We start from the raw sequence: 72,089 nt of genomic DNA, 5'->3' as shown, positions 1-72,089 counted from the left end.
TCGAGCTGAGGTGACCCGGTTAGCTACAACCGGAGATTTGCCATTTGACATTTTGCTTTACCCATCCCAGCCCCACCCAGATCCATCTACACAGGATGCTCTCGCTGTTCCAAATGAGGAGTCGTGCCTTGTTGCCGACACTACTAGCGCAATTCGTGTGATGTTCACTTCTCCAGCCACTCCTAGAATTGATGATGACATTCAGTTGGCTCAGCCAACTGGGACTGATGTTGCTGGGGACACAATGATGACCGAGGACACTTAAGGAGTTTCTTCGCCCTCTCTACTTTTACTCTTATTTTGTTAAGCATTGGGGACACTGCTTATTTTTATTTGGGGGGGGGGAGCTTATTTGATACGTTGGATATATTTGGATACTCTCGAATGTGATAATTGGATGATTCTGCTTTTTTTTAATCTATCTTTAGTAGATGTTAGTTTCATTAACTTCTTTATTTGTTTACCTTAGATTTCGTTTATGTTAGTAGCTTTTATGTTTTTCTTAGTAGTGTGGATAATAAGCCTTTGGTTTTCTTAATGCCAGGTTCGTTTCAAATGTGGTCTTTTGTGTGAACCGGGTGGATCTTCCCGAGGATGGATGGTGTGATAACTTTCTTAAGGAAATGAGTCTGATTTGTGTTTAGGTAATAATAGTAGTAAGCAGTAATGAATAAAAGTCCCAATTACATCATTCTCTAAAAAGAGTTATCCATGCTTCATTTGGCACCAACACACTTAACTATATGCTTATGGTTTGAAATAAGATTTTTAGAAGAAAACAGCTCTGGTTAATGACTTTGAGGTCCTTGAGTTGACTTTGATAATCATTAAGTGGTTGTGGACCATAACAACAACAACAACAACAACAACAACTAACCCAGTTTGATCCCAACAAGTGGGGTTTGGGAAGGGTAGTTTGTACGGAGACCTTACCCCTACCTAATGTAGGTAGAGAGGTTGTTTTCAATAGACCCTCGGCTCAGGAAGGTAAAGAAGAAGAAGAGGAAAGCAAGGAAGGAAGAAAGATGGAAGAGAAAAGAAAAATGGAGAGATAAAGTATAAGTAGTACCCAATAATAGCAACAGGAAAATACAGTACCTGAGGCAAACAAAACCACATAACGTAATAAAAATCTAAGAATATGAAGAGACATGCATGCTACTAAGACTATCGGTGAACAACTATAAACTACCCACTAAACTGCTACCTTAATCCTCGACCTCCACACCCTCCTATCAAGGGTCATGTCCTCAGTGAGTTGAAGAAGTGCCATGTCCTGCCTAATCACCTCTCCCAGTACTTCTTAGGCCTACCTCGACCTCTTCTCAAACTCTCCATGGCCAACCTCTCACACCTCCTGACAGGAGCATCAATGCTTCTTCTCTTAACATGTCCGAACCATCTCAGCCTCGACTCCCTTATCTTGTCCTCCACGGAGGCTACTCCCACTCTGTCTCGGAATGGTTGTGGACCATAGTGATCTTTAACTTGACTGTGATCGTTGTAGGCTTTAGACACTATCCTCTTTTATGGTCTAGTTACATGAGAGGTAAGGTGAATTTCTGTTGATAGTCCAAGTACTTGAGGGGGTAGTCTAGAACTTACCCTGAATATATTTTAAGGCAAAATTCTAGGCTTGCTTGGTTCAGAAGATGATTGTAGGCTTTCTTTGGACCGTTTGAGCTTTCTATTTCCACTCTATGTTTGTTATCCCTAGTCAACCCCGTTAAGCCTTTAACCTTTCTTTGTTAGTAACCATGCTACAAGCCTTTATATTCCTCTCTTGGCACTCGGACCTTCCTTAACACTCTTATGTAATAAGTGGATTAAGGCATAAGTTTGGAGGGGGAGGGGAGGGAAAGTTGAGGAATCTAAAATAGGTATCAAGGCACCAAAAAAGAGAAAAAAAATAATCTTTATGAAAATATAATGCAAGAAAAGAAAGAACAAAAAGATAATGCCAAAAATAGAATAAAATAAAAAGGGAAATTAATGAAAGCAAAAAGAGGCAACTATCTATAGTATGAGTATCAAGGAAGAAAAAGAATGAAATGAACAATAAAGAGTGATGGCAAGTCTCTCTAGCCCTCAAGAACAAGAAATGCCTCTAAGGGTTTGGTTAATGTGAGACAAGAAATTAAAAGTGGAGTGCTTAAGGAAGGGTGTAACCATTTATCCCATATGGTTTCCTACCTTAATCCAAAATCCTTCATTACAACCCGAAAAGAAGTCTTACTTGATTTTGAACCGAGTAAGCTTACATTAGTGGAGATTTACACGAGAGGAAAGCCTATAGTACTTAAAGGTTTACTTGTGACATTCCTTTGTGAGAGAATATTGAATCCTTTATTGCTCTAGAAATTGAGTGTTAATTCTTGAAGTGAGCATGTCGAATGGAAGGTAGAGGAAGAAAAGTTTGGAGTTTGCCATGATTTACATGATAGAATATGAGTCCTTGATGAGTGAAGTCATTTCTTAAAGCTCAAATGTAACACTAAAGTTATATGCATGTAACATATGTTTTGTCACCTTGTTAAAAATGCATGAATATTGTGGGTAATTGTTGGTCCCAACTGAGTATGAATGACTTACAATTGACTCTTTCAAATGACCTTTCACTTAGAGGAGGTGGTAACTAATCTATTTTCTTGAGTATAAGTGAAGAATTAAGTTTGGGGGAGTTTATAAGTGTGAATTTTAACCACTTATTAGTACCTTCTTGCTTTAGTTTTAGTCCGAAGGTAGTGATTTTTGTTTCTAAATCTAATAAAATTGTGTGAATTGCAGGTATATTGGAGGTTTGGATCTAAATGAATAAATCTAACTCAAAAAGGAGTATTCCGGCTCAACAAGGCAAAAGGAGAACTGCAAGCAGAAGTGTGGTCCGCAGAAGTAATTATGCGGCCGAAGATGATTATGCGGTCCGCATAAGAAGTCCTAAAGCCTCAGAGGAGTTTGTAAAAGCGCGGTCCGCACACCAAATTGTGCGGCCGCAAAAGCTGGTTGCACTAATAAAGTTTGAAAAGTTCAGAGAAGGTGCAAAAAGACCAAATATGAAGCCTCATAAAAGTGTGATCCACAATCAAAATATGCGGCCGCAGAAGCTGAAGTGCAGCCGCGGATGGAATTATGCGACTACAGAATTCCTCCCAGTGCAAGAGAAAAAGAAAATTGTGGTCCGCACATAGAATCGTGCGACCGCAAAACCTCCCGAAGGACATTTTTGTCAGCGAATTTCTGGGCATTATAAATAGACGGGAAACACTTTTTAAGGGCAAGTTTTGTATTCCTAGCAGTTGTAGCGGTTATGTTTTGACATTTTGGGAAATTTGTAACCAATATTGGAGAAGACCCATTAATTTTATCAATTAATTATAGTTTATGGGTTTAATTACTTCTTCTACTTTATTTTCTATACTTTCTAGTATGAGTATCTAGATTTTAGCTAGGGTTGTGACCCAATCCTAGTGTGTAAATCTTATGGGTTGTTAATACTAATACTTGTTTATGATTGGTTATTTATTATTTAGCCTTATTTTTCCATTATATATAGAATTAATGGTTGCAGATATTGATTAATATTTATTTGACTTAGTTCTTACGTCAGAAAGAGGAACCTAATGTAGGAAAACTTGGCTAACAATAAATTGAGCTAGTTAAGGTTTTGGCTAGTTTGATTAAAGGGTTTAAACTAGAGATAGGAAAAATCCGACTTGAACTCTTATCAATTGCTTGGATTGTTACCCATTTGGACTTGAGAAAGTGAATTTGGGCAAAACCACTCTATAACCGAGAGGTATTGAGTGGATACTTGAGAATTGAGAGTCATAATATACCCCGATCTACAAAACAAGTATTAACTTAGTATACCCATTAGGTTTGCACCTAGGTGAAGGTTACACCCCTAGGTCTTTCCTCAATTGTTTAAAAACACCAAAAACAATTTACTCCCTCTCTAGTTGCTTTTAATTAGTTTAATCTCTTAGTGCTAAAATTGGACAACAATCACCATTTTGTTTGGAAGTATAATTAAGTTATTTCACGTTCTCTCTTCAAGTATCTACCTCAACACCCATTGTAAACTCCTTGAGGAATTCGACCCCCACTCTAGTTAGGTATTATAATTGCAACGATTGTTTTCTCTCATTATTGAGTGCGGATTGGACGTGGATCAATTTTAGGCGTCGTTGCCAGGGAGTTTTTACGGTGTTCGCTATATATCTGAGTGTGTTCTTGAAATATCTTCTTTTCCTTCCGTGATACTAATTTGTTGAAGTAATCATAGGTATAAAATGGCAAACAATGATCTCAAAAAATTTCCATTGGGCATATAGGACGGCCTACAAAACACCAATCGAAATATCCCCATACCGGTTAGTGTTCAGAAAAGCTTGTCATCTTCCGGTGAAACTAGAGCACAATGCAGAATCTTGATTGGGATATAGTCGCTAACTTGTGGGTTACACACTTGAATGAATTGGATGAGTTCCGGAACCATGCTTATGAGAGTTCGTCCTTGTATAAATAAAAGATGAATTATCTTCATGACAAGTACATTTAGAACAAAGAGTTCTAAGCCGGTGATCTAGTATTGTTGTTTAACTCAAGGTTGAGGATGTTTCCCTGAAAGCATAAGTATAAGTGGAGTGGTTCGTTTGAAATTATTGGTGTGACACCTTTCAGTGCATTGGATTTGAATAACAAGAACAATGAAATATTTCGAGTCAATGGTCAACCGCATGAAGCACTATTTGAGAAAAGTTGGAGAGATCCATATGGTGGCGGTTATTTACTTCACTTGAGGATGCTATGACATTGCATCGTGCCGCGACGTTAAATAAGGCGCTTCTTGGAAGGCAACACAAGTTTTTTCCCTATTTCTCTTTGTAGTTAGATGTTATTTGTTGTTTTTAACTTGATTTGAAAGTGATGTAGGAATGAGTGTTAGATTAAAAAAAAATGGTAGACAAGGTTGTGTCATTGAAGCAGGAAATGTGGACCGCACTTTTTATTTGTGCCACCGCAGAAAAAGGTTGCCACTGCAAAAGACTTTGTGCGGCCGCAAATTTTATCTGCGAACCGCACTTGCAAGAGAAATCTTAGATGTCAAATGAAAGGTTCTATGAACTTTTCACCTGTTAGTGCGGGGCAAAAGTGCGACCTCTGGAGAATTGTGCGGTCGCACTTAAAATTGTGTGGACCGCACAAGGGTAGGTAGCTAAGTACGCCTCGCACTTGAAATTGTGCGGCCGCACTCGTCTCTGCATCCTTCCATTGTCTCTAAGTATAAATAGAACTTAAGGTCTCATCTTGCATACCATAAGAAACTAGGGAAGGCATCATTTTCCTTTTCCTTATTTAGTAGAGGCGTATTTAGGCAATAAATGATCCGTGATTCCGTATAAAAATGAATTAATGATGGTTATTAGTCAACATAAGTTACCATGTTTGCATTGGATTTTAAATTTGTTATCGTGGGTTGTAAATCTGATTCAAAGTTTTGAAGTTTTAGTTTCTAATGTTTTCTATATTGAGGTCATTGTTTGTACAAGTCCACATATCTTTGAGTTTGAAAACGTGCTTTCTAAAAGATTTAATCTTTAATATTTTTTTAGTTTCTACTTGACATATAATTTCTTTCACAACTTTCAGATTTTTGAGTACTATTCACGTTGAGGTCTTGGTTATTCAAGATTTAAAGTTAAAAGACAGTCATTTATTAAGTCAGACATATGTGTTAATAAAGTTAAAGCATAATAGTACTTCTTTTATTCGTTTACTTGTATCATATATTGTAAAAGAAAAGCTATATTAATCATATTCTCAATTTATCCATATTTTAATTAAAGTTATAAAATTTTAATATATATTCAAAAATGACACGTATTAACTCGAATTTTTGCAGCACAAATTGATGACATGATCACATGTCCAAATTGCTACTTGGTGCTTGCGCTTTGATAGCACACTCCCGATGTGCACCTAGGAATAGGTAAGGCAGAAATTGAGCAAGTTTTCTTTAGTTAAATTATTGATCTAATATTATTCTCGTTGAAAATAATTTTATTTTTATATTTAACAATTTCAAATTAAAACTAAGAGTAATTCTAAATCATTATCAGAAGTTAATGGATAAATTTGAACTTTTTCTTTGAAGTATTTGGACGCGTGAAGTCCACTTATTTGATGCAAGAGTTTGATATTAATAGCAAAGGATAAATATAAAATCACTTTGCTATCGTCAATAATATGAATTGATCAAAAGTATACCGGAGAATAAAATTAAGCTATTTGAATATTACAGAGACAAATTTGAAGCTTTCATCTAATAAAAAGATCATGACCAAAAAAAAACTAATAGAAAGAGACATCTAAATTCATATGAGAGGATATATCTAATACTCCTACTACCTAAAGAGTAAAATGGTGAAAATGGCACCTCTAAAATTAAAATCTCAGCCGCGAAACCAAAGCCCTACAACTTCCAATCCTTAGCGGCCAGTAGTCATGCATTTACACCACGATTTTTGGGCTTTTTTCCCGTCCAAGCAATTGTTTAACTTATTTTTTATTTCATGCCTTTTTTCTCGTCCAAATAAACAAGCAATTTAGTGAATGTATTTTCTCTTTCTTCCTTTGGATTTGGTCAAAAAAAAGAAGGAAGGAAGAGGGGTGGGGGTGAGGGTGGGATGGGGTTGAATTTAGAAAAAGTTTAGTAGCTGCGATGAGGCTCTAAATTATAATTAAAAATAAAAATTCGATATGTTATTGAGTCAGTGATTAATATATTCATCAAAATCAAAACTTAGAAGTAAAAAGATGAATAATTCTAGGCAATTCAAACTAGATGAAAATTTTTATGTCGCGCAATTACAAAATTGAGCATTTTAAAAGAAAATGGAAGGGTATCTAGTAGGACGAGTAAAATGGAATTTGACGGTAAAAATTATCTTTTGCACAATTTGATAAATTTGCGAGTATCGTATTTTTTGCATTATATCACTATATTTACATTCCATAAAAAACAAGAAAAGACAAAATTTTAAATTTCATTTTCCTTTCCCTTCGTCTGTCGCATTCCCACCTAACTTAATTTGTAGCCTATGTAAGCACCTGATGATCCGTGATTCTGTATAATATTGCATAATGAATGATTATTATTCAATGTAAATTACGTTGCACTTACCCTAATTATATTGGATTTTTATTTTGTTATTATGGGCTGTAAATCTTTCATTAAATGGGTTACCATCTAATTTTATATCCCCATCTATAGACGAGTTTAGTTATAGTGATTAGTGAACAATATTGGTAAAAAAAACTACCTAATTTCTCATAGTTTTCAATTGGACAAAAGAAAATGGTTATTGGAACTTTACATCTTTCCTTAACTGCGTGCCTATTTGAAACCATGGCAGTCATACAAGAAATAGAACCGGAGTATTTTAAAAGCAATAATGTAAAAACTTAGAAGGCGTTTGGATAATTTTTGAACACAATAGTTTTTTAGTCAAGTTGAAAAAAAGGTATTTGGAATCTAAAATGTATTTGTATATGCATTTCACTTGAAAAAATATTTAGGGTATAACCAAATTTGAAAATATTTTTCGGAAAAAAAGATTTTTTTTTAATGTCCAAACGGCTCATTAGATTTCCAAGTCCTACTTCTAGAAGGGTATTCTTTTCCTATTGGTCCTTTCCATGTTTCAATCAAATTTCCTTTTTTTCCAAAAATAAGCAGAAGTATTTAATTTCCTTTTATAGGTCCTAATTTGTAGGCGTGCCAAACGCAGCCCTAATTCGAGAGATTTCTTTGGCCATACTCGCTTATTTGTGTCGACATATGTTCTTCTCATGTTTTCCTCTTCTCCAAGGAACTAGGGAACTGCTTCCCCAAATAACATTCAATATATTTTTGCTATGATGATTTCACTCCCACAACTGCTGAATTAAAGCTGAGATCAAGAGGTTATTTATTGTCCTCTTTTATTTTTTCCAATTATTTTCCTGTCGTGTTATTCTTCCTCTTCATTACTAAGTATTGTTTTACGTTTTTTCTAGTTAAAGCTCTGATTTTTATTCTTTATTTGTTTGAATTTTTCCCTTAATAGCTGTTGTCTGTCAATATTCTGAAAACCTAGTTCATGGATTTTGTTGGTTTTGTTCATTTCCTTTTGTTTTTGGGTGGAGGAGAAATGAATTTTGTGTCTTGAGATTTTTCTTATCTTTTGTCTTAAAAAACAAATTCTTGACTATTGGAATCAAATTTGTTGATATTGAGGATTCATCTAGTCGGCCCCAACTAATTTGGTATTAAAGGTGTTGTCTTTTTATTTAATAAATTCTATAGCAAGAACATATTCTGTGCTTACCTTGTATGCTTTTGGATGTAACTTCCGTTTTAATCCTATATTGACACTCTTTCCATGGGGGGTGGGGGTGGGTTCTATTCTCTTTTAGCTTTGTTATTCCTAATTTCCATTTATTTGCTATTATTTTTGCTTCCTTTTTCATAACTGTATTACAAGTTAAAAAAGAAGGGGGTGAGGTTTATGGTCAAAGTTTTCCTTTCTCATAAATCATAATTGTATTTTATAGGATTTCAGTGCTTAAATTGTTGAACGGGTTTGTTTCTTGCAACAATTCGTTTCAGGTTGATCTATCTTTGGTTCTAGTTAGATTGAGAGAAAAAATGGTGGATGAATTGAAGCGGGGAGAAAATTCTTGGACGGACACGACTGATCAGTCGAATAGAGTATTTGATATTGATAATACTGTTTCCTTGATGTCCGAGTCAGTAATTATCACAGATGGGGCTGAACCCTTACATCCTCAGCAGCCTCCATCTCTGGATCCCAGCCCCTCCTCGGATGGCCAATTGGGAGTATCCGAACGAGCTTTTTCAGCAGCTGGTGCAGCGTTTCTCTCTGCCGTCCTTGTTAATCCACTTGATGTTGTCAAGGTCTCTATGCTTAATACCAGCAATTTTCCAACTATTTTGTTCACCATCTACTTATCTTTTGATTTTCATTTAGTTGTATCCACAAGTTTTTTGTTACTTTATTTGAACAATATTACATGCATACATAAAGTGATGAGCTGACTAATTTCTGTTTCTGCACTTATTTACAGACCAGATTGCAAGCACAAGCAGCTGGAGTTGCTTATTCACATCCAATGAGTAACATGACAAGCCGTATGGCAGTTTTTGGACCAAACATGGTACAACATGCTTTTAAGTGTTCTTTCTATGTTGAAACTTTTTTTGTGCCATACTTTAATTTGTCTTTCTCGAAGATGGATTTGTTCACTTCTTCCACTTGAAGTTCTTTTCCTATGTCATACATCGAGAACTATGGTACTAACCGCAACCCAAAACCTTTTGTGGAAGGAACAGGCAAAACCAATGTGTTTTCTTGATAACCAGCATTTGAAAACGAGTTAGTTAGAAAGAGAGGATATTGACTTGTGTGTTGGTCCTGTTGGAATTATCTTTGTTGAAGTATTTATAGCAAAAGTGTTAGCTGTGCTGTAAAAGATAGATGAAAAAGCTATGTCAGTTTTCTTAATTGTTTCACAAACTTCTTTGCACATTGCCGGAGGAAAATGCTGGGGCAATGTTTAATCTGTATATTTTTAGTGGATCTAATTGATATTCGAAACTCGAAAGATGGAATTGTATTACAGCGAATGGTCCACTCTTTTCTCCTTAGTGATTTTTACCTTGTATTATTGCAGTTACATAAACACTTTGACATAACTACTGCACGTGTTGCCTGCTCGATTAGTTCTGAATAGTGTCTGAGGACACCAAACTTGGGAGTGGTACTAGCAGGAATGAGAGCATGTGTGACATGATCACTAGAATAGGATCAACTTGACGCTATTAGTAGATCAATTAGTACAACAACAACAACAAACCCAGTGTAATCCCACAAGTGGGGTCTGGGGAGGGTAGTGTGTACGCAGACCTTATCCCTACCTTCAAGAAGGCAGAAAGGTTGTTTCCGGAAGACCCTCGGCTTAGGATAGGTAAAAAATAGATGCAACTGCAGTAGACACTAGAAGGAAGACTATACTCTATGTTATATTTCTTAAAGTGTAAATTAAGAAAAATAGATGCAGCCGCGGTAGAATTTATAGCCTTAAGTTATGCAATATAACATAGAGTACAGTCTTCCTTCTAGTAAATGCTTCGATTTTTGGGGAGGGGGGCAGGGCACATGCAGCAAATTTGAGAGTGATACAATTGGCTAAGTGAAACTTCCTTTCTTGGTGGGGGATGAAACTTGATTTAGTTATGGTGAAGAGTTGGAGTAACAATCTTAGTCAAGCTTCGGTGCATGTGCTAGTGAGAGGTGGCATATGCCCAATAGATTAGTCATGGTGCACATAGGCTTTTTCGGACACCACCATTATTAAATAAAACAAGATAAAAAGAGGGTCTTAATTACAGTGTTTTTTCCTGAGTTATTGCACCCCCTTATCTCAAATGTTTATCTGCATTGGTCTCCGAAGAATGTAAAGTTATATATCTTTGCTTATGCTGTAATGAGTAATTGATGTTGACTTATTTGCTTGTTCACTCAGATGTTTGCAGATCTGAGGTGTTCACCTTCATGCACCCGTGCTGGTGTACATGGTACAGTATCAATCTGCCCGGCTGATTGTTTCCAGTACAAAGGAACACTAGATGTCTTCTACAAAATTATTCGGCAGGTTGGCATATTTATTCTCACTTATCTTTCAGACACTCAAGTCTGTAGATTGTCTTGATTGCTCAAGGCTTCATGTTTCTTTCATGCTTGTTTCAGAAGTTTCATGTTGCAGTTTGTTTTGTTTAAAATTTTCGTGACACTAACTGGAGTCCTTTCACAGGAGGGTATTTCTAGGCTATGGAGAGGCACAAATGCTGCTCTAGCATTGGCTGTACCAACAGTATGTGCCTGTAGATCTTATTAGTTGCTTTGAACTCGCCAACAACTCCCTTTTTGGCATATTTAAGTTGAGTTTACGCTATATGTTATAATCACAATGTTGTGCTGATGCTCTTCAAACAGGTCGGGATTTACTTGCCTTGCTATGACATTTTTCGCAACCGGTTAGAGGCTTTCACTGCTCAAAATGCCCCAAGCTTGACACCATATGCTCCTTTGTTAGCTGGTTCTTTGGCACGGTCTTTAGCTTGCACAAGTTGCTATCCTATTGAACTTGCCAAAACGCGAATGCAGGTACTTCGCATCTCCTTTGTCAAGTTTTAATGTGTCCACCATATATAAAGGAGAGGAAAGGGGTAAAAGAAACAGGGAGGGGTGGTAGAGAAATTTTTTTTTTTACATTGTGAGCCATTGATGCTTATTTTGTTATTTTTGTCATTCTATGTGTTCCAGTAGCTCTTTAGTTGCTAAGGAAATGAATGATCCACTCCTTTCAACTGTTCTGATTCTTTCTTTTACTAACTTTCTTCTGTTATACAGGCATTTAAGGATATGAACAAATGTGACAAGCCTGCTGGAGTCAGGAAGACCCTGTTTGAGCTTATCGCCAATGTCAGGAGCACAACTAGCACCAACAGTGGTTGTAAGTCAATTTTTCCACTTCCTGCTTTCTAGCTATAGAAAAGAGATAGTTGAATTTGTCTGTTAGTGAAATTGAATAGTAATGTAGTTTCCATTGTAACATTGAAAGTGTTATCCACGTAAATTCCTATAAATGTCCCTTCCAATTTTAGGCTCATTGGATATGATCTTTAAATGTTCCTCCTCCAATAGCACATTACAACAGGAGTAAATGAATCATAGCTTGGCAATGGTTTGAGATGTGTGTATTTCGCGAAGTATAAAAGTTTTGTCAGATAAAAGAATATTTTCTAAAGCAAGGTCCTTCAGAAAGTAGAATCTTTACATAGCATATAGTGTTTCTTAAAGTCCTTTACATCTCATTCTAGCTCCTTCCTTCTCTACCCTAAAATTCTGACTCTTACTTTCACTCTTGAAATATGAATGCTCTTGCAATCTCTTGTTTGAAGTTGATATAGTATTTTCTATTGCAGTACAAAGCTATCGTGTACTTTGGACTGGACTTGGGGCACAGCTTGCTCGTGATGTCCCTTTTTCTGCAATTTGTTGGTCAACTCTTGAACCAGTACGATTCAATTCTTCTTTTGTTAGATTCTGATCTGTTTATGAATTTCATTTGATTCAAACGTTATTCTCATAAGTCTATTTACAGGTAAGAAGGCGACTTCTTAGTCTGATGGGAGATGAACCTAATGCAGCCGGTGTCCTTGGGGCAAATATTTCTGCTGGTTTTGTTGCAGGAAGCATTGCTGCTGCTGCAACATGTCCCCTTGATGTTGCTAAGACTAGAAGGCAGATTGAGGTGTTTGTTTTTCGTCTAAATCCTCATTTCCATAATACTGATATTTAGATTTGTCCACTTGGCTCAAGCATCATTTCTGGTCACTTTGAGGGCATATTTGGTATGAAAATCATATAGTTGGCTTTAGCTTAGGGAATCTGCTAACTCTAATTGATGTCATAAACTTGAGAACCGTCGTGTAATTGTCATTTAATTGTTTTTGACCTTTTTGCTTGTATTCTAGAGTATAAACGGTTTCAACAATTTATGACAGGGCTCACAGTGTAATTTATTTTTGCCCAAGGTGGTTAATTTCAATTTCATGTTCATATGAAATAAAGGGTTTTATTGAAATTAGCTTAGGTTAGAGAGTGCTGCCTTTATCTTAAACCTAGGATCCATGGTGATAATTGACATGTTTTTCCTCCATATATTTGATGGTTTGCTTATCCACCTCTTTTCTTTATTACAGAGAGACCCTGCCAGGGCATTGACAATGACAACAAGGCTAACTCTACTGGAGATTTGGAGGTACAGTTTTTTGAGAAAATGTCAAATGAACTATTCCCACGTAAAATAGCGTACAAACTGCATATATTAATGCCATAAAGCTATTGTTATCCCTCCAATTTTGTTTGTACTTTTAAATGGAAAGGGATAGGGTATTGGTAGTGGAAATTCACAATCGGTTGTGTCATGCGAGTTCAGAGGAACGCACAATTTTCTCAAACAGATGCATGTCTGTACTCTAGTTTCTCTGGCTATGAAGTGGATTCTGAATGTGAAATCATGCTGACTAATGCAGGGATGGAGGGCTCAAGGGTCTGTTTACTGGAGTAGGGCCTCGTGTTGCTCGTGCTGGTCCCTCTGTCGGAATTGTGATTTCATTTTACGAAGTTGTCAAATATATGTTACACCACCAATATGCTTCTTCATAAGGAGAGCTTAGTCAGGTTAATTAGGTTTCTTCTTACCAATGTCTTTGGATCGAGCAATGATCACCGGTTTAGCTGAGTTGGGCCATGAAGGTGCGCTGGATAGAACCTGTGTGCGCCCTAATGTGGATAAGGTTGCACGCGCATAAGGAGCAGTTTTGACCATGGTAGATTACCCTTACAGGTTAGCTGGTAGAAAATAATCACTCTTCTTTGCTTCCTAACCAATTTTGGTTGGTTTTTGGGCAATTCTGTCTTTGGACTAAGAAGAGATTTTGATGAACTTTAAATGAGCAGTTTTTCCTGAGGTGTTCTCAGTTATCATTAGATTATTTAATTTCTTTATTGCTTCTTTCAAGAAAAGTTCTATAACTTTTTTCTCTTCCCCGACTGTTCTGAGGATCTCAGCTTTAAAATGTAAACTTTTTCATCGATGCTCCTTTGCATTACCATTAGAATCGTTTTATTGTTTTACTTAAGTTCCAGGTATTCGGAGTCTATCGTAAAAATTGATCTCCTGCAATTAGCTTCAAATTACTACTCCTGTAGGACATATCGCTAATGCTGCAAGATTTTTCCAGGTTCTGTAATGAGTCTAGATGCTGGAAATGTAAGAAAAGGGAAGTTACAGCCCGACTTTGCTATTTAATTGATAATACCTAATATCTTAAAGTCAAAATATTTATAAATAATGAAGTAATGAGAGATGAACTCATTGCTAGTAATAACATTTCATTCTCCAGATTGTTCAAATTGGAGTAATTGAATGTGAATGATTTTGGCTTGAGCTTTTCCCTCTCCCTCTCTTGATATGTGGAAGAAGAATTGGATGATTCAACTGTAAAGGAACTGGAAATAATTATTAGGAAGTAAATGAAACTGGGGTGATTGACAATCAGCTGAGGACATTATGTCTAATAAATTATTGCACGTTGTCCTTTGTACAAAACCTAGGATGTATAGATCTAGGATATGTTTTGCTTTGACATTATCGTCTTCAGGACATCTGATACATAGATTGCCGAAAATTCCTCGAATTTACTCTAGTTTGAAAAAATCAATTGATGCTCTGATTTCGATCTTCAAATAGAGGAACGTATTGGAGGTAAAAAAAAGTCATTTTTTGAAAATTCTTAATGATTTGTATGGTATCTTTTCCACTTATTCTTGAAAAGGAGGCTAGTTTTTTTCCAAAATAAAGAAATAAATACACTCAGGAACAAGCAAGCCCAGAAAAGCAATTAAGTAAAAAAGGAAAATAAGTAAAATTCAAATGTATGTTCATCTCTATTTTAAAAAGACTTTTTAAAAGAAAGAAAGGACCAAAAGTACTAAAAATAAGACAGCCTGATGCGTGAAGCAACTTGTATTTACGCAAGATCTGGGAAAGGTTGCACCGCTGGAGTGTGATGTAAGTAACCTATCCTGATACGATTCTACGGCTCCAACCAAAAGTGATACAAAAAGGAAAAAAAGAAAAGAAATTATAATGTTTCACATCTTCCAAATAGAAGAAAGGAAAATGTCATAATAACATGGCTAAAACAAGGGGACATGGGGAATTATTGACTCTTTTGTATCCTCTTTTCCTGAGCATTAATTGCCCTATCGTCTGAGGAAGTATAGGAGCTGATGAAGGGATAAATGAAATTTAGTGAATCAATTATGTTAGCACCAAAGCCAATATGCAATCCCCTGGTCTATTTTTGTCCCTGCCAAAAACATAATGCCCAAACTATGAGATAACTAAACATTATATAGATATTCATTTTAGATTTTGTTTTCCAATGATGCATTGTTTTCGTTGCTGTGATCAAGAAATGGAATTAATTCTTAGAATGAATCACAGTCCATTCTCTCTCTATAACATACTGGAATTTTTGAATTTATGAGTGCTTAAAACGTACAGAAACAAAAAAATGGTTTGAAAAATAGTGGCGTTTGCTTCAAAATTTTGCGGAAAAAAATTAGCAGAAAATTTCAGTTTTTTTTTTTTTTTTGTGCACTTCTTTTCCTCCAACCAAACACTAAGAGAGAAAAGCCTTTGAGTTTTACAAAAGTTTAACTCTAGAATACGAAGTGACGGATTTTCTTTGACTACAGAACCAAACATGTTAGAGAGTTAAAAAAAATACAGAAAAAGTTGCAGCAAATTGAATGATCGGACCGAGAGCTGCCCCTCTTCTCCTCATCTCCCTTACCTAATATGAATTTGAGTCGTAAAAAATCTTTCTAACTCGGCCTAGCTCGATCGCCTTAAGCTACTCGCGCTTCAAAAGGCGACACTCTTGATCGATTTTTCCACGAACGCTCGCTTCATTGATTCTTCCCCTCCTTTTCATCTTGGACATTATAGATGTTCACGCAAAGCATAAGCCAGACAAAAGGTATACTTAACACGTGGTTAAAACTAATCAAACATTTGAAGCAAATGCAACCATAGTTTAAAGGTGAAATACATAAACGGCCCTTTAAATTGTCCTCAACGACCAACTGAACACTTCAAAAATGCTAATGACCAAATAGACACTTACTGCTAAGTAGAAATATATCTCTTAAACCCCCTTAATACACTCAGATTGGAGCGCGTGAAACTCTTTAGAATTAACTTTATCCTTCTTTTTTTCCTAAACTTAATGTGGACCCCACCTCTTTCTTCTCCAATTTTTTTCCTCCACCATTCTATGCACACCAGACCTTTCTTCTCCAATTCTTTTCTATGAAAACTTTACTAAAATTCTTTTTAGTTCGGAAGAGTGTTAGTATTTGATTGCTAAAACAACTATTATGATAATAATTGGGAATCATTGCAGAGACGACAGTGATCAAAATTCTACAATTTAAATGTAATGTTAAAAAATTCAAATCTAATGACCCCATAGTCACTGTTGACCTCAATCTTTTTACTTTTCTTCGTTCCGTAGAAACCCATAAAGAAAAAGATATATTCCGGACAGAATTTCCACCACCATCACAACCACAATCCACCACTGAACAAATCTAAAAATATCAAATTTGACAGCTAATTCCACTGCCATGTCCATAGCCTTAATTTAATTATACACTTCTATCACATACACCAATCCACCGTAACACATTCTTCTCACCATTTTTCATTAGACCAAACACCAATCACTTACAGAACAAACACCAATGACCTTTGATGTCCTGCATATCATCTCCAACAATATTACACCACCAAAGAACCACTATCACCTCCTTCATCTCCCTTTACCCCAAATTTGAGAAAAACATTCATCTAAAACCTTCCAATTTCACTACAATTGAATTTGGTAATTGGTTCTTGCTGGTGAAAATCTTCAATTAAGTGGGTTAGGACGATTTTTGATTTGGTTTTGAGAAAGAAAAAAGAAAAAAAAATGGAGGGAGTTTGGCCGGCAACGGTGACCAAATAATTGTGGTTGGCAGATGTTCTTTGGGTAGAGAAAGTTAATACATAATCTTTTTTTAAAACAAATACACATGTCATTTAATAATTTATCCGTTTGACATGTCATCCGCAATTGAGATACACGCATGAGGTTTGTTGGTCTCTAGTGTTTCGTTGACCTACTTTATTAAAGGTTTGAAATGTCGAGTTCAAAATAGGCTCGGTTGAGGTGTTCAGTTGATCGTTGAGGACAACTTAAAGTGACCGTTTATGTATTTTGCCTAGTTTAAAGAGGAAACATTGTTGGAAAAATAAACTCCCACAGAAATAATATTCACGGTATACGACTATAATAAATGCGGATTACTAAAATACAGTAACCAACGGTAATAATAAGAGAAACAAGGACACCGAGATTTTTACGTGGAAAATCCTTCTAAATAAAGGAAAAATCACGGCCCGAGAGGAGCAACTGATTTTACTATAGCAAGGATTTTACAATTTGGGGTACCGAGTAAAATACTCCAATACTACTACACACACAAAAGAAATAACCCTCTTTTGATTTTTTTACCTCACTACAAATACCGCTCAAACTCTCTATATTTTTTCTTAAAGAGTATTTTGCTTCTTACTCTGTAAATCACTCTTTCTCTTCGTTTGGTATGTCCAACAATTGAAGGAATACTCTCTTATTTATAGAAGTGAAGAACCTCTCAAAGATGTCAGAGGTAACATCAATAGTAGTAAACCAAACTTGTCTTCCTTCCCTTTTTGACTTTTCCTTGCCAACCAAATATTTATTTGACAAGTTTGGATTTGGACGGTGCAGCCTTTGTTAAAAGAAGTTGTCTTCCTTTCACATGTGATGGACCCATCAAATCTCCCCTTCCAATCTCATGTACCTGAATGAGGTATCTCCAGCTTTTCATATAGAACTCATGCTAACAAGTTCTTTGTATAACTCGAACTTGTCTCTTGGTATCACCTTAGTTAGCATACCGCGAGATTTTCACTCGTGTGAATCTTTTTGACCTGTAAAGATTCGTTCTCCACTTGCTCACGAATCCAATGATATCTCACATCAATATGTTTTGTTCTTGCATGGTACATGGAGTTCTTGCTCAAGTCTATTACACTCTGACTGTCACAATAGACAACATACTCTTTTTGATGCAATTCGAGCTCTTGAAGAAACCGCTTGAGCCATACCATCTCCTTGCCAGCTTCCGTAGCGGCAATGTATTCTGCTTCAGTTGTTGAAAGTTCAAGACACTTCTGCAATTTAGACAGCTATGATATAGCTCCCCCTGAAAATGTAAATAGATATCCAGCAGTGGATTTTCTATTATCAGTATCACCGGCCATATCAACATTTGTATAGCCCTTCAAGACTGGATCTGATCTCCCAAAACACAAGCATTCATCTGAGGTTCCTTTTAGATACTCGAGTATCCACTTCACAACTTCCCAATGTTCTTTTCTGGGGTTGTCAAGAAACCTGCTAACAATACTGACAACATGAGCAATATCAGGTCTGGTACATACCACTGCATACATCAAGCTCCCGACGGCAGAGGAATATGGAACTTTAGCCATACTTTCTTTATCCTCCTTTGTTGTAGGATACATTGTCTTGTTCAACTTCATATGATCAGTAAGAGGCATGCTAACTAATTTAGCACTCATCATGTTGAAGCGTTTAAGTATACATTCAATATACTTCTGTTGTGAGAGTAACAACTTACTATTTTTCCTATCTCGGACAATCTCCATCCTAGAATTTGCCGTGATGGACCTAAGTCTTTCATGTCAAATGACTTGGACAAATCTTCTTTCAACTTGGCAATCAACTTCTTGTCTTGTCCTACAATTAGCATGTCATCCACATATAACAACAAGATGATAAAGTTATTGTTAGAGAATTTATTATAGTATACACATGGATCTGAAAAAGTCTTTGTGTACGTTTGACTTCTCATGAATGAGTCAAACTTCTTGTACCACAGCCTTGGCACTTGTTTCAGCCCATAAAGACTCTTTTTCAACTTGCACACCATGTGTTTCTTCACATTTACTTCAAACCTTTCTAGCTGCTTCATATAGATCTCTTCTTCCAAATCTCCATGCAGAAACACAATTTTCACGTCCAACCGCTCCACTTCAAGATATAGGCTAGCTGCCAAGCTCAAGATTGTTCGAATAGAAGTCATATTCACAATAGGTGAGAAAATTTCATCAAAATCAATACCTTTCTTCTGTTCAAAACTTTTTACCACCAATCGAGCTTTGTATCTGACCAACTTGCAATTTCGATCTTTCTTGAGCTTAAAGACTCATTTGCACTTGAGCGGTCTTTTGCCTTTTGGAAGTTCAACCAGTTCGTACGTGTCATTCTTCTGTAGAGAATTCATCTTTTCTTGCATGGCTTCCATCCACTAGATTTGTTCCGGATGAGATAGCACCTCCTTGAAATTTTCTGGCTCCCCCTCATTAGTGACGAGGATATACTCTGAAGAAGGATACCTCATGGACTCTACCTTCTCTCTTTTAGATCTCCTCAAAGGTTGTTGTCCTTCTTCTTCTTGTTGTTGCTCTTCCTCTTCCTCTTGTGGACTAGGGTGCTCCCCCTACTCAGTAACCTCTTCATCTACGCCTTTCATGTGCCTTTCTTCACCTGTGAAAGGATTACGTACATGTACAATAAGAGTAATAACAAAGTTAGTAACTGTACCATTATCATTTTTGGTCTTTGTTGATTGATCACTATCAATCCCGACCACATCTTCTCTGAAGATCATATCACATCTCTGCTTCTTATGATATTTTTCCTTTCTAGGTCCCACAATCTGTAGCCGAACTCTTTATTTCCATAACCGATGAAGATGCAGGGAATAGCTTTGCCATCCAGCTTCGTTCTCTGCTCCTTTGGCACATGTGCAAAAGCTTTACATCCAAACACTTTCAGATGGGAGTAAAACACCTCTTTGTTGGTCCAGACTTTCTCTGGAATGTCAAACTCCAATGGAACTTATGGGCTTCTGTTAATCAAGTAACAGGTTTCAAGTAACAGGTTATGCGAGCTGCATCACCCCAAAATGATTTAGGTAGTTTTTTCATTTTGAACATACTTCTCACTTTTTTGACAATGGTGCGATTCATCCTTTCAGCTACACCATTATGTTGTGGGGTTCCAGGAACTGTCTTCTCATGTTTGATTCCACGGCTTAAGCAGTAGTCTTCAAACTCCTTTGAAGTATACTTACCTCCATTTTCTGTCCTGAGACGCTTTAATTTTTGACATGTCTCCCTTTCCACCAGAGCATGTACATTTCTTAAGAACTTGAAATACTTGGTCTTTTGTTCTCAAGAAATAAACCCACAATTTCGCTGAAGCATCATCAATAAATGTGAGAAAATATTTATTACCTCCCATTGATTCTACATCCATTGGACCACAAATATCAGAATATACTAAATCAAGTATATTTGATTTTCTTCCATGAGTTGCTTGAAATGATACCCTATGTTATTTTCCAAATAAACAATAATCACAAGAATTCACAGTTGTACCTTTTTCAAAGGAGATAAGTGACTTCTTCGATAGGATCTGCAGTCCTTTCTCACTCATATGGCCCAATCTCCGGTGCCATAAATATGCAGGCGTATCATCTACAGTCGCATGTAATCCACCTTCGCATATCTCAGCAGTTGTCTTGTACAATGTATAGGGAGAAACTCCTTTAGCAATCACCAATGATCCCTTGGTGAGTCTCCACTTCCTATTGACAAAGTGATTCTCATACCCATCTCGATCTAAAGCGATCTCTGAAATCAAATTCATTCGTAGATCTGGTACATGTCGCACGTCCTTTAGAACTAATGTGCATCCGACATTTGTCTTGATACAAATATCGCCAATCCCCACAATCTTTGAGTGACTCGTATTTCCCATCTTGACCATCTCAAAGTCTCCTGCTTTGTACCTACAGAAGAATTCTCTTACCGGTGTAGCATGGTAGGATGTTGCTGTGTCAACCACCTATTCTGACCTTGGCTTGCCAAGTGCACGCATTCTTCCTCCTCGTGAACGAAGAGAACAACTGAATCATCATTGTGCCCAGCAACAATTGTGTTGTCATCATTCTTTTGGCCACTGCTCTCGCCTCGACCTTTCTTTGGGCACTCTCTTTTGAAGTGACCAGGTGTAATGACCCGACTTGTCGTTTTGAATATTTATGCCTCTTTAAACTATTTGAAGTCTTGAATAGTTTCATATGATGTATTATGACGTGTGTGAATCATCGGTTTTGATGTTTCAAGTGTTTCAGGATTAGTTCAGAAGAATAAATTGCATGTTGGAAACTTAAATGAAAAGGGTTGACCTGAGTTTTGACTTTTGTGAAAACGACTCTTGAATAGAGTTTTGATGATTCCAATAGCTCTGTATGGTAATTTTGGACTTAGCAATGTGTTCGAAAAATTATTTGGAAGTCCGTAGTTAAATTAGGTTTGAAATGGCGAAAGGAAGAAATTTAAGTTTGGAAGTTTGACCGGGGGGGTGACTTATTGATATCGGGGTCGGAATCCAGTTCTGAAAATTTTCATAGGTCCGTTATGTCATTTATGACTTGTGTGCAAAATTTGAGGTCAATCGGACTTGATTCGATAGGTTTCGACATCGAATGTAGATGTTGGAATTTGTTAGTTTTCATTAGGCTTGAATTGGGGTGCGATTCGTAGTTTTAGCATTGTTTGATGTGATTTGAGGCCTCGACTAAGTTCATATAATATTTTAGGACTTGTTGGTATATTTGGTTGGGGGTCCCAAGGGCCTCGGGTGTGTTTCGGATGTTATCGGATCATTTTGGGCTACTTTGGATGCTGGTTTTCTGATTTCTGGTTTTGTTCTTCGCGTTCACGATGAGCCTCTCACGTTCACGAAGAAGGATTTGGCCTCTGGGATTTTGTTCTTCACGTTCGCGAAGAGACTCTCGCTTTCGCGAAGAAGGAATTCCTGATATCCGTCACCCGACTTCGGAAGCTTATATCTTGCAATCTATAAGGAATTTGAAGATGATCCAAATAAGAAAATTGTAGCCCTTTGTGGCTAGTTTTCAGAAAAGCAAACCGTTTGGTATTTGGATTTGTATACAAAACGTTATAGTAGATAAACTACAGGCTGTCTGGGAAGAGTTTGGAAATCGCGAAGAAGAAATTTTTGCTGCACATGCCTGATTTTGGAAGCATATATCTCAAAATCTTTAAGGAATTGAGAGATAAGAAAAACATGAAAGTCGTAGCCCTTGATGTTTAGGTTTCAGAAAGTTAAACCATTTGTCATTTGGAGTTTTGTACAAAACGTTATGACCATTATACTAGAGACTGTCTGTGAAGAGTTTGGAAATGGCCGTTGAGGAATTTGTTCATCGCGAACGCAAGAGGATGGCCATGAACACGAAGAATAAACCCCTAGGCAGCAGATTTAAGTTCTGAAAACCCATTTTTCATTTTCCATTTTTAACGATTTGGAGCTCGGGGAAAGGCAATTTTCGGGAGATTTTCAAGGGAAACAACGGGGTAAGTGTTCTTAACTCAATTTTAGTCAAATTACCCGAATCTATTGCTATTTTTAGCATTTAATTGGTGTTCTAAGTTGGAAAAATTGTGAAAACCCTAAAGGTTAAATTAAAGATTGAGGGTCGAGTTGATGTCGGAATTTGATAAATTTGGTATGGTTGGACTCATGGTTGAATGAGCGTTCATATTTTGTAACTTTTGCCGAGTTCCGAGACATGGGCTCCAATAGAGATTTTTGAGTGTAATTTCGAATTTTGTTGGAAAATTAGTATTTTCATATGGAATTAATTCCTATAAATTGTGTTGAATGTATCGAATTAATTGTGACTAGATTCGAGGCGTTCGGAGGCCGATTCGCGAGGCAAGGGCATATTGGAATAAAGAATTACATGGTTTGAGGTAAGTAACATTTCTAAACTTGGAGCTGAGGTAATAACCCTAAAAATACGTGTTATATGATTTGTTTGGGGGTGACGCACAAGCTAGGTGATGGACGCGTGGGTGTGCACCGTAGAAACTGTGACATAATTGATTCCGTAGAATTGTGTAGTCAAATAATCTTGGCATTGTCCATGTACTTCATGTGTTAAAGAAATCGAGCTGAGAATCATGTTAAAAATCATGCTGAGGCTATATGTCGGTATTATTGAGACCCACAAAGGTCATGTTATTGTTTAATTATTTGTTTAAATTATAATTTCGTACTCATCCATGTTCATTCCTTTCATATCATATTTCAGTCTCTGTTGTTATTTATTGATACATCATGTTATCATTTTTGGGCTGATTTACATGAAATTTTGAGCCCAAGAGACTGGGGAGATTGATGACTGAGTGAGGCCGAGGGCTTGATTGTGAGGATAGTTATGGGATCGGGTTGCACGCTGCAGCAGGCCATATTGGCTTTATATATATAATAATAATATATGGATCGGGACTACACGCCGCAGCAGGCCTTATAGGCTTTATTATTATTGGATCGAACTGCACGCCGCAGTAGGCCAGGTTATTGGAGTGGTACTCTGACCCTTATCCCAGCTCGTCACTACTTTCAACCTAAGGTTATGTTTGTTACTTATTGAGTACATGAGATCGGTTGTACTCATACTACACTTCTACACCTTGCGTGCAGATTTTTGATGCTGATGTTGCTGCGTACAACAGGAGATGGATCTGAAGATGTACCTGTGTTTCAGTCATTGCTGCCTCTTATTCATGGTAGCTTTAGAATTTTTAATCTATTCATGTATATTTCAGACAGATGACGTATTTTATTTCATACCAGTTTTGTAAATTCTAATCTTAGAAGCTCATGATTTGTATTACCAGTCCTTGGGGAGTGTATTAGAGTTGGTTAAATATTAATTGAATCGGATTGTTATTATTTAGCTTACTTAGCGGGTGAGGTTAGGTGCCATCACGGCTAGTTGGATTTTGGGTCGTGACACCGGGTTGACCGCAACTGTAGCAATTCCTACCCTTTGATCGGTTTATGTACTTTCCACGAGCTTTGGATTTATCACGGATACTCGGTGCTCTATAAAATCTTCTTCCTCTGTTTTCCATGATAAGAGTCTGCCCCTGATTTTCGGGCTTCTTCCTCATCTTATCATTGAGTAGGATGGCTGATGTGACCTCCTTTAATTCGATGGTATCTCTACCATGCAAGATGGTTGTTGCCAAATTATCATAAGAAGATGGCAACGAGTTTCAAAGCATGATAATAGCCTTATCTACTTCGGTGATTGTTTCTCCGAGGTTTGCCAGCTGCGTGATTAATCTATTGAACATATTTAGATGGGACAAGAAATTTGTAAGTTCACTCATATGGATGGCATAAAGTCGCTTTCTCAAAAACAACTTGTTTGTTAATGATTTGGACATGTATAAACTTTCTAGTCTTTTTCAAATACCACATGCACTATTTTCATCCTCGATATTATTGAGTATTTCATCGGACAAATGCAGTTTGATTGCACTAGCTGCCTTCTTATCCATGTTTGCCCAATCCTCGGCTTTCATGATTTCCGGCTTTGCCTCTTTGCCATCTAGTGCAATGTCTAACCCTTTGTTGGATGAGTAGGTCCTTCATCCCTCTTTGCCATATTGAGAAATCGTCATTACCATTGAATCTTGTTACTTCATATTTTACTCCTGATATTTTTTTTGGTCACAAAGTAAAATTGACTGTAAATAATATTTATGTGAATGAGCAGAACCTGCTCTGATATCAGTTGTTGGGAAAATAAACCCCCACATAAATAATATTCACGGTATACAATTATAATAGATACGGATTACTAAAATACAGTAAGCAATAGTAATAATAAGAGAAACAAGGACACCGAAATTTTTACGTAAAAAAACCTTCTGAATAAGGAAAAAATCATGGCCCGAGAGGAGCAACTGATTTCACTATAAAAAGGATTTTACAATTTGTGGTACCGAGTAAAATACTCCAATACTACTACACATAAAAGAAATAACTCTCTTTTGATTTTTCCACCTCACTACAAATACCGCTCAAACTCTCTATATTTTTTCTTACAGAGTATTTTGCTTCTTACTCTGTAAATCACTCTCTTTCTCTCCGTTTGGTGTGTCCAACAATTGAAGGAATACTTCCTTATTAGAAGTGAAGAACCTCTCAAAGATGTCATTGTGCAGCCTTTGCCAAAGGGTCTTCCTTTCACATGGATGGACCCATCAAACATAAGTACCGTCACTGGTGGGAGCAGGAGCTGAGCTAGGAGAAACGTTATCGGCCACGGAGGGACGGGAAGCCGCTGCCAAAAGGAGAGAGAGGACGGCCACCATTCTGATTAAAGCTCTTGTGATCACCTTCATTCTTAGTTCTTCTGTATTCAAGTTTACAATGAATATTGAATAGCTCCTAATCTTCTTATTTCTTGATTCTTCTCTCTGCTTTTTTGAAGTTGTCAAAACGTCCTTCTCTTGTTTATTTCTCCTTCTGCGATGGCTCAGAGCGAGGAATCCATTGCAGAGTTGAGGAGAGAAAGCAGAGAGAGAACAAAGGGACACACTTTCCTTTTCCTTTGTTTGTTAAATGTCTTTAAAGGAACTCTTTTAGAAATGTGGAAGGAGGCTAAGGCAGAAATGCTTCAAAGGATTTTACGAGATATGTAATGTGTGCAGGGAGAGACAAGTATGGAGGCGCAAATACTGGAGAGAACACAAAATTCCCTATAGGAGTTAGGACCCCATCTGCATTTTTGGCCATCCTTATTGCTTTCTCCCCTGCTGTATAATCATCTCTGACTCTATATTATTTTAACTTTTGTGGGTATTTGCTTTGTAATGTACACAAAAATTTACACGTTGCATCATGCAGAAAGAGGTCTGCACAAGTATCAACTGTCAAGCTAACATCCAAAGAATCTTTTTTTTTTTTAATCGGTAGTAAAGGAAAATGAAATTATCACTTAATGCAGCTTATTTGGAAAAGATCCCTCGACTTTCTAAGAGGCGCACATCATCGCCTTACACGTGCAGTCTCTTCTCAATGCCTTCACAAAACCCCTGCCCCTGGGAAATAAAGAAAGAAAGAAAAGGCAGGCAGGTATACAAGGTTTGGATTAGGCCAAACGCTAACATTGTATTATTTTAATCGAGATGAGCTTAAATGGGCGACATGGTCAGTGGATTCATATAGTCGACCCTAACTTGCTCATGATTGAGGTGTAGTAATAGTTGTTAAATTCTTGATAGCAAAAGCACCTAGCTTGAATATATACAGAAGGACAGATTGTACATGATAAGATGTCATATCTACATTCCTGATCAAAAAGCTGTCATATCTACATTAAGGATAGGAAGACTGATATGGGACCATTATGTCGGGCAAGGAACAAAACCACATACTATGTCAGGAAGCTGAGAAAAACGGATCCTCTTTGTTTTTGTAGATTGCAAATAGCTGCTTGGAGTATCTTGTCGCCAAAGTTCTGCACAGTTCAATACCCTTGGGATCATATGCTTGCAATTCCTCCACAGACTTGTTCATGTCACCTTGCGGATCTCCATCCGTAAGAAATTCAGCCAAGGTGCTTCCCCTGTAATATGGCAGTATAAATTTATGAAACTAGCCCCCAAACATACAAAAGCAAACATCAGATTCAGCATTGTTTCAATGCAATTGATAGAAGCATTAAATCAGATCAACACCCAAGTGCCTTTCTGGTCAAAAGAAGAACTTTTAGATGTTTAATATGAATGCTAATATTAAAAAGTCTCATATTTACACATTTGCAGCCTTGAAATCATCCTTTTTCACATAGAAACATTAATTCCATGTTTTCCCTGGCCTAACATAGACAATTAGTCCCAGAAATAATTTCTTTCTCTAATCCACTTTGACCTCTTTTCAGAAGCATTCATGCAAACCTTTTGAAATTACATGTTTCTTTCTCCCTCCATCAGCAAAACCAAGTCCTAACTACATAATAAACGTTAGCCATTAAAGAATAGTCAACATGACATTTGATTCATTAAATCAGAGACAGCCATGCCATCTTGGACAAGGCTATACCAGTCGTGCAATCCAATCATAGATGATTGATTGTTTTGATCTATGTGAGACCCATCATTGGACTAGTATACATCGGCATAGTCATGGTCATAGGCATTCCTCAGAGTAGTCAAACTTGTCTGCATTTTGACTTCACACAAGCCTATCCTACGACAAAGTTACAGAGTCCAAATATTTCATTAAGCTATTTATTATCAGCTTAATATGCTTAGTGAACTTAACCAGCATCAACTTTTTGAACAAGCTAACCTCAAGATCTAACTCAACACCCTTTCAAAGATGCAAAGCTCAAGGCTCTTCTCTTGGACTGCCTTCAGATCTTCAGATTAGCTACTTAAAAACTGGCTGGAAAGCTAAGGATCATGATCTTAAGCCTTCAATAGGGCAGAAGTGCTCTTCGTGGGGCGTTGTTCCCCATAGTTCAAGGACCCACACCTTGGATTTGTGAATTGTTTGCAGATTTCAGATCGAGCAAAATCGACTAACCCATAGAAATTGAGCTTAATGCTTATTCACTACGTCAGAAGAGTTTAATGAGTTACGAACTCAAGTAATTGGGAGTTTGGCAAACATGGCCTACTGCCATAACAAGGAGATGTGTCCATGACAGTGATTCATAGGTCGTCCAGCACCTAGGGGGTCAAGGAATTACGAACAAAATGTATCTTAACAACTCGATATATAAGAGAAAATATTATTGAAACTCCAATTTGGACATTCAAATTTTAAGAGATGAGGATTACTAATATTGACAAACTTTTTAATGCCGATGCATTTTTAACCATGTGTTTATCTTATGCAGGTTACGAGCTTGGATCAGTTACACACAACAAATAAAGTGGAGATACTGGTGCTAAAATGAGTGTTCTGTTCCTCTAGACCAACATCATTTAAGCATCATAATGCGCATGTATTTGCATTCAAGCACATACCTGTAGGCATCACACTGGCTGAAACCTCTTTGATTGTGAAATATCGTTTCTTTACTACATTTTTCCTCAGCTGTTTGCTGCCTATACAAAACACAAACTGTCCTCATACATAATTCAGGATCCTTACCAAAGGCAGCAAGCATGTCTCCCTCAAACTCCCACTCTAATTTATCACTTTTGTTCCTTCGAATTCTCGAAATTATTTCACCATAATCTGTATCACTCTCTGATATATGCTCTGAGTCACTTACCGAATCTTCAGCTACAGAAGAATTATTTCCCAAAGCACCCTCAGAATTAGAGATGTCGCCATTCTCAGAACAATCAGAGCTGCTAACTATAAATCCACCCAAGCTTTCTCCTTCACTGTCTGACACATCTTCTTCGATGTCACTGCCACCACCATCTTTCATTTCACAATGACTTAGCTTCACTAGGCGCCGCCTACTAGAAGATTTCCTGACTTTCTCCCCAGAATCACCAGTTTGACTTGAGTGGCCTTCGGGATGATCATTGGAGCTTTTCCCATGAAAATGCCTAGTCTTGAGCATGCAAATTGGAACGTTATCATCATCAGTGTCACTATCACTAGCAATTAAGTTTGAAGCTCTTCTTCTTTTTGGAGTTGGAACACATAAAATGTCATTGTCTTCGCCTTTCTCAATATCAGTCATCTTTAAATTGTTCTCTGAAGGAAACTCATTATTAGACAAGGTGCTCCCTGATCCAGGGTAAGGTGAATCACGAGCCATTCTAGATCCTGGTATGGGAGGTGTACAGAGAGGTGGAGAATTTTTATAATCATTTCCATTTATTGATGTACAGAGAGGACGAGTAGTTCTTTCATCATCACTTTCATTTAAGTCGATAACAACAACATTTGCGGGCCTTACACCAGCTGGGGTAGAAGGAGCCATCCTCTTGTTTGACCCTCTTTCTTCTTCAAATGTCAATCGCTTCCTCACTTTAACATGGTTGTTGCCACTTTCAGAGAATAAAGCCTTGTTTCCTCCAACAAGCTCGGCTTGCAGGCATGGAGTTTTTGTCAAAGATTTTCCTGCCCATCAAAAGCAAATAACCAATGGAATAAGTAAAAAATTTCTACCATAATTATCCCAATCTTCTAAAGCAAAATATATACCTAAAACGCCCACCCCTTAAAATGGTTTTTACACCTTTCAATAATATTGTTTAAACAAAAGGATAGTACCTGAATCTTGAGATTGCAGAGATATGATTTCTCCATCAGAGAAAAAAGGATTTGCATCTAAACCAACCTTATTGTGTATTTCATGAGAAACAAATTTTTTGTTCAATTCCAACATCACCAACTCCAACTCCTTGCACTTCAATTTCCAAGACTCAACATTACTTTCAGCGACCCTTTTCTCGCATTCCAAGATATTGTTCTCGATCATCAACTGCAAAACCTTGTCTTCCTCTTCATTTTCCTCATTAATGACATTATTCTCAAATTGATGCATCCGCTTTTCCAGCTCTTGATTCCTTCTCTTCAACACCTCAAGCTCATCCTCAACAGCAACCTTCTCGACTCGCAATGTTTCATACTTAACTTCAAGCAACTTAAAACCATTTCTCTCCTGGTCAATCTCCTTCTGCAAAGTGGAACAAGTATTTTCCATTTCCTTGAACTGTGCTTCCAGATTTAAACACTGACTGCAATAACCAGATTCTCTTTTCAACCCACTCACACTATCTGCAGTATCTCCAGCTCCTACTGTTACCCCCATATCAACCCTCAAAGATTCATTACTACAGTCCATGTTTCAATCTCCCAACATTAGCAACCAACTCAATTTACGATTGTTTCAAAAGAAGTACCAAACTTTACAGTCAGTCCAAACCCTGATATTAAAGAAAACATCAAACTTTCAAAATCTACAGATAATTCAGCCTGCAAATTGTTAACCAATTATATATCAAAGAAAAGGGGAACTGGGAGAATAGCAAATTATTTCCTACTAGAAAAAAAAGAAGAGAAAACAAGAATGATTTCCACAATGTATAGCAATATTCTTTTAGGCTTCAAACAGTGACCTTAACACCAATTCGCAGGAAGTTACAAGACAAGACAAAAGGGACAAAAGGGGAAAAACAGAAACAAATGATAGAAATAAAGTACTTACAAAATCTGAAGCGTCGTTGAGCAACTGAAGAGTTGGGAAATATATAGCCGCAGTCTCCCGGGAAACCTCGGCGTATTCTTAACCACCGCTTCCGTTACCAACAGACTTTCTGATTTTTATTTGTGTTTTATTTTGTTTTATTTATTCCTTGTCTTGTTCAATTTAACATTGTGTTCATAGCATAATAAAAAAAAAGGTTAGTACGGAGGCGTAAGGATTTAAATTCTATAATTTTAATTTTTAAAGTTTTTAGCATTGAACCCATTATATTTTTAAAGTTATGGATTCATATTTATTATTTTTATAATTTTAATGAATTTTTACATATAAAATTTATTCCGCATCAAAAATTATAGGTTCAATTGAACCCATTGATACTACGCTACATACGTCACTGAGTATATGATTCACCTGTTATTATAGGACAAAGAAGAAATTTCGACAACTTTTAAAATGGAAGTTACACCGATTTGTCTCGTTTTGCTTAAATACCATATTAGTTCGAGTTTTTACTTTAGGAAGGATGCCAATAAGACAAAATATAAGGCCTAATTATTTTCTTTAAATAATTTTATTCGTTGATTTAAATGCATGTCAATGTATCATTCTTTTTCTGAGAAAATATCATTTCTTCTCGTACAAAAAAATATCAGCCCTTCTAGGAAAAGCTTTTTTCTCACATATAATAAGACTAGTTTCTGGTAACGTGTGTTGTACACGTGTATTTTATATTAATTAGTATAAACTTTTTAAAAATTATAAAAATATTATTAAAACATATGTGAAATATAAAATAAAATGTAAAGGGAAAAAGTAAAAGTTAAATATGAGGAAAGATGATCACGTTTAGCAATATGGTGGTTGAATTTGAAAAGATTAATAGGATATCCTCGAAACATGAAAAGGTGAACAATATGGTTTAATTAGGTATATACGATTTGTAATTATATTAATTTTAATATTATGAGGTACAAATAAGATATATAATAGCTGAATATAAGATTGTCTCTTATGGTTTTCATGCATAATGTAATAAAAGAAGAAAAAAAAGTAGCGCAACACGAGAGACTTCAATCTGGAGCCAATGGATCCAGTTTACCTTTTCTTTTGAATGAATCTGCCGCTTCGGTTACGATGCCAGGCAATGATGAACCAATTTCTTGGTTTCTACGCTTGAATTTCTATAAATAGTAATGTATGGGTATAATTTCAACCTTTGTGAAATCCTTGCATCAAAACTCTGTACCTTCTTCTTCCTCCTCCATTGTTGTGCAATTTTTTCTTCATGTTCCAACGATCTCTATTGTTTTCGATTCTCCGTTGTTTGATACTTTCCTTTCTTTTGTTGAAAATATGTCTAACGTACCTTATGGGCCCCGCGAGTAAAGTGGCCCGGTCCCTCTGGCGATTCTTTTTCCTTCTCATGCGGAGAACGTTCCCACTGCCACAGAGGACGGAGGCTTCCCGACTGTGGAAAAGATAGTTCCTCGCAACCCCGATGTCAGGTCTGATTTCTCGAAATTGCCTGAAGCCGAACCCGGAACCTTTAAATCGGTGATGAAGTGGGCCAATTTGTCAGAGCTTAAAGCAAAGTACAGACTTCCTGACCACGTCGAATTGATCCACGCTAGGTGGGATGCGGTGCAGCACCACCGTCCTGGGTATTGCATATTCTACGCCTACCCCTTTCATGTCAGCTACACTTTTTCTCTCCTCCCGCTAGCGGAGGAATTATGTCACTTTTACGGCGTTTCCCCGACTCAACTCGCGCTATATGTTTACAAGCTCATAAGGATGCTCACCAAGCTCGCTGAGTTGGTCGGGGTCGAGATCACACTTCGACATCCGATGCACATTTTCGCCCCCATCTTTTATAGGGGGACGATGTTGAATCTCCGCTACCGAGGAGGCAAATTCCTAGTGGTGAAGATGGACGATAAGGCTAACCGTCAGTTCTGGCTCAACTTCTTCTTGGTTAGAACTGAAAACGTGGTAACCAACATCGATGGCTTCCCTGAATCTTGGAATTTCACTCGTAATTGCCTCGCTCCCTTGTACGCAGGTATTTGGTTTACTTTGCTTAATTGTGGATTCTGACCCCTCTTCCTTTTCTTATGTAGCCAAGACCTCGCCTCCCCCTTTGGTCGAGGGCATTTCTGGTTGGGTCAGCCAACTCCTCCCTCACATCGCGGGAATTCGCGAGTAGCCGGGCTTCTTCAAGAGGTTTGGGTCGGCTCCCCCTTCGACTGGTAATTTACTCTTGTCTTTGTTTTGTTGGTTATTTCTCTTGTGTGGTTGTTTTTGCTAACTCTCTTATCCTTTTGCGCTTCCCTTAATTTCAGCTGGGGGTCCTCGAGGAGGTCGAGAGCTCTCGCATCTGCATTTCGTAAGAGGAAAGTTGTCGCCTCTTCGGCTCCTGCCCCTTCTACAACTGCGGCTGATTCTGGTCATTCCTCTGTCCCGCATGCTGCTGCTTCCACATCACCTCCTTCTTTATCTGTGGAGACTTTGGCAATAGAAGCTTCGGCTTCTCCCTTGTATCGTCTCATAGACGAGGAGGAGGAGTCGTTGCCAGGTGATGGGGACCTGATGCCCCATAAGAGGAGATCAGTGGACGTGGGCGACGGGGTTGCCCAGGCCGTTGACTCAGTGATTTAGATGACTTCATGCTTCGTAAGATGACGACTATTGTCATAGAAGATGATATCGGGCCGGCGTCTCAGTTTCTGAGGTTGGCGGAGGCCAATGAGGGTGTATCTCTCACTTCTGCGATGACGGAAACTGAAGGGCTGACCGCTAGGACTTCTAAAATTTCGCGGCAAGAGGAGTCATCGACCTCGCAGCCGAAAATGGCAGAGGCAAAGGTGTTGTCGAAGACGTCTATGAGACAGGTTCAGACATTGACGTTGCAGAGCTGAGGATGATGGAGGAAAGGTTTACCCAGCTAGAGGTGAGGCTGGAGGGATCTACGCGGACCATTGCGATCCCTATGGATCATGATTTATTGAAGAATACGGAGAACGTATTCCCTGCCCTCGGCCCCCTTTGCTCCGACGTGGAGGGCAAAACCCTCAAAGAGCTGGACGATGTTACCTTGTCGAGTAGCATAGCCGGCCTTACTCTCAGGGTAAGTATTTCAGGGCTTCGTTTTTCTGTTTGTTATGTTCAAAAAAATTTATTTAGTTCTTTTCCTTTGGGGGCGTTCTTATTTTTGCTTTCCTCCATTTTCTTTCTTTTTATGACTGTAGACCATAATCTTGGAGATTGAAAACGCCCGAAGGGAGGAGAAGCATAAAGCAATATTTGCGAGGTTGCAATGCAAATATTTCAAGTACCGCGATAAGTACCAGGAGTTTCGCAGGCGGTTTAGTGAGGATGGCAATTTGCAGACCCTTCGCGATGAATTGAAGGAGAAGGATGACTAGTTGGCGAGAGTCATCGAGAAGTGCAGTTTCCTTAAGGGGACGTTGAGAAGTAAAAAGGAAGAGCTCAAGGTCAGCAGAGCCGTAGAGGCCCAATGTGGCGACCTCCAGATGCAAGTGATCAAGTTATGCAGGAAATTGGAAGAGTGCTGCCTACAGATGGAGGTCCTTCATGGCGAGTTCGCTAAGAAACAGAACGAGCTTGAGAAGGCAGAGTCTTCCCGTTAGGAGGTTCGGACAAAGTCGGAGATGTTAAAGTTGGCAAATAGGACTCTCCGGGCCGAGCGGGAGATTGACCAATCTACGACGAAGGTAAAAGAAGATAGATTGGAGGAGATGAGAGGAGAGTTGGAAAAAGACAACTCCCTCTTCCAAGACCGGGTGGCCACCTTAGAGGCTGAAAAGGCTCAACTGCTCGTGCAACCGTCATCCTCTCGCACTTCGAATTTCCCAAATGTTCCTCGGGTCCTGTATAAGGAATGGATTCATGATGAAGCTCAGTTGGATATGTTCCGCGATTTGTATAAGGTGGGATCTATTTCTGCTGCCGTCCTTGATGATGTTCGTGTTAAGGCCCACGAGGCTCGGGTCGCATGTGGATATGATCCCGCGATGCCTGAGGATGGTGACGATGAGGGGGACATAGGCGTGGACCATCTTGAAGAGAATGTCCGGTATGATGTTGCATACCCTGAGGGCAATGGTGATGATGAAGGGGGAGATATAAACGGCCCAGGTGGTTAGGGCGATGGTGTTGAAGGCCCCGATGGTGGCGACCAGTCATTTTTCTCCTTCTTTCTTTATTTTGTTGTAACCTTGTGTATTTTTGTAGGCGTCTTCACAAGCCTTTGTAAAAAATGTTTAAGTATGAATATAGAATGCTCATATTGTTTTATGCATCTGTTTCCTCTTTTGTGGTTAGTTTTTCTATAGTTGTGTGTTTTTTGCTTGTGTTTCTTGTAAGAGCGAGGTCAAACATATTTGAACTTAGTTGCGGCCGAGGGAGGGTAGATGTTAGTTCGAGCGAGATCGAATACATCCTGAGTTTAGTTATGGCTGAGGGTCGGTAGGTGTTAGTTCGAGCAAGGTCGAACATAACCTAACTTAATTATTGCCGAGGACGGGTATGTGTTAGTTCGAGCTAGGTCGAACATAACCTAACTTAATTATGGCCAATGGTCGGTAGGTGTTAGTTCAAGCGAGGTCAAACATAACCTAAGTTAATTATGATCGAGGGCCGATACGTGTTAGTTTAAGCGAGGTCGAACATAACCTAAGTTAATTATGGCCGAGGGCCGGTAGGTGTTAGCTCGAGCGAGGTCAAACATAACCTAAATTAATTATGGTCGAGAGCCAGTAGGTGTTAGTTCGAGGGAGGTTGGACATCACCTAACTTTGAGATAAATGCGCTGGTAAGTGTAAAGCTTATTGCCTTGACATTGTCGCATTTGTTACATCTGGAGAAATTTACATACTTTGGGTGTTAGCTGGCGTTCCAGTCCCGGTCCCGGTTTACCTAGTCCCTTCATTGGTCGATCTAGAGAGTAGTGAGAGGTCGAGCAATGAAATAGAAATCGGGGACTTGCCTTTGCATACTTCGACTTGGGGTGTTCCCTTCGTTGCTTCGTTAAAAACTTCCTTGAGAAAACTCAATTGGGATAAAAATCAAGTGAGAGAAAAAAGAGTACAACTTGGGGTGCACTCTTTCCTTTAGAAGTTGAAGTACTTGAGGTGGTTGGTATTCCAGTTGTTTGGTAGTATCTTTCCTTCCATTGTTTCTAGCTGAAATAATCCTTTATTTGCTTTTGTTGTGATTTTGTACGAACCGTCCCAATTTATTCCCAGCTTACCTTCCCTGGGATCTTTGCATGCTTGGGGTTTAGCTTTCAGTACGTAGTCTCCGATTTTGAGCGGCCTAACCTTTGCTTTCTAGTTATAATAATTCTTTGCTTGCTGTTTTTTGGCGATCACTCTTATATAAGCCATATCTCTTCGTCGAGTTCCTATCTTCGGCTATCATCATTGCTTGTGCCGCTCTCATGGGAATACCTTAGACTGCGCTCACTGACCTCGATTGGTATTACTGCCTCGGTCCCATAGACCAAAGAGTATGGTGTCTCTCTTGTTCTCGTTTTCAAAGTTGTTCGATAAGCCTACAGTACTTTTGATAATATTTCCGGCCACAGTCCCTTGGCGTCTTCAAGCTTTTTCTTTATGATGTTCAGTATCCACTTGTTGGAGGACTCCGCTTGCCCGTTGCCTGCGGGGTGGTATGGCGTCGAGAGTATCCTTTTGATATGTCATTTCTCAAAGAACTCAGTGGTTTTCTTTTCCCTAAATCGGGGTCCGTTGTCGCAGTTGATCTCTTTGGGAGGCCGAACCGGCATATGATGTTCCTCCGTATAAAGGTGATTACTTCTTGTTCCCGTATCTGGGCGAATGCTCCTGCTTCCACCCGCTTAGAAAAGTAGTCAGTTAAAACCAAGAGGAATCGTACGTTACCTCGTCCTGCCGGGAGGGGCCCATGATGTCCATTCTCCATTTGTATGATAATGAGTTAAACCTAGTTAATAATAATATTTCTAGATGTGAGTTCCGAAAGAGTGACTAATGTTAAACAGATCTGGTGGTAGATTGATAACAATGTGCATTAACTATCCCGAAAAGTATGAGCTATAATATAGCAATAAATATTAGTAAATGGCATTTAAGTAAATAGGAGAAGTGATTCACCCAATAAATGATGAACTAGATGATTGTCACTCCTGACAATGATGAGTGATAGACAAATCCTAGAATGTTCGAATTATTCTCGGATCTGATGGAAAAGTATGGAATAATATGAATGAGAATCTTGATGAAAAGGTAGTGTTTGTATCTTAGTGAGAGAGATAGAATCTTTTGTCAAAAGTGTGTTCTTATCAAATGAATGTCACATGCCTCATATCATTGTCTCTTTTTCTATTTATATGAGACATTTTTCTAATAAACCTCAATAGTACAAGTACAGAGAATATCCACTAGAACATTCTCTTTAATATCCTATTTCGAAAACTAGCCGTTACAACTTCGTCAATGGTGCTCGACCTCGACTGTTGTTGACATCTCGACCACGAATCTCGCTGCTTCCTAGTCGACCTCGACTGATGACGACTCGAGTACTCTTTCTTTAGTATTATCTTATCTTAAATATTCTAGGGCAGATTTTGACCCATACAGTTAGTCCCTCCGCTTATTGAGGTCGGCCTCAGGCGGGCTTGATGAGCGGATTCCGTTTATTGCGATCGAAACAATTGGACGAGCAGACCAGGTTGTGATGATTGGGGCGAGCTGGAAACGTGGCCCTTTGTGAGCCGCAAACTTTGGAGTTGTGTTGTCCATGAATCAAGGTGACGTCATGACGTCATGCGTTATTATGATGCATTTTTCTGATGCGTTGCTTTGTTTTGCGTGCATCTTTTGATTGAATCTGCCGCTTCGGTTACGGTGCCAGGTTATGTAACCCGGTATTTACACAGATCTAATAAGTAGTATAGTAAGTATAATAAATAAATATATGGCACATCAGGTAAGTATTTACCGTAGGTCCACTAGTTTCGTATATAAATTGTTGGTGAACCAAAATAATGCCAATTCTCGAGGCAATGAGGAACATCTTACGCGAAAAACTCACAGCAGAAAGCATCACGAGAACTCCCCAAACGGTTTTGCATTTTCTGGAGAGGGAGGTTAAACTATGGAAATTATTAGCAATTTTTCTCAATCAGATGAGCCACTGCTACATTCCTCTCCAACTTGTTGTTGCTATACTAAGGTAATTTTGTTTAAGATATTTCCATCTTTTTTATACCAGCGTTTCTTATTAATACTTGAGCTTTTTTCTATTGAACTGAAGATGTTTTGTCTGTAGCCGGCTTGATTTTTGAGAATAGACGTCTCAGTCATTTTCAGGGGATTTTCCGTTCTTTGAACAACCATAGGCATTATTGTTTGCTGAAGATTCTTTTAATAATGGTTTCTATTTCTGGCTTTGATTTTAGATTTTAGCTTTCTCCAGTCCTGCCTAGGACTTTCATGTTTTCAGTAAAGTCTCGTCATTTTTCCTTAATTGGGAGAGGCACTCACTGCTGTGACTGTAAAGCCTATTTGCTGAAGGAAGTGCTGAAGTTGCAGTTATGCAGTTCAATGATGTTCAGTTGATTGTTTCCCTCGTTTACTATATTTTATATATAGTGGATATATGTTTATTCATTTATTTATTTCAGATGGTATATGATCTTCCTGCTGATGTTGTTTTTTAGAATAAAATTTTAGACCTTAGTAGATTTTTGGTCTTCTTTTATAAATACAAAAATTTAAAGGCCACTTATGTTTTCATCTATTTTATCTCTTCCACAATCATATAGGCTGGATTACGACGAACATGAGATGCAATAAATGTTACTTTTGGTTCATCCTTTAGTTGAATACTACTCAAGGTTTAGCCTAATGTGTTTGTTACATTTTTGTGGTGGCATGTGTTTTCAGACACGAGGCTATTGGTTCATGCCCCAGATTCCACTTTGCTAATTTCATCCTCAAAATTTCAATTGTTATGGAAGACAGACTTTATCCAGTTTCATGTTGAATGAAATTACTATGACCTGCCATTAACTTGTAATGATTGGCGATTAAAGCGCTTCTAGAACTTGTTATTAAACATCTGATCAGATTCATGTCTTTGAAAAATTACTCTTTTTTAAGTTATAGTCGAAAAGTACTTTTCTAGAAGTTATACAACTCCTACACAGGTACCTAGTCTTATATTCTCACTGATAAATGCAAGCATGTCAAAAGATGAAACTTCTATATGTACTCACTACTCAGTGAGTACTACTCACCAAGTTGTCTCCTCGTTTCCTTACTTCATGGTTTAAACCTTTAGGCTCATATTCAATTTTGTGATCGCTAGAGAATCATTATCTGCTTAATGTGATTAGTCCAGCAGGTTATTTTATTTTCATTATGTCTTCCTGCATCAAGGTGTACAAAAGTTTAGACACTTATGTTTGGTTACCATTTTCTCATTGCTGTCCTAATTTCCAAGACAATTTGATCTCATCTTCTTTGCTGTTGGATCGACTATGCTTTGTTTGTTTAACTTGTTTAACATTTCAGTTGGTTTTAGGAGGTCTTTTCCTTTGGCATATTGAGTACATTCCTCGTAGGAATTGTCTTCATCTATAGTATTAGCATCTGATCCTCGAAATGAAAGGGTTTTGAGAGGCTTCTATGAAGTGACTGGTACACTTGCCAATTGTCTGGTATAGTGATCCGATGACTTGTGTTGGGGATGCATTGATTTTCATAGGTTGTGCATGCATGAATGAATAGGTCTCTATCTTTTTCTTAATTCCAGTCTGTTAATATAACAAAAATTGCAATTGCCTGCATTTTCACAAATAATGTAGTCGATTAACTTCTTGATGTGAAATTATTCATTCTTGGATCTATTTTTGAAATTATTTGAACTGCTACATGTACAACACTATGCCTTAATAAGCAAGGTTAGGACTCAATTTCCTTACTCATCACTTCAATAACAAATTCAAGTGGTTAGTTATTAGCTTGAGATGTATATTTATTCATTAAATTACACAAATTCAAAACTCTTCGACTCCTTTGGATATGGAGATCCTGATTCTTGCATGCTTGTGTTTTTGTCTACGAAGCATTAATGATGTTTTGATACTTCTATTAATTGATTAATTCACACATGCATTCATATTTGTTTCCAGCAGGACTTGCACATGCGAGATTGATTCTTTGATCAAGTAGTTGGAGAGATTCTTTTGATAGATGACAATGAGAGCAATGTCATGTTAAATTGTGTCCATCTCATCTAAATGTTTAAGTTGTTAGTTTGGTTCAAATTCCAACCGTGATAAAAAGAGTTAGGTGATTTATTCCCATCCGTCTAAACTTTGGTGGATAGAGTCATCTAATAACCAGTAATCCATGCTGGTGGAAGTTAGCAGGTATTCGATGATTAGTCGACATGCACGCAAATTGGCCCGGGCACCAATTTTATTTATAAGAAGTTTAAGATGTTAAAGGAGGGAAACTTTTTTTTATTTGTTTACATCTGCAACTGTTACGTACTTGATAAATTTGAAGTATGGTGATCGAACTACTATGTTACGTACTGAAGCATTCTCCCAGCCTTCTTGGCGCTTGTTTAAAATAATAGATATTTGTTTTATTTATTATATATTGTTTTGCAATACAGATGAGCTGATGTATAATAGAGATTGTTGTACTCAACACTCTATATTTACATATTCTAGATTAGATGATAGTTTAGGCATCTCCTTGTACTTGTTTTATCCATAACTGATTTAGTAAATTTCTAATGTTCGATGCTTTTAAATTACTTGCTAGCTTTTGAATATTAAAACTGTACAAGTATGCTGACAGCCTGTTTGAATAGATTGGAATATGTATCTGAGAGCTTCTTCTGTTTTCAAAATGTTCGTTAAGGAATTATTCTTGGAAATTGGCAAATCTCATGTAGTTAGATCATATCCTTATCTTTTGTTGCCGGACATGGTTGATATGATTAGGAGCAATGAATGCCATCTTGACTCCATTTATTTTGTTTTCTTTCTTTTTGACTTTGATATTACTTGCAATTCTCTGATTCAATACTCTAGTTTAGAAAATGTTGCCAATGGGGTCAATTTTAAAGCTTTATGGAACTTTATCTATTTTATTGGAAGCAGGTAGTATATTTGGAAGACTGCCCTCCAAAAAAGTAGTCTTCTTTGCATGATATGCTGATTGGATACTAACTTGAGAAAGGAAGCGCCATCATGAGTTGGTATTGTATGTGCAAGCAGGGTGAAGGAAGACACTAACGTGAGCTCGGATCGGACTATAGAGTTTAAGGTGTTTCCTATTTAATTCTTAAACAGTTGCAGAGATCCTGTTGAGAGGTTGAGAATGGTGAGTGAGGAGGAAAATGTGAAGGCTAGCGCCTTAATGCATTTTTTAAATAATACATTGATATGACGAGGTTCTCATTGCATCTATCAAGCTGGTCTGGAAAGTGCATTTTTGCTAGGCAGAAGCCAAGGCTTGACTTCGAAGAAGCGACTAGACTAGGATTACCTGGGGCCACAATACTGCTTAATGGAGGATGGATCTGATGATTTCAGCATTGCTTATGCAATATTCATGTGATTTTGTGTATGCACAGCCATGGAAACCTACAATGATATGCATCTGTTTTCAAGAGTTGTTTTCAGTCTTTCAGAACTGGATAATGATGAGGAATTAGGTAAACACAATGGAATGTGCTAGGGCTGTAGCAAACACTTCCCGATAATATTTCCGAAGCCAAAATTGGTTATTGTGGTTGTTAATGGAAATAACAAAATTCATGTAGGATTTGCAAAGAAGTACTCTCAGGTTTGGCCTCTATTGACCCTTTTACAATATGCCTCCTAATCCTTTTGTATCCCACACCATGTGCTGATTGAGTTTTACTGTATTGTGGTTATTTCTTGAGAAATTCTGGAACGTTTGGTTGTTAAAACCCTTCTAGGTTTTCACCATATTTATTTTACCCTTGAACACATATTGCTTCATCTATTTGAAGATGAATTTCAGATTTAAATTTTTTAGCTTTCCTGGAGACAAACTTTTTGGCTGGGTGATTAGCTTAAAGTTAAAGAACATATAGTTCTACTTTAAAACAAGTTGCATCCCAATGTGGGTGAGTCTTTCCCGAGCAATGCTAGATGTTGGTAAATGTAAAAGGTGAGTCTAATTTTGGCTGACGGAATTACAAAAAAGGTGAAAGGCTGTGACACAGGTTGTATCGAAAGCAGTGATCTTTGCTAATACTTTAGGTTGTAGGCTCTCTTGTGGCTGTTATTCATTTACATGCTGTGGCAACTCATACAAGCAATTTAATAAACGAAATAACTACTATATAAACGAACTTTTTGTATTCCGAATGAAATGTATAAGCAGACCTTTATATTACAGTCTCTATTTCAAAGTCTGCACTCTAACAACATAACGTATTATCTGGTGTTGGATGATCATTCAAGAGAACTCCCACAATGTAATGTCTTTTTTCTTTGGGCATTAAGTCTTTGATGGCTGTGATTTTCTCCGAAGTTGATATTGCTGGCAATGAATTCAGCTTCTTTACTGAAAGGTACTTGGATCCACACATCTCGAGAATAGGCTCTTGATCTCAAGGTTTTAGAAATCAAGGATCAATCACTTCAGGGTGCAGGGGTTTATGAAACCTGAAGCTATATTTCTTATAGAGGGATCGACATGGGCTTCTATTAGAGTTGGACTTAAGATCCTTGGTGCAAGAACTGGAGATCAAGTTTGAATTATAATAGTCACTAATTCTTTGTGTATTATTTCAGCTGTTTTAGGCTCCTTCACCTCACTGCCCTTTTTCCTTGGCCTTTTCTGAATTTAAACAGAACTTTAGATAAACAAATGATAGAAGAAGGTTTAATCATTGAACTGTGTGCTATTGATATTTTATACAAGAAGCCTAGTATCTACGTCAATATGCTTCATACAGATAAGTGAATTATTTCATTGAAGTCCTCTTATATAATTTCAATTTTTACTAGCTAAAAGCACTCTCAATGGTTGAGTATCTGGTCCACACTTGTGAATCAAATGAGACTGAATAATCTGAATTGTCTTTACTAGCCAGTATTGTTGTTTGGAAAAAATAATGTACTAAAGTTATTTTGATAAGTAGTATTTATGACATGATGTCAGCAGATGCACAAATTTCATGAATTACGATGAGTAGATGGCTAAAAAAGATGTCAATGATGAAAGGGAAGATCCTGCTTCTTGTATTGGAAGTCACCTGTATTTTGCCAGTTAATTATAGAGACTTCCGTTAATATGAAAAGCACCGACCTTTGCTGCTACGCGTTGGTTTTAATACAAGAGAGGAAAAAATGAAAACCTTCTTCAGGTTTAAAGTTAAGTTTTGACATGCAGATGCACATGTTGAGAGGTAGTACTTCCTTTAAGATTTTCCTTTGACAGCGATCTCATCTCAGATCAAGACCCTGTAGCCCTTGTTCAAGAGATTATACATCAATGAAGCTAATATATATGTCTGCTATATATGATACTTCATACTTCTGTCATCCCTTCATATATTTTTTTCACCACTCACTAAGTTGCCTTCTCTTTATCTATACTTTTTTTTTCTTTATTTACATTTTCAATAGAACACAATTGAAGCAAAGAATCCATGCAGGCAATACGAACTAGTTGGGATTCAGGCCTAGTTGTCATTTTAGATTAGGCCTGGGTAGGGATAATTGTAAGACTTAGAGAATTACTAGTTTCATAGAACCCCTAATTTGTCTTAGAAGACAAACATCATGTCTTGTTACGTACCGATATTGGGATCAATTAGGTCCTGATAGAGTTATATAGAGGATTCATATCGGCTACTCCATCTAGGTTGGGATTGAGACATAGTAGCTTGATTGATTGATTTATCCTTTCTTTTTTCTTTTTAATTCAAGCTATAATTTGATCTGTCTTCTCCTCTATTTTTCTTCATCCTGTTGCTCAGTTTTCCTTCTCAAAAGCTCCTGTACCTCCAGTTATGAATAACTTCAGGATATTCGAGATTCTGGCCCTTATCACTGCTATAGCACTGCTTGTTTAAGGTTGCTACTTTATATATTGACCCACTTCAAGTGATATTAAAGCAGTATTCTATTTGTAGACTTCCAAAGCTGCATCCTTGCTATAACATTAGGGATGTGTTAATAGGTTGTCATCTGTTTCTGTCAGCATTCGTGTTGGTGGTGTTGCCTGTTGATGGAACATTATGTTTGTGTAAGGATATTCCAAAGCCCTTGATTGGTTGAGTTCTTAAATGGGCGAGGAGGTTCAGAACCATGAAATTTCTGGGGCAATAGGATAAGTCGATGATCGATTAGCTCACTTGGGTCCTATGAATCTAAAATTGCTTACTTTAATGACACTAGTGATGTTCCCAATATACATAAGTAGTAAGTTCTTTTGCTTAACCATTTGTCGAAGTCCATCTTACATAAACTCTTCATTTGCCTTGATATACACATTTGTGCCAAACAGGTGTAACATGGGTATAGGTACTTCATATCGATCCTTCGAGATACACTAAAAGTTTGCTAAATGTTTAACTTATCCAACCAAATACTTACTTGTACATACTCATATCATGCAACATAGTTTTAAGCCTATGTTCTCTAATGTTCAGTTTCCTAGTTTGTGGAGCAGGGACAGCCACAAAATGTTACCTCACCTAAAATGTGTATCTAAGTTGTGGGCTTCTGCATCAAGCACTATAAGAAACCTCAAAAGGTAGTGTCTTAGGAGCATAATGACACAATTTATGATGTTTAGCACACGAAAATATTAGTAGCGACATTTGTAGAAAAGAAAAAGATAATTAGTAATAACTTTATGAAAATATTTGTCACAGGCTTTTTTAATTCACGAATCATTAGAGGGTCCACCTTCAGTGAACACTCATTTACGGGACTGATAACAGTGACTGAAGCCTTGGGGCATGATTAAGTCCAAGACTTGTTCATCTGATCAAAGTTGTATAACCGGAGTTAGAATTGGAAAATGAATGTTGATGGAATCAGTTTGGATTGTTGCATTTCTGTGGAAGTACCTTTGCTTGTCACAGTTCTATGGAGATTTTATGCAGAAGTAATCAGCCTTTGGCTGTTCAGTTTTGAGTTTTCAAGAATCAAGACAGGTATCTCGGTTGTGTTTCTTCTGAATGATCATACTACGACGGCAGCGGAAGTTAGAGTGCTTACTAGTTCATGACTCAATTAATAATCTAGTTGTATTAGGATTTGTCTTTTAATATGGTGTAGATGGAGAACATGAAAAGATGTCGTCCCCCTATTTAGTAGGGTAAGCTTATTGAGGTTTCACTTTACTTTACCTTATAATAATAAAAGTTTATTGAGGTTTCAGTATCTTTGCTTTAGGGTCCCGATGTTCAAGACATTCTGCTATATGGTGTGGGGCTAGCTAGGAATGAGAGCTTGGAATTACATGGTGCCAACCACCTTAGTTGCTCTCTAGTCGCCATCACCTAAAGGCTGAAGGAAACCCTCATTGGAATTACCTCTTTAGATAGCTAAAAGGGCAGCTTCCAGGAACGAAATTAATCATATTCTTGAGAGTACAATCATCTTTCTTGCACATTTGCATTATGTACCTTTTGCATGTGACTTATCCCTTTATGTTGATTGGAGGTTAGACATCAAAGATGAAGGATACATAAACTAGAAAATTGAGTATGGTTGGGTTAGACATAGCAGCTCAAGTGGAAAGATGTGTATTTTTTTTAATTGGCATTTTATTTTTGTACATAAAGTGTCATGATGTTGACTCAGTGCATTACAAGAAGAATTAGGACATACCAAAGACAAGAAATTTAAGTGCTTGTTTGAGGTGTACGTCAGTTTTGTATGGTTTTCTTAAGAATTGAAGAAGGAGCGGAGGGCCCTAAAAGGTTCTTACTCTCAAAAGATGTGTGAATGCACAAAATTGAGATACAAGATTGACATAAGTGCCTTGTAGAGTGGCAAACAAATCTTTGTATTTTTCTGTGTCTTTTAAATTCAAAATATAATTGAAATTTGTTTGCAGAGATGAGGAAGGGGGCTTGAACTAGCACCAGCATAAACGCAGTCCTCCAACCGTTACAGGGAAGGATGGGGACAGGACATCCAAATGGGACATGGAAATCTATATAGCAATCAAGGTAGTAGGTCCCTTTGCTCCCTCACCACCCACCCCCTTCATGTTATTGGATATTATGATCCCTTAAAACTCCCGAAATTTCAGCTCCAAAAGTAAAATATGTTCGTTCATTTTGGACTTGCTAAAACTGAGTGGTTATTGGTTCTTGGTTCCTCATATAACAAAAAAGGCAAAAAAAAGAAAAAAAGAAAAAAAGGAAATTGGAGTAATGTAGAGCTCATACATTTCGTGGTGATCTTAAATGAGTTTGCAGATTGTGAAATGAATGAAGTTAGGAGGACCCCGCTTATTTATTCTGTCTTTGTTTTTAAAATTTGTCCTGCATTCTCATTAATGTTTGTGTGCAGGTTGCAGTATATGCTAACTAATGCATCACTCCTTCTGCCCTTAACAAGACATTCATTTCCCTATTGGAGTACTAAGCTTTACTTACTTCCACTTGGACAAAAAATAAAAATATAAAAAGAGAAAACGATAACCACCTTTTTATAGTTGGCCGCCAACTTTTGAAATAGAATTGAAAATTTTTATGACAAAAAGATGAGCTCAAATTTGGAAATCCTTGATAGTGGGAAAACTGAAAAGTTGGTGATGTGCATGATGTATCAATTACGTCTCAATTTCATACTAATTGAGATTGTTTATATGAATTATTTATTTTCAATATATTCTATTTGGACCAGTCTTGATCTAATATGATAACATAATGTAGTTTAAGGTATATGTTCTTAATGTTACACTTATTTCTTACAATGGGACACAATCTCAACAAGACTCAGAAGAATTCAGACGATAATCCTAATTAGTTAGTATTACTTATGTGGATTCTTTGTTTCCATTGTGATGTTTTCAGATTAATTTGCTTTGATTTTGAAAGATTGTAACTCTTTTGAGACAATTCTTCTATTTGATTTTAGGTCTACCTCTTTCTTTTTAGCACACTTAATTATGTTGTATCGTACCTATGAACTGATTTATTTTGAGTTCGATGTAGAAATCACAGTTCATAACAAGCAACTTTCTCTTATTTTATATCTGTGTGCAAGCTTTATACCCTTGTCTAAGTGATCATGTTTATTTGTCCAATATTGTATTATCACACATCCATCATAATATCTACATTTTTACGATCCTTATCTTGCGGATATGTTGGCCTTTAGAGGTTCAATATTGAATCCTAGTTACTCCCTCCGTTCTCATTTAGTTGTCATGTTAAAATTACTTGTTCCCAAAAACTTGTCAGTTTAGAAAATTAAGAAAGAATAAATTATTCTTTTCACCTTTATCCTTACTCTAATTAATGTGAAAAAAAGATTAATGTAGTGAAATCAAGAGACTAAAGAATAAATAATGGTAATTTAGTCAAATTATGCTTTTAATTAATATTTTTAAGGGGCTTGCAAAAGGCAAACATGACAAGTAAAATGGAATGGAGAGAGTAAAATTGCTCGTTGTTACACTCTGTTAGACTATAATGGCGGAGGTGCAATTATACCTACAAAATGTATAGTCTAGTGAGAATCTCTCTACTCCATTTTACTTATCATGTTTGACTTTTGCACGCCTCTTTAAAAAATGTCAATTAAAAGGATAATTTGACTAAGTTACCCTTATTTACTCTTTATCTCAATATATTACTATTCTTGATCTCCCCACATTCATTGGAGTAAGAGTAAGCGTGGAAAAGAATAATTAATTCTTTCTTAATTTTCTAAAATGACAAGTGTTTTTAGTAAACTTTGAGAAATAAACGGGAACTACATAGAAGTGAAGGAGCAATGAAAGATTAGCACCATAGAAGTGAAGGAGTAAGGAAGTACATAGAACTGAAAAGATGCTGGAAAATGGGAAACGCAGTTCAAGAAGTTGTGGACATTTATATTAACTTTGGGTTTGCTTTCATGGACTGCTGAGGGTCTTACAAACAACAACCGCCCTCTGGTTTATTAACCCTCGCTGATGAATTTGAGTCTTAGTTTGTAGCCTCTAAATTTAATTTGGTGGACATAATTTGTCACAAACAATAAACATAGGCTATTTTGGTAACTTGTACTGAATATGTTAGCTTATAAGCCAAGCAGAGGCATTGGATGATGTCTCTCTTTCCTAGTTTAATTTCATCCAAAACTTGTACCGGACTCTGGTATTTTTTACTACAAGAAATGGGTTAGAGAACAACGACCTCTGTTACTGGAATATCCTAAAACCTTGTAAGCTTGTGTAATCCAGCATCAAGTCTGGTTGGCTGCTAAACCCACCTGAGTAGTTTGCTGTATTAAATTAGCTTTTGCGAATTTCAACTTAATTATCATATATATGATGAATTAAAGCTAAATTTCTCGTTATTACTTTATAGGAGTATTTAGTTATTTCTGTGTTTGTTGTGGCAAAGTACCTTCTAGCTCCTTCATTCTTGCTTCTTCTTCTGAGTGGTGCATGCATGCAGACAAGTACGCGTGCACAGTCAAAGAGAGAGCTGGAAAGGGTTGGTGAGGATAGTAAATGTGAAAGTTGATTTCTGAGCCAAAATATTAGAGTAAAAGCTCATTCTTTTGTTTGGAAGCGGTGATGTCTTTATGCTATCAGATTAATTACATGAAATTGTACATGTGTAAAGCGAGATCAGAGATCAGTGACATGAAAAATAAGACAGATTATGTGTTGAAACGTTTAAAAAATTTTCTATACTGTTAATGCATAGTAATTAAATCCTTGAGTATATAGCAAGAATTAAGAGAGGTTATTTGTTGCAACATGTTAAAAAGTTTATAGCTAGGATAAAAATTCTTATACGCTATATATATACAATGATAGTATTGAATTCTTTTACAATATGTATACTGTTTTTATGCTCCTTTCACTTTCTCGATCTATCACAAATAGAACCACAGAGAAAAAAGAGAGGGACTAATAGCTGCTAGTATTTGATGCTTTGCTCTAACATAAAAAATTCAAGTTGCATTGGAAAAAATATTAAAAATCATCATAAAAAGGCACGGAGATGCCGTGTCTGCGCATTGAAAGCTCTCTCAAAAATTCATTTAAGCACTGTCTCAAGAGACAAGTTGCAGATCTTGCCCTCTTGGGCCCTCTTCCGTCATCTTCTTCCTCTTCATTTCCATCTCTCTCATTTACTACCTCTCTTCTCTATCAGTACACTACTTACCTTACATAATTTACACACCACTTTGCATTTTGTCGCTTTGCATTTAACTCCTTTATGTATGCAATGCATATCTTTTCGCATTCTCAGTAACTACTCGTCTTTTGCTTTTTGTGCTTTCTCTATCTCATACTAACTCCTAACACCTATCCTCGTTCCCCTTCTCATATTGCCACTTCCCCTATTGTCTTATCCACCTTTGCTAATGAACTTCTTAATGCTGAGTGTGTGAATTTTCTTATTTTTATTAGATAATCTAAATGATAACTACAAGTAATGGCTCTAAGTAGAATTTGTAGCAATAAGGGTGTAACTTAGTGGTTAATGATGTGGGTTGAGAACCATAAGGTCTTAGCTCTTACATTCACATTCCGGCGGAGGCAAAAGAAGCATTAGGTTATTTCTTCTCATCCGTCCAATTATTGGTGGACAGAATTACCCGATACCTATGTTGTTAAATTACACTAATAATGAAATTAATACTGCAGGACGAAGAAAGTCAGGGAGTTAATTTATATTGTAAGAAAAAGAAACATCATTCAGTAGTTTGATTGTTTAAATTTCAAACTGTTCTCAAGTTTGGAATTTAAAATCTTGGGAATGATTTATATATAACATTTTTACATGTCTATCGACATTCTGAGACATCTTAAAAATTCAGTGTGACAAAATGGGATAAGCGATACATTGGAGAAGATAAGGTTCTTAATAATTCGTGTTCATTTAGCCAATTTCAGCCCTAAAAAGGCAGAGTGCTGTTTAGGAGTCTGCCTCATTCCCCTAAAAAAATTAAGTGAAAATAGCATGGACTAGTCAGTTTTCAGACTGGTAATCGAAAAATAGTCAGCGTTTGCAAAGTCATTGAAAATAGCTATTGTTTTATGCGGAGATAAAATCTGGACAAAAATACCCTAGCTGAAACACGGAAAGTTCCAGCATAATATGGTAGATTATGAAGCTCATGCGTATAACATCCAACATATTATATGTTGGAACTCTAACACTTAATGAAATTCCATTCCAGCACATTATGCTGAAATTTCATACGTAAAAAATTCAAATCTAGCATATTATGCTAATTCTGAATTTTTAAGAGTGTTTTTCTTCAGATTTTATCTTTATATGAAAAAGTCTAAATTTCAATTACTTTTGAAACTGTGGCTATTTTTCAATTACCAGTTATAATAAATCAGGCTATTTATGATTTCCCCCAAAAAATTACATGCAATATAGAGTTTGATTTACCTTTTAACAGAAGTGCAAAGAAAACAATCCTCAAAGAAAAGGTAGGAGTTCAGCTTAGATTATTATTTCAAAATTCTATCCCTTGAGGAGGAGACTGACTAAACTCGAGACCAAGCTTAGAATATATAAAATTTCAGCGTTATACTTATTTCTAGTTACCCAGATATGAATCCAAATATTCTTAGCTAGGTGGGAATGATGTAAACACCCTCTTCAATTCCAATTATCCATCTTGTACTACAGTATTGAAATGGAATACTTTGATTAACAAGTTAGAAACCTTTGTTCTATCCAAGAGTGATTCCTAAAGAGCAAACACAAATCACAGAAGTTTAAAAGCCTACATTGACATAAATGTGTCGGGAATACCTACATGCAGCATGAAAATAAGGATTAAGGTACAAAAACAAACAAATACTAGCAAGCTACTGAAAAAGGTAGGTTAAGACCATTAAAGCGTTCTAAAATAATGAAAGAAACATAGAGTACGATAATCATAACATTTAATTCTTGATCCCTATTTGGATAAATATTAATTTCACGGTCTCGAGGAAATATGGGAACTATATAAACAATATTGCAAATCTCAATCTTAGATTTAAAAAAAAAAAAATACATAAGGAGTATTTTGAAAATAAGACATATATAGGTTTTAAATTGAACTTGCGTTATCAGAATCTTAGGGTTGTCGTTCGAAGTTATCATAGTATGGCAAAATCATTTTTCGATCGTTTTGTTTTATTGGCGTCACTGCTCCCTCCAGCTGTGCTGCCTTCAGTTTTGTTGCCGGCCATGGGTGATTATCGGAGGTAATTTAGGTAAGCTCTGATACGATGGTAAATTAGAGAGGCATGGCTAGTGAAGAGAAAAATTGTTCAGCATTTCTTATTCATATGATATTATGTCTATATATACAGAGAAATAAGGAGCAAACCTAAGTACCCTAGTTTTAGGTTAACTATATATTAAAAGCACGAACACTGTTAGCGAAATATCGTTCGTCTTTTTTATCCTTTAAAAATCGAAATTATGTTCCTAATATTTAAGTCTTTAAAATTAATTAAAATTTTGATTATTAAATCTTTCCTTATTTGAGTCACGCATGTATTCCTAAAATTGAGGCATTTAAAATAGAATAATTTTAAGTCCGTGTTAGAATCGTGTAAGCTACAACAAAGTAATCCTTGTTATTCACTTTTAGAATTTCAAATAGCATTTTCTCCCACCACCTAGAACCGGTGTTGCTATCCCTTGGATCCTAACTCTTTTTATAATTTTTATCTTATACTTTCCCCAAAGTATTATAAGATTGTCCCTTAATTCGTTTAGTATTTTTAATTTTTAATTCTATTCTAATTTTTGTTTATAATTTAACACTATTGTCGTGCATGATGTATAACATTATGAAATTTGAGTTAGTTTCAATAATATCGAATTTGAAATAATTTCCTACTACTCCTTGTTAGACAATTTGACGTGGACCTGACATTCCAAACAATAAATTTTGGCTAAAAGTAAATAATATGAGAGAATTGTCCAACATTTATGAACTACACATATATAGGTTTAGGATTTCATCTGATATTGTTTGATTCAGTTTTCTCTAATGCTAATTTAGATAGTTCCCTCATATTATCATTTTAGCTGTAACAATGTCTTGCAATTATTTTATATATTATTTAAGGTATAATATGGTTCAAAATTAGTGATCATGTTTTTTTTCCGATAAAATTATTTTTCCTCTCCAACTTTTTACTTTAACAATCAAAGTTTCCTTCCAATTAGAACAACATAATACATTTGTCCTTACTATCTCAAACAATTTTTAAATTCCTATTTTAAGCTCAGATTATTATCATCAAGCTTTATTTTAATTTTTTAATATCATGATTTTTTTTAAATCTATGTTATTAAATTATAAACAATAAATTAAATATTATTTCTAAGTAAGCAAGAAAGAAAAAATAGTGATCAAGCAATTATAAATTAATAATGTTGAATAATGAAAGAAATGAGCAGAATAGAAAATTTAGAATAGTAAAATAAGTTTCACACTGGATAAAATCGTAATTAAATAATTTTTTTAATTTTTAGGACTTTAAAATCAACTAAAAATTTCTTTTCGTATTTGGAATTATGTAGGAACTTCTAATATTTAGGAATACAAAATCAAGAAAACTTTTACTTATATAAGCCATTTTCTTATTTAAAGTGTTAATTATATTTCAATAATAGTTCACACTTAGGACGTTAAAAAAAGCAAGTTCAATTAGGACGTAACAATTATAATCCAATTGTTTTAGCTAAGGCACGAACAAAAAATACATTTAAAACATAGTTTAGATTAAAAAATATGGAAGCATTATATTGAAATGATATGAATTTAGACTTAGCAATTAGGACTTTCTTTTTCCTTTGACCAGCAGAAGGACTTAGAATTTGAAGTATACTCAAATTCTTTTGTCCATTTTTATTGTCTACATATTAAGAAATAAATCAAATGACAATCTTTTCAAAATGTGAAATTATTTTAAACGGTAAAAAGATTGATCAATATTTTGTACAAAGAAATACGAATAGAAAAATGATGTATATATATAATTAGCCGCAAATAAAAGTACTTTAGAAAGGAACCAAGGTAAAATAAGATAAGAATCGGGCTAAATATTTATAAGAACTTTTAATAATAATCGAGTTCGGATGCCTATGTGATTACTTAGGCATGAATAGAATAAGGTTATAGTTTAGAAGTCCCATTAAAATGAGTAAAATATAGGTAAAAAAATTCTCAATTTTTCTAACACAATTCGTGTAATAAGTAACATAAAATATGCCTAAACAAGTGCTCAGCCAAAGTTGAATGATCTTTTTAGCTACTTCTTCTATGACTTTTTTATACAATGAAGCAAGTAAGCGAACAAATTAAGGGAAAAACTATAAGAGTAGATCAAACTCTCAAATATTATTATTTTGGAATTTGTAATTTTTTGTTAATTCTTACGTTATAACGCAAACACAACCTTTGAAAATTATTTATGTTATTTTTAAAAATCTGTTTTCTTTAACACGAGGGACAAGCGGAATGTACGTATATTACTAAATATTACTAATATCATATTTATAGAAAAGTTGGTTTCGAGGAACAGTAAGTACGCCGCATCTGGCATAGCACTCAAGCCAGATGCTAACTTGGGTGCGACACTGAGGATGACACTAAATTTAGGTGCTATATTGGGTGTTGGGCACTGAGGATGACACCCAAGATATACACACGCTAATAAAAAAACAAAATAGATTTACACTCTAAATAATAGTAGCGTCATCATATAAAATAAGACCTAGGGAGTAACAATTAAAGTGATCATACACTGAATGCAACTGAGCAAGCTTGGTCCATTCTCTTCATTATATCTGTCCTGATACTGTTCGAGAGAAAGAAAAGAAAAAAACATTTAATTTGTTGAACAGAGATCACTCAGAGTCCGTAGTTGCTCATTTTTATCGGCATAAAGCTTTATCAGATACTAACACATTTAGAATCTATATGAAGAGACAGGCCAAGTTTGTAAAGGGAATTGTGCGTTCTGCAGATATGTGTTTGAAAACAAAAACTTCTTTTTCTAGTTATATTCCGTTTGTGTATTCAAGTTGAACTATTAATGATGCTTTGACAAGACAAAATATATTTTCTGCCTATTTAAGGAAGTAATTGTTTAAATGCATTGCAATAACTTCTACCCTCCCTTTTTCTTTCTTCTTTTCAGTTTTCTCCCCTTAAAAATCTCTGTTACTATACTACTTTGTGTTGCTTTTATTAAGATGCAGTTTGATAGATATCTTTATTGGGGAGGGGGATGGTCATTCCTGTAGACTGTAGTATATATGTTTAAATTCCTGGAGCACGATCTAAATGCGACATGCTTAATTAATTTCAAGTTTTTATATTATTCTTTTTTAAATGGATATATTAAGAGAATGTTTCTCAAACAGAATGTATGTCATTTAATTTGCTTATCGTTAAAGAAACCTACATTGTCCTTAGTTATATGAATCATGTATATATTTACTCCATCCGTTTCAATTTAGATGAGATAGTTTTATTCGACACGGAATTTAAGAAAAAAAAAAGACTTTTGAAACTTGTGGTCTTAAAAGCTTAAGGGATAAAAGCTTTGTGGGACCATGATATTTGTGTGGCTATAAAAATTTCTTATTAAGGGTAAAATGGGTAAAATGGAGAGTTTAAAGTGAATTATTTTCAAATTTAAAAATGTATCATTTATTTTAGAACAGAGTCGCGAATCGGTGTTAACGAGAGGCTAGAGGTTTGGAGACAGGCTCTTGAGTCTAAGGGTTTCAAGCTGAGCAGGACGAAGACGGAATACCTGGAGTGTAAATTCAGCGTTAAGCCACGGGAAGTGGGCGTGGATGTGAGGCTTGAATCACAGGTCATCCCGAGTAGAGGCAGCTTCAAGTACCTTGGTTCGGTTATCCGGGGGGAAGGGGAGATCGACGAGGATGTCACACACTGTATTAGGGTAGGATGGATGAAGTGGAGGTTAGCATTTGGAGTCATGTGTGACAAGAGAGTGTCACCAATATTCAAAGGTAAGTTCTATAAAGTGATGGTTAGACCGGCCATGTTGTATGGGGCTGAGTGTTGGCCCGTTAAGAACTCACATATCTAGAAGAAGAAAGTAGCAGAAATGAGGATGTTGAGGTGGATGTGCGGGCACACTAGGATAGATAAGATTAGGAATGGTGTTATTCGGGAGAAGGTGCACGTGGCTCCCATTGATGACAAGATGCAGGAAGCGAGACTTAGATGGTTCGGACATGTTCAAAGGAGAAGCCCAGATGCTCCGGTACGAAGTTATGAGCGGCTGGTTATGGAGGGCACGAGAAGAGGTAGAGGGCGGCCTAAAAAGTATTGGGGAAAGGTGATCAGGCAGGATATGGCGAGACTCTAGATTTCCGAGGACATGACACTTGATAGGAAGATGTGGAGGTCGAGTATTAGAGTTATAGGTTAGGATATAGTTGAGTCTTGACTTACTTCGTACCATTGTGGGACTAGCCAGGTAGAGTTTTTATCTAAGATAGCTAGTGACAATGTTGTGTTTTACTACTTCGCTTTTCAGTGCATGTCCTATTTACTAGCTATCGCTTTTGCTTTGCATCTTTCTTCTGCATTTCATGGTGTTCCTATTTTTCCTATGATTGTTGTGGTGATACTAATATTTTCTCCTTTTGTCCTTTTGTCCTTTTGTTTTCTTGAGCCGAGGGTCTTTCGGAAACAGCCTCTCTACTCCTTTGGGGTAGGGGTAAGGTCTGCGTACACACTACCCTCCCCAGACCCTATTAGTGGGATTTTACTGGGTTGTTGTTATTGTTGTTATTTTGGAACAGACTAAAAAGAAAAGTATATCATCTAATTCGAAACAGAGGGAGTATAATATAAGCTTTTATTACTGCCTCATCACTATTCAATGTTTAGAAAATTGATAAGTACTACAGTCAAATCTTTCTAAAATAGTTTTATTTTTTTTGATATTTTTTTTGGCTTTTATGATGAATGGTTGTTATACGCTTATAACAACATTTGATGTTTAAATATTATTTGGCTCTTATAGGCAAAAACTACTTTAAAATTAATTTTTTTTTCCTTTTTTTATTATGTAATAAAACAATAAACAAAATTATACACTATCTTTGTTTGACATAAATGCTACTTTGTTTCTAAAGGAATAGTTTGAAGTTTAAACCCCATACGGCATGAATTATACTTTAATGAGTATTCTTCATAAACTTATGCACGATGAAAACTTTGTACAGTGGAAAATATATGTGCAGATCATCAATTGTAATCATTATGTACGATGGAAATTTGTCCAATGAAAATGGTATATATGTGCAGATCCTCAAATATTAGACATTATACATATTAGAAATTATTGTGCAATGGAATGGCAATATACTAGCATATATTTTAATGAAATTTATTAAAATCTTTAATTATGAAAGTATGTATTAACATAATATTTTATTAGAAGTGGTGCATTACAATTTTAAAATATTTGTTCAAAATCTCTAGATTTATTATTTGCAATCTTAGAGATTCTGCAAATGTTATAAAAGGATAATTTTATAAAAAGTATATTGTAATAATGATGGTTGTTATTGTTATAGATAAAAAATTATTATAGAGGTAAAATGTAACATAAAAAATTACTTTTAAAAAATTTAATTTTTTTATAATAAAGTGCTGTTATATAAAAATATTATTATAAAAAGGTATGACTTTATTAGTTAGTCTAAGTTTATACTTATAATCAATCCATAATAATTCTCCTCTTTTATGCAATTTTTTGGAACTGACTATACTTGCGAAACTCGCATATGAGAAGTATTATATAAAGGAATTGTGCCGCAGATCGAGTAGGAAAGGTTATGGATATCATTGATATTAGCTAGTGCTACTGTGCTAGTATAACAGTTGTCTCCTTTTGTATGTATTGTTCTTTTGTTATCAAAATTTGAATAATTGAAATAATTTAAATTTCGAAAAATATTTGTATAAAGTAACATTATTAGCAAGTACTACTAATTTTTTTGATGCATGTTAAAGTAAATTAAAAGGTATCTTACGATTAGGAGTAATACTTGAAGTTTGTGGGTCCAATCAATTTGATAGGGCCACAATTAAGTCATTGCCAGGGAAGAGGCCAACCTGACAAAAACTTTATACAACATTCAATTTGACAAAGGTTCACTTATTTCTAACTCATTAAAAAAAACAAAAGAGAAAGAGAGACAGCATCCAAAAGCCTAAGCCCCTTATATATTTTTATTTTAAATTATACTATGCAGTATTTACTGTAAAACCTAAGAAAGAGCAAGACATAGTCCTTTTTAAAGTCTTTCTAAATTTAACATATTTTATATGAGAAAGGGAAATACTAGAGACGATCACGCAAGTGTTCTTTTGGTGCTTTGAATTTACTACTGTAAAACTTAGCAACTAAGTCTAAAACAGAAGCATACGAATCCTTTTACACACTTGGTTAACTCTGACATACATTTGCTCAAAAGGGGAAATTACTCATGAGAGTAAAAGAGACTGCCACTTCTAACTTGGAGTCATCTCTAGTTTGTTTTAAAAAGAGAGACTAAATTTGTTATAAGATCAAAACATAAGCTAATATCACAATCAAGAACAAACAAAAATAAATATCTAGACATTTATAACATGGTTTTCTTTTTTTCACTTTTGACACTGTCAAGGGCAAGGAAAACTAAATGTCTTGACATTAACATGGTTTCCTAATTCCTTCTTTATTTTTATTTTTTTTGCTTTTGATACTCTCAAGTAGGGCTAGGGTTATTGGGTAAATAGTTCGATAACGGTTTAATGTTATTTGGCTATTGGGTTATCGGTTCGGGTATCGATTTTCTCAATTTTATTAACGGTTTAACCGATAACCCAATAAACTTTAACAAAATTATTATTTTACCCACTAAGTATATAAAGCCACCTTATGGCTTCATTCTCTCAATTCTCTCGGCAGTTACCCTTCATCTTCGGACCTTAATCCTTAGAGTAAGTTTTAAACTTTTCTGAATGTCTCATCTTAATTTTTCAGTTAATATTTTTAGTTTTAAACTTTAAAGAATTAATTGTTCATATTTTTAGTTTTTCTATTTATTTCTTTTGTTGCACTGATCCTTTAGTATTTACAAGATTAGGATTTTATTATTTTTCTGTGAATTATTCCCGCCCGCAGAGAGATAGTAAGATTAGATTGTTGAATGTCTTATTCTTTACTCCTACTAACTTATAACTTTGAAAATTGAGATCATTCATTAGGATTTACAAATGCAAAAAAAAAAAATTAGCTTCAAAAGTTGAAATTTAATCCCTCTTTTCTTAAGAGTGAAAAATTCAGTTCCTTTTTCTTAACAATATGATCATAATTTCTATAATAAAAACATGAAATTTTTGGATATTTTTTATTTTTATCGACTAAACCGATCACCGAATCGATAATAAGGATCAATAACCGACTAACCGATATCTTATCGATTCGGTTATTGGTTTAACATATTTATAAACCGATAATATTCACAACCGAACCGAATCGACTGATGCCCTCCCTACTCTCACGGACAAGGAAAACTAATAGTATGTTGATACTAAAATGGTTTTCTTCCATCTTTTTTTTTTGTGGCTCTGGACACTCTCAAGGACAAAGAAAACTAAATATCTAGACATTAACATGGTTTTTATTTATTTTGACACTCTCCAGTACAGGCAAAACTACATACCTGGACATTAACATAGTTTTTCTTTTCTTTTGAAAAGAGACTGCAATAGATCTTTTTATTAGGTTCAAATAATTAATTACAAGCTAGCTAGGTACTCGATAGTCCATTAGTAGGTAAATGATCTTTTTCTTATAGGAATATCGGTTAAGGTTGAAAATTCTTTTCTTTTTTTCTTTTTGTGGAAATAAGGAATGTCCCCCATAAAATTGGAAAGAAGAAATGCAGATAGTTAAAAGTTAAAACTACATACATGATCCTAAATTTACTCTGCAAAGGATGTTAACTAACAGTAGTAAGTTCAGGTGGAAGGTAAACTTGGTGTTTTCGAATTTCACCCCAACGTAACGACTTCAATTTTTCATGCCGACGTACGATACTAAAGCCTTTTCTTTTCATCATTAACCTATTATTATATTGCTCGTACTCTTTAGATACGTCACAATTTTTATATATTGATGATTCTCTTTCAATATCGCCCCTTCTTTTTATTCAGCAATAAATATCGATCCATTGCTCTTAACGGCTCTCTCTACTATTGCTTTTCTCTTTATCTCTCTTATGTTCGTTCCTTCATATCCCAAACCAGTTTCACTCTCTCTTATTTTCTCGTCAAATTTCCCTTTATAGTGTCATTCACTTTCAGCCTTTTTCTTGATCTTGACATTGACAACTAGAAAATGGAGGGTGAGAGTTTGTCTGATCGTTTCTTTGAGGATTCTGAATTTGACATCTTTAGTATTTTAGAGGCTTTAGAAGGAGGCGGTGTTTCGGAGTTTAACATGAGTAACCCCACAACAACAACAACTTCGGATGAAATTAATGGTTTAGTTTCCAAAGAAGAAGAGAAGAAAAGGAAGTTGGTTTCTCAGAAGTCAACAGGTTCTAGTGCAACTTTACAAGAATACTCAGAGACTGAAGCAGACGGTGGTGCTACACCAAATAGCAATAAGAGACAAAGAGTAACAGCGGTAATTGGTGGGATAGAGGAGGGAAATAACCAAATAGAAACAAGGATTTCTCACATAACAGTTGAAAGGAACCGCAGAAGGCAAATGAATGAACATTTGTCTGTTCTCCGCTCTTTGATGCCTTGTTTTTATGCTAAACGAGTACGCTTCTTCTCTTTTCCAACTATTGCTACCTTTTCATTTTTCATTTTCTAGAGGTTTCAACCAAATCTGCTTTTGAGTTTAATAATTAACTTCTATACTTTTTTCCTTCTTCTCTGTGGTTCGAAAACTTCACATATACGTGTCATTACATTCTCGTCTAAATCTTTTTTTTTTTCACTTACTAAAACTGAATTTTCACTCTAATCATATCATGTTAATAGATAACTACAAGTAAAAGTTCAATAAAAAGAGAGATTAGGAAGTTGAAAACGTAACTCAATCAAGATTATCTAATACGACAAGTTAAAATACATTAATAGTGTAAAAACTCGTGGGAATAACTTAAGTTTGTTGTTGGTGTTGTTGTTCAAGCATGTATAAGTTAGTTGTCAATCTTTTTGCTTACACTTTGGTTACTGGTCTTGTGGAGTATAATAATTTGATGAACTAACACATGTAAGTAACCTTAAATGAAATAATTTTCTAGTGGGTGTGGGGGCATGCATGTCCTAAATGTGTTCCAGAAATCTTATACAAAGTTTGAAAATGTTCTACGTACTACACTTCTGAAACCATTTCCTTGTTTTGAAGTTTAGCATAAATTAAACTTCTTATTTCCTTTTCTTTTTTTGGTTGGCATGTTTAATCAGGGCGATCAAGCATCAATAATTGGTGGGGTAGTGGATTACATAAACGAGCTGCAGCAAGTTTTACAATCATTAGAAGCCAAGAAACAGCGCAAAGTTTACAGTGAAGTTCTAAGTCCAAGACTAGCAATTCCAAGTCCAAGAGTATTACCCTCACCTCTTAGTCCAAGAAAGCCACCACTTAGCCCCAAAATAAACTTACCGATTAGCCCAAGAACCCCACAACCAACCAGCCCTTATAAGCCTAATAATAATAATAACAAAAGGTTACAGCAACCAACAATATCTGCTACTCCACTAGAACCATCTCCTACTTCTTCTTCCACTAATTCCTCCATTGACAGTGCCAATGAACTTGCTGCTAATTCAAAATCAGCAATTGCTGATGTGGAGGTGAAATTCTCCGGCTCTAATGTTATACTGAAGACGATGTCGCCGCGTATTCCTGGCCAAGCTGTGAAGATTATTGCTGCTTTAGAAGAACTCGCACTGGAAATACTACATGTTAGCATCAGTACTATTGATGGAACCATGCTCAACTCTTTCACTATTAAGGTAATTGATAAGCTTAAACTTCTGTACGTTATTTATACGACCAGATTAAAAATATGTTACTATCTTCAATTAAATTGTACTGATATTTATACAGTCAATGTATACTTAAATTCATACCTACATAAGGCTAGCTCAATAACTCTCAAATTACTATCATGAAGATGAATTCACCCTAGAAAGGTCCGCAGCTGGCACTATTATTACCTTCTTTTATGACCAAGTATAAATCTTTCACAATTTGAAGTAAGTTCTACTACTATAATTTATTGCTAGCTCAAGTCCTAAAATGCTTTTGCATGATAAGAACCTTAAAACCATTTTATTTCATTATTTTTCTATTTCAATCTCTTCCATTTAATGCACCTTTACCTAGAGGTGTACAAGAAGTTGATCGAATATACATCTTTTTTGGTATAATTGACCTAAGCTTATTCCAAACATGACTATATATAACATATCATAGTTTGATATGGAGATAGAGTTGACAAGTCAGGACAATTGAGGAAATTTTTTACTAGCACAAAATGTTATACCTGATACCAAAAGTTCCTAGTAATCATTTGTTTCCTATGGTGAAACAGACTTGTGGGCAATCATTTGTACTTTCTGGTTAACTTTTCTACATATGGCACCCTTGACAACCACACTTCTTCCAAAAGATTTTAACTTTTTAAACTCCGGTATTATTTCAGTAAATGCAATTTACTATCGGTATTAAAGTATTAATCTTCATGTATTACTAACAGCATATGGAAAAGACTAAGCCCGTTTGGCCATGAATTTTTTTCACTTTTTTCGAAATTCTTTTATTTTTTTCCGAAATCAGTATTTGGCCATAAAATTTCCAATTTTTACTTGAAGATGAATTTTGGAACTTTTCTAAAATTTGAAAAACTCTAAAAAGTTATTTTTCAAAATTTTCACTCAGATCACTCACAAAAATTTAAAAACAACCCAAAATTATATTTATGTCCAAACACAATTCTAATTTTCAAATACCTTTTTCACTTAAAAAAAAAAATCATTTTTTTTCGGAATTTTACAATTCTTATGTGCAAATGCCCACTTAAACACTTACTAGAGAATCCCTCTGGTTCCATCAAATTAGTGAAGATTTCAAAGCTAATGATTGATAATTTCTTGCGCATTTGACAGATTGGAATTGAATGCCAACTAAGTGCTGAGGAACTGGCTCATCAGATTCAGCAGACATTCTGCTAAGCACAGTACTCAATAATTACTTTAGTAGTAATAGTAATTTAGTACATGTCCAGACCACCCTATTTCCTTTTGTTTTTTTGTATTTTACGAAAAGAAGTGTCTCATTCCTCTAGATCGATCTGACTAGGGAGCTGTAACAATAAATTAAAGAGAACGTGGGTGGTTGAATTTACCACCATTCTGATTTAACAGACGTTACGTATAGATTGTCATGACTTTTATTTACTAGCTAGTGATCGATCGTTTGATATGACCCTTCTGTACTCATTTCGTTATGTTCAGTCTTTGTATTTTCATTCAACTAATTAATACAGTATGTGTTCTTTCACTTAATTTCATCTCTTTTGCTTTCTATTAAAAATAATAATTCAAGCAACAAGGGATTAAATCAGTGGAATCCGAGGTAAAATTAAACTATGAAGGAATGAGATATATATCATTGTCAAAGAGTTGCCATGTGATCGTATACTCTTAATAGAGCTCTATAAGTACTGTATCTATAAGTTCTCAAAGTTGCCTTAGCCTATGGTAATATATATTCCACTACCAAGGGCTGCTTTAGAAGTAAGTTTTAGGAAATATTATCCAACGTGATCCGACTTTTCTTTGGATCGGACCTCAAACCACATTTGCACATTTAGATATTATCACCGCACTATCAAGAGGATTGGCCGCCAACGATATTTATCCATCGTTAGATCTTTTAGATTCAACCAAAGGTATTTAACGAATAGTTTTTGCTCATACAATGTATTTGTCTTTAAAAAATTATTAAATATGTATACATATCAAATTCAGAATCCAATTATTAGTATTTAAGATCGTCGTTCTAAAATTCAAAACCCATAAAGTTATATTTCTTGCTCCGCCTCTAGCACCAACTTGTCCTTTTTTATTAATTAATTGCAAGTGGAATTTATGAATTTAATATATTACAGAGTAACGTAATAGTTACTGAGATATTTATACATGCCAAATAGAGAAGTGAAGATAACATAGGGAACCCACCTTCTCTAGCTAAATTGCCAAATTGATCTATTTGTCAAAAGATTACCACCTAGGTTGTGAGAAGCTACAACCTGAAAGTCCTATAAAGTAGTGAAAGGCAATGCGCCATTCGAGCAATGGGTGAATATGCATTCATTATCTTTTTGTTCGTTTCTTATATAGATAGTTAAATACTACTACTATATGATATTTAAACTAAATTTGCACATACATGCAAAAAGATGAGTAGTATTAAATACAATGGTAATCTTCACACATTAATAGAATTTTAATTTACCTTTAGTATTTAATTACATAAAATTTGCTCGAAGCATAAATAACAACTAATTAGGTAAGAAAAATAGGTGCCTCGTATCAGCCCCCTCTCCTGCCGCAGCCAGATACAAAAAGCCTCTGGGCTGCATGCATTTCATCGATGAGTTTGCTAATTTGATGATGAAGCAAAAACCAACTTTTGCACCTTAATACATATGTTTGGAAACACAGCGTTTGACAACAGGAGGAGACTATTTACGTGTCTAGCGTTTTCCATTCCAACAATGAATTTAGGAGTCATGCACGAATAGTATATATTTATTGAAGATATACAAATCGAATAGCTTAAGTATTTATACGAGAATCTGACACGCTTTAACATGATATTAGAGCAAGACGAGGTCTTGAATTCGAGTCTCACCACACCACTCATTACAAGAAAAAGAAATCACATGCTCGGCTCGTAAAAAAGGAATGAAGATAACATGTGAATGGGTGTATTGAAGACATAATTAAATAAATAAAATATACTTACTTTATTCTCTTAAACAGTTAGATGAGTTTGTGACACACTTCAAATCGTATTAATTAATGTAGTCCTCTCTATGCCAAGTTAGCTAGCTGAAATTTTGCATACCCATGAAAAATCACGTAGGTATATTATTAAGTTGGCAATATAACTTAATCAAGTGAGAGAGTAAATTAAGTCTAATGCAATATCGGATTCACCCTAGATCATTGAATGAGCTACTAGCTAGAGCTTTATCAGTATGTCCAAATGATCACAACATGATTATCTTCATCTTCCTAATTCCTATCCTAGCCTACCCTAACGACTCTCTTTGGAGTTTGTAATGGAGACCTGAACCTACGCTTCTAGATAGGTTCTGTATCGTTGTTCCATCTATACCCCGTTATATAAGTCCAGAAACTAGCTACAAGACTAGATCAGTTTAAGTTAACCCCTACCCTTCAATTAATTGAGTACTTCCAAATTGTAATAAGATAAGAGTTTCTATAAGTCTGCAGTTCAATACTATATCATAATGTACTTGAATCTTCAGTAATTAATGATACAATAACTAATGTTACTCCCTTCATCATATTTTAGAAATTTTACTTTGCTTAAACACAACTTAGAGTTTAGGTTGTGCCGAAAAGGTCGTATATGATCTTGTTGTTGTAGTGGATAACTGGATACTCAATGCATAGAGACAGAGCTAGCCTATTTGGTGCGAGTTCAGTTGCTTAAACACTATATATATATATATATATATATATATATATATATATATATATATATATATTTTGGTGTGAGTTCAGTGACAAATTCAGAACTTGTAAACTTTAAATCTTGACTCCACCTCTGAACTTCAATATGCAATCTTTTTTATTAGATCAGAAGTGAAGCAGCTCAACGTAACATGGTTAATATAAAAGTTGTTATAGGACATCCATTTCTATACATGGAAGTGCATGTGGTCCTATGTATATATACGTGTGGAAATGGTATGCAACTTTTACGTGACAGAGAAAAGTTTTATTCAAAAGTGTTATAAATGGTCCCGAAATTAAAGGTGAGAAAATTTCTTCAAAATAGGCTGTGATGGACCACACTGGAAGTGACGGCTCTGTGCTGCTATATATGAGCTATTAGCAAATTAATGATCTCCCTTTCTTTCTATCAGAATCTTAGTTTTATTCAATTATATCAACAAAAAGAAGGAAATGCCATTAACGCTCTATGCTTTTGCAGGGATATGGAAGCCAATATGATGTTACGTGACGATGTTAATTAATGTTTTTGCATGAATTATGGTCTCTGATCTTCCTCTGCCACATCACTACTTGAGGGGTATCAAATTAAGAATTTGGGGCGGATCAAAATATCAAAGAGCTATTTCTATGAATTCCATATTTGTAGTTCGAAAGAGAGAGGATCCAGGAAATTTATTTGAATCTAATTCTCCCCAACTTTTTTATTCCAATCAACGACCTCTTACCAGGTAATACTGAGGAGGGACGGAGCAACCCGTCCAAATTTACGGGTTGGTAATCATTAGCCAAGTAACAGTAAGCATGAGACAATCATACTAATCTACCTTTGGAAATGTGTTAGGAAAATCTAGAAGGTGAGGTGAAAACTGTAATATGGGTACTATATGTATATATATTTAGCAAAAAAAAAATTGTTTGTATATCATACTGTATATCATATGTTCCTTCTTATACATAGTGAAAAAACTAGTCAATGGGTGGAAATAAGAAAATTAATTATCGCCAACACATCATGTCTCCTTTTCCTTTGATTAATCAAACAACCTTTTGGTCAATGGGGCAATAATAAATAAAGAATGGCGCAGGAAAAGTTAAAAGCAAGTTGATGATGCAACCAAAAAAAAAAGTTAATTGCTTAACCAATGAAATCCAGGAGGAGTGCAAACTTGCAATGACTTGGTCAGATTCTGATAACCATTCTGACATGAGTTTGCTGTTTGGTACGTGGACTAAATTATCTCGAAATTATAATTTTAAAATTATAATTCCGGGACTTATTTATACCATATGGGAGGTGAAATAAAGTAATCTCAAGTTTGATGGGATACGATGGGATAAGATAAGATATTCTGGATTAAATCTGAGATGAAATTTATATCCTGTTTGATTGGAATAAATTTATACCTCCATCCTAATACGGTATAAATTTAATCCCGCCTTATTCCTTGTACCAAACGACTCCTAAGAATACACGGTTGGGCGTTTGGATTGGACTTGGGCTTAGGCTTGGGTGGGCTAAATGGATATATTGGGTCAGTACGGGCCTGTACAGTGCATGACGCTACTTGACGACGTAAAAATTACCTCCAATAAAGAAGCAGGAATAGATGGACAAAAAAACTGCAAGTTGGTCAAACTTTCATAATCCTAAGAAGAATTAACTAATGTTTAAAGATCCCAATGAACTCTTAAAGAAATATTTTGGAAAAGGTAACAATTTGTGCTTGATCATATCATCCAAAATATTTTGTCAGCATTAGAAAAACTATTTGTGTTTGGTCAATTTTTCTTAAAAAATACTTCCGAACATAAAATTATGAAAAAAAGACATATAAATTTTTTTTTTTATAATAATTATTATTTGAATATAAAGAAATTAAAATTTTGTTATGAAAGATTTTATTTAAGTTATAAAATTTTAATAAACAAGGAGAATGTGAGTAACAAATGAGATAAATCAATTAAGGAGACACATGCTTGATAAAGATTTTGTTTAAGTTATGATATTCTTGTTCTGGAAAACATAGTTTTCTACTTATATTAGAAGTTAAATTTCAGCTTCCTCCTCTCAATAAAAAAAATGCTTTCAAAACTACTTAAAATCATGTTCCCAAAAGCTTGGGACCTTCCAAAATATGAATTCCTCCTTTTAATGCACTTTTATTAGTTTCGGAAGTTTGGCCAAAGAGCTAGTAGCCTTAAAGTGTTGGGCTGTCAAAAGTCTCAGACAGGAAGCCCAATAGAATAGTTGGATACCCGACCCAATTATGTAACAAAAGCCCATAAATGTAATACTAATATAGAGAGTTTCTTCTGGAACATTTTAGATACAACATGAAATAAAATGAAAAATATCTTTCTTCTCTCCTGTTGCTCGACCTAGGGCTTTTCTCTTCTCACTTTCAATTTCTCTCAATCAACTCCAATAATGGAGTCTAACATGATATCAGAGCCTAGCAATCGATCCATCTTGATGAGAGCTTTCGTCTGATAGTACCCGTGTGCTTTGGTTTAATGGTTTTGGTCCGATACTGAGATTTTTCGATCTGAGTGATTTTGGGATTTCTTCGAGTTTTCTCGATTTCTTCTTCTGTTTCTGCATTTAGAAGACCTTAACTTCTTCAGGTGTGCGAAGAAGGAGGGTAAAAATTCTGACTTTCATTTGCATGTGAAATTAATGTACGATTAGGGTCTTTGTCTGCTCGATTTTGTCTGTGATATAGTGATATGTGTGTTATCTCGCTCTATTGAGACTAGTTATCATACAAAATCGTAATTACTTTGTCTGAATATGGGAAGTCCTTCCTCCGTTACTGATGGTTTTGTTGAGTTCTCTTTGGACTCAGCTCACCCTTTCTACGTTCATTCATCCGATAGTCCTAGTAGTCAGTTAGTTGCTATCCCTTTCAATGGGACTGGTTTTGTACACCGGCGAAGTAGTATGCTCACTTCACTTTCCGCTAAAAATAAACTAGGCTTAGTCACTGGGAAAGTTCCTCAACCTTCGCCCAATTCTCCTTATTATCCTTACTGGGAGCGATGTAATGATATGGTAAAGGCTTGGATTACCAATTCATTGACTAGGGAGATAGCAGGCAGTGTCATGTGTCTCAACACTGCTAGAGAAGTATGGAGTGATATAAATGAAAAGTTTGGACAATCTAATGGATCCAAGTACATTCAAATCCAAAGGAAAATCAGTTCTAACTCACAAGGGTCTTCTGATATTGCCACTTACTTCACCAGAATGAGGGCTCTTTGGGATTAGTTAAACTCTGCATATATTGGTCCTACTTGTTCCTGTGGGGCTCTACCCAAATTCATAGAAGACCAACACCTTTTTCAATTCCTAAGTGGGTTGAATGAGTCATAATCCACTGTAAAGAGTAGTATCATGCTCATGTCTCCACTCTCATCCATTAGTAAGGCTTATTCTCTGCTCCAACATGATGAAAGTCAAAAGGAGAATCAACCTCCAGCCTTGGGTTTTTCTGATGATTCGGCATCCTTCTCTGCCACTATAACTAATTCAGCACATGTCAATCAAATGAATTCCAAACACAATGCCAGACCTTATAACCAAAGAATTAACTTTGATCCAAAAAGAAATTCACCATCTGTGTCTTGCAAGTACTGCAAAAAGCCTGGTCACACAGTAGATAAATGCTATAGACTCCATGGTTTCCCTCCTAATTTCAAATTCATCAAAAATAAGAGATCTGCCTCTTGTGTTCAAGTAGAAGAAACCTGCTGCTGATATTGGTCCTAGAATCAAGTCTAGTGACTCCACAACTTATGGTTTCAGCAAAGAACAATATCAGCACCTCATGTCTCTTTTTCAGCAGACTCACATATCTCCTAGGGTCCATTCTTCATCTTCTGATGAAAATATTGGTTATGCCAACTTTGCAGGTATGTGTGTCATCTTCCTGTTGATCAATTTCCTGTAGTTAATTATGTAGTACATTCTTTGTCTGCTCAGTTAGGAAAAATACCTTGGATACTAGATTCAGATGCCACTAATCACATGACTTCCAATAAACAATTCTTACACAATTTACAACCCTTACCTAAACCCTACTTAATCACTTTACCAAATGGTTATAAAGTCAAAGTAATATCTACTGGTTCCTTACTTCTTAGGAGAGACATTGTTTTACACAATGTACTTTTAGTTCCTTCTTTCCAATTCAATCTTATTTCTGTATACCAACTTCTTTCTCAATTGCAATGCTTAGCATTATTTAGCAGTCACTCTTGTTTTCTACAGGGCCCTTCTCTAAAGAGGCCATTGGAAATTGGTAGGGCTTTACATGGGTTGTACTTTCTGCTTCCTGACATGCCTGAGTATTCACCTTTTGTTTCTACTATTTCTTTTGGTACTGCTTGCAATGTTCTTCCTTCTAATTCTGTTTCCCCTTTCCCTAGTCCCTCTTGTATTTCTTCCACTAGTGTTAATAAAAGTGATTTGTTTTGGCACCAAAGATTGGAACATATGCCCTTTCATAAGATGAAGTCTATTCCGTTTCTATCTAACATGGTTTCTTCTAAACAGTCATTTTCCTGCCCTGTTTGCCCTATGGCTAGGCAAAAAAGACTTCCCTTTCCTGAAAGCCATATCAAATCCACTTCTCCTTTCCAACTTGTCCATTTAGAGCTATGGGGCCCTTACCACACTAGGACATACAATGGGTTTAGATACTTTCTTACCATTGTGGATGATTTCTCTAGGGTTACATGGACCCATCTCTTGTCTTGTAAGAGTAATGCCTTCTCCATTATCAAAGCTTTCACTAATATGGTTCAGATTAACTTTCATTCCTCTATTCAAACTTTCAGGGCTAATAATGTCTTTGAATTAGGCAGTAGTTCTGAAGCACAAACATTTTTCTCAGAAAATGGGATTCTTCACCAAACCACTATTCCACATACCCCACAACAAAATGAGGTAGTTGAAAGAAAACATAAATATTTATTAGAGACTTCTAGAGCCTTACTTTTTCAATCTCACCTTCCTGTCAAATATTGGGGTGAATGTGTCTTGACTTCCACTTATATCATAAATATGATGCCTTCTTCTGTCTTGGGGAACGTGTCTCCCTTTCAAAGGTTGTATGGTGTCTCTCCTTCCTATAAACATCTCAAATCTTTTGGTTGTCTATGTTATGCTACCACTCCTAAACCTAGTAGGGATAAATTCCAATCTACGGCCATTAAATGTGTCTTTCTGGGTATCCCTGTGGTAAAAAGGGTTACAAACTCCTTAATCTCACCAATCATTTTGTTTTTTTTTCAGATATGTGGTATTTCATGAACATGTTTTTCCTTACTCTTCACCCTCTTTCCGAGTACATCATACTCCTCATGTTCCTTTTTTGGATTGTGCCTCCACTCCTTCTCCCCATTCATTCTCCTTTACTCCTTCATCTTCTTCACCTCATTCTCCTCCTACATCTGTCCCTTCTACCTCTGATTCTCATTCTGCCACTTCCTTGCCAACTACTCCTCTACTTAGGAAGTCTAGCAGGGTCTGCCATACTCCTCCCTATCTTAAAGACTACTTTTGCTCCTCTGCCCTCTCCAATCTTGTATCTGGAACATCCAAGGTGTCTCATGTTGAGCTACAAATGCATGAACCTCGGTTTTACCAGCAGTCTACCTCTAACCCTTCTTGGCAAGAGGTTATGCTACAGGAATTTCAAGCTCTAGAGGTAAATCATACTTGGGATATAGTTCCTCTTCCTCCTCACAAGAAGCCTATTCCCTGCAAATGGGTTTACAAGATTAAACAGAAATATGATGGCTCTATTGAGAGGTACAAAGCCAGATTGGTTATTAGAGGTGACACCTAGAAGGAAGGTATTGATTATACTGAGACCTTGTCTCATGTTGTTAAGTTCACTACCATCAAGTGTCTTCTTTCTCTTGCTGCTAAGAGGGGCTGGACTGTGTATCAACTTGATGTGAATAATGCATTTCTTCATGGTGACCTTCATGAAGAAGTGTATATGAAACTTCCACCTGGTCTTCAGATTTCCACTTCTGCAGCTTCTGATTCTTCTCCCTTGGTTTGCAAGCTGAACAAGTTACTTTATGGCCTCAAACAGGCTTCAAGGCAGTGGTTTTCTAAACTGTCTGAGGCTCTGCTATCTAGAGGCTACATTTCAAGTAAGAATGACTATTCTCTCTTCACAAGTCACCTAATTCCTCCTTAACAGTCCTGGCTGTCTATGTTGATGATATATTTCTTGCTGGGGGTGATATAGCCGAGCTTGACAGTCTGAAATCCTTCTTGGATTCTCAGTTCAAGATCAAAGATCTGGGGTCTGTCCATTATTTTTTGGGTTTGGAGGTTACCACGAATACTCAGGGTTACTTGGTCAGTCAATAGAAATTTGCTTCTGACCTCTTGGATGAATTTAACTGTATGCATTTCACTCCAGTAGTGACTCCCCTTGAGTCATTTGTCAAATTAACTTCTGACATGGGCCAGCCACTCACTGATCCCAGTCTTTATAGAAGACTTGTGGGAAAACTCAATTTTTTACAACATACCAGACCTGATATTGCATTTTCTGTCCAACATTTGAGTCAGTTCCTTCAAGCTCCTCAGGTTCCCCACATGCTGGCTGCTATACACGTTCTCAGGTACTTGATGAATGCACCCGGGCAAGGAATTTTCCTTTGAAAGTCTCCTACCACTTCTCTTGTAGCATATTCTGACTCTGATTGGGACACATGCACTGAGTCTCGCAAGTGTGTCACTGTCACGACCCCAAATTCCCTCCGTAGGATGTCGTGATGGCACCTAGTCTCTAAGACTAGGTAAGCCTATCAATGCGGAATAATAATAAATATCTGAAATAAATAAACTACAATTCAAACAATTTCAACTCTCAAAACCCGGTAGAAATAAGTCACAAGCTTCTAAGAATTTATTCTCAATGTCTCTATATGTCAAGGTCTAGATAAAATATAAGGAAGCAACATAAAATGATAGAAGGGGACTCCGGAGTCTGCGGACGCTGGCAGATATACCTCGAAGTCTCTATGCGCAGGTAACTCAATGACGTCTAGGCTGGTAAAATGTACCTGGATCTGCACAAAAAGATGTACAGAAGCGTAGTATGAGTACACCACAGCGGTACCCAGTAAGTGCCAAGCCTAACCTCAGTAGAGTAGTGACGAGGTCAGGTGAGACCCTACTGGAATATAATAATGGCATGGTAAAATGTTTATCAATGTAGTAAAATAAAATGACATTGAAAATGAATCAAATAGTATGTCACATTTAATGACACCAAATAATTACAAATAATATCTCGTGGAAATCAAAACAAAATTTCCTTCAACTTTATGAAAATCACAATAATAATCAAAGGCAACTACGGCCATAAATCAATATCAACAAGGGCACTCCCGAGGTACCGTCTCGTAGTCCCAAATCATAAATAAATTCACAATATCTCATTTCCTTATATCACCGCGGGAGCCTTCACAATTTATTTAAAGAAAATATTTTTTCCGAAATAGCATCCCGCGTTTTAGCCACCCTTATCACACCGCATGACTTCTAGTAGTTCCCCTACTAGCCACGCGTATCAAGCCACCCTTATCTCACCGCATGCATTTCAACACCCAGACTTTATACCACCGCATTCGTATCAATATCACAATATATCACAATTTGCACCTCAAGTGCTCAAATAATTTAACTTGCCAAAATAATTCAACAACAATATTTTTCCACAATAAAGAGCTCACGGCTCATGCCAAAATAAATCATCAATAATAGTTTGCCACAATAAAGAGCTCACGGCTCATGCCAAAATAAATTATCAATAATAGTTTGCCACAATAAAGAGCTCACGGCTCATGCCAAAATAAATCATCAATAATAGTTTTCCACAATAAAGAGCTCACAGCTCATGTCAAAATAATTCATCAATAATATTCTTCCACAATAAAGAGCCCACGGCTCCCTCACAATGAGTATAAAAATATTCAGGAGTAAATAATTTAGGAAAACAATATTTCAAAATCTTTACTACGTTGCTTCAATATCAAATTTAAAAATGTCAAATACTTCATATTAATAATATTTAATTTAAAGAAAATCAACCTTCAAATAATGCACA

The 72,089-nt window shown here is 36.0% G+C and overlaps 4 protein-coding genes and 1 long non-coding RNA gene across 7 annotated transcripts; 4 read left to right on the top strand and 1 right to left on the bottom strand.

Moving 5' to 3' along the window:
• Positions 1 to 7,776: 7,776 nt before the first annotated feature.
• LOC107760670 (mitochondrial carrier protein MTM1) lies at positions 7,777 to 13,735 on the top strand. The gene is made up of 11 exons (XM_016578754.2): positions 7,777 to 7,968; positions 8,654 to 8,962; positions 9,133 to 9,222; positions 10,591 to 10,719; positions 10,879 to 10,938; positions 11,061 to 11,231; positions 11,478 to 11,580; positions 12,053 to 12,144; positions 12,232 to 12,381; positions 12,833 to 12,891; positions 13,166 to 13,735. Exons 2-11 carry the CDS (start codon positions 8,693 to 8,695, stop codon positions 13,296 to 13,298), a joined length of 1,257 nt encoding a protein of 418 aa, XP_016434240.1. The 5' UTR covers positions 7,777 to 7,968; positions 8,654 to 8,692; the 3' UTR covers positions 13,299 to 13,735.
• Positions 13,736 to 25,963: 12,228 nt separating this feature from the next.
• LOC107760669 (uncharacterized) lies at positions 25,964 to 30,037 on the bottom strand. The gene is made up of 4 exons (XM_016578753.2): positions 29,895 to 30,037; positions 28,958 to 29,613; positions 27,748 to 28,804; positions 25,964 to 26,339 (listed from the first exon to the last, which is right to left on the bottom strand). Exons 2-4 carry the CDS (start codon positions 29,529 to 29,531, stop codon positions 26,153 to 26,155), a joined length of 1,818 nt encoding a protein of 605 aa, XP_016434239.1. The 5' UTR covers positions 29,532 to 29,613; positions 29,895 to 30,037; the 3' UTR covers positions 25,964 to 26,152.
• Positions 30,038 to 36,915: 6,878 nt separating this feature from the next.
• Positions 36,916 to 45,684, top strand: LOC107784399 (uncharacterized). 3 transcript variants are annotated; one of them, XR_001647677.2, is made up of 3 exons: positions 36,916 to 37,130; positions 40,078 to 40,765; positions 45,029 to 45,684. It is a non-coding gene; the product is annotated as an uncharacterized LOC107784399 (long non-coding RNA). The 3 variants fall into 3 exon arrangements; XR_001647676.2 differs by having other exon boundaries at positions 40,078 to 45,143; positions 45,490 to 45,684; XR_012708743.1 differs by having other exon boundaries at positions 40,078 to 45,684.
• A 12,691-nt stretch (positions 45,685 to 58,375) lies between these two features.
• On the top strand, positions 58,376 to 61,698 carry LOC107784398 (transcription factor SPEECHLESS-like). Its single transcript, XM_016605526.2, has 3 exons — positions 58,376 to 58,984; positions 59,638 to 60,189; positions 61,345 to 61,698. The coding sequence occupies exons 1-3, from the start codon at positions 58,553 to 58,555 to the stop codon at positions 61,408 to 61,410; spliced, it is 1,050 nt and encodes a 349-aa protein (XP_016461012.1). The 5' UTR covers positions 58,376 to 58,552; the 3' UTR covers positions 61,411 to 61,698.
• Positions 61,699 to 66,742: 5,044 nt separating this feature from the next.
• LOC107784397 (uncharacterized) lies at positions 66,743 to 67,219 on the top strand. Its single transcript, XM_016605525.1, has one exon. It carries the CDS (start codon positions 66,743 to 66,745, stop codon positions 67,217 to 67,219), a length of 477 nt encoding a protein of 158 aa, XP_016461011.1.
• The last annotated feature ends 4,870 nt before the right edge of the window (positions 67,220 to 72,089 follow it).

The sequence above is a fragment of the Nicotiana tabacum genome, chromosome 4 (assembly GCF_000715075.1).
Source record: "Nicotiana tabacum cultivar K326 chromosome 4, ASM71507v2, whole genome shotgun sequence".
Lineage (NCBI taxonomy): Eukaryota > Viridiplantae > Streptophyta > Magnoliopsida > Solanales > Solanaceae > Nicotiana > Nicotiana tabacum.
Note: the sequence above shows the minus strand (reverse complement) of the source record. Positions and strands in the feature narration are given on the sequence as shown.

Coding starts and splice junctions, on each gene's coding strand:
- LOC107760670 (XM_016578754.2), top strand. CDS start 8,693: ATGGTGGATGAATTGAAGCGGGGAGAAAATTCTTGGACGGACACGACT. Junction 8,963..9,132: donor ATCCACTTGATGTTGTCAAG/GTCTCTATGCTT, acceptor ACTTATTTACAG/ACCAGATTGCAAGCACAAGC. Junction 10,939..11,060: donor TAGCATTGGCTGTACCAACA/GTATGTGCCTGT, acceptor CTCTTCAAACAG/GTCGGGATTTACTTGCCTTG.
- LOC107760669 (XM_016578753.2), bottom strand. CDS start 29,531: ATGGACTGTAGTAATGAATCTTTGAGGGTTGATATGGGGGTAACAGTA. Junction 28,805..28,957: donor TCTGCAATCTCAAGATTCAG/GTACTATCCTTT, acceptor TTTGATGGGCAG/GAAAATCTTTGACAAAAACT. Junction 26,340..27,747: donor AGCCAGTGTGATGCCTACAG/GTATGTGCTTGA, acceptor GCCATATTACAG/GGGAAGCACCTTGGCTGAAT.
- LOC107784398 (XM_016605526.2), top strand. CDS start 58,553: ATGGAGGGTGAGAGTTTGTCTGATCGTTTCTTTGAGGATTCTGAATTT. Junction 58,985..59,637: donor CTTGTTTTTATGCTAAACGA/GTACGCTTCTTC, acceptor ATGTTTAATCAG/GGCGATCAAGCATCAATAAT. Junction 60,190..61,344: donor TCAACTCTTTCACTATTAAG/GTAATTGATAAG, acceptor CGCATTTGACAG/ATTGGAATTGAATGCCAACT.
- LOC107784397 (XM_016605525.1), top strand. CDS start 66,743: ATGGGAAGTCCTTCCTCCGTTACTGATGGTTTTGTTGAGTTCTCTTTG.